Source organism: Chiloscyllium plagiosum, unplaced genomic scaffold (assembly GCF_037043375.1).
Source record: "Chiloscyllium plagiosum isolate Xiang-an unplaced genomic scaffold, Cpla_swu_hap1 HiC_scaffold_35, whole genome shotgun sequence".
Lineage (NCBI taxonomy): Eukaryota > Metazoa > Chordata > Chondrichthyes > Orectolobiformes > Hemiscylliidae > Chiloscyllium > Chiloscyllium plagiosum.
Genome location: NW_028270173.1, coordinates 28,242,482 through 28,312,707, shown reverse-complemented (window position 1 = coordinate 28,312,707; position 70,226 = coordinate 28,242,482). Strand labels below are relative to the sequence as shown.

Here is a 70,226-nt window from a genome sequence, read left to right as displayed (position 1 = left end):
ACCCTCTGACAGCGCTGCACTCCCTCAGTACTGACCCTCTGACAGTGCGGCTCTCCCTCAGTACTGACCCTCTGACAGTGCGGCACTCCCTCAGTACTGACCTTTGGACAGTGCTGCACTCCCTCAGTACTGACCTTCTGACAATGCAGCCCCCCTCAGTACTGACCCTCTGACAGTGCCGCACTCCCTCAGTACTGACCCTCTGGCAGTGTGGACCTCCCTCAGTACTGACCCTCTTACAGTGCGGCACTCCCTCAGTACTGACCTTCTGACAGTGCAGCCCCCCTCAGTCCTGACCCTCTGACAGTGCGGCACTCCCTCAGTACTGACCCTCTGACAGTGCGGCACTCCTCAGTACTGATCCTCTAACAGTGCGGCACTCCCTCAGTACTGACCTTTTGACAGTGCAGCACTCCCTCAGTACTGACCCTCTGACAGTGCGGCACTCCCTCAGTACTGACCCTCTGACAGTGCGGCACTCCCTCAGTACTGACCCTCTGATAGTGCAGTACTCCCTCAATACTGATCCTCTGACAGTGCGGCACTCCCTCAGTACTGATCCTCTGACAGTGCAGCACTCCCTCAATACTGACCCTCTGACAGCGCTGCACTCCCTCAGTACTGACCCTCTGACAGTGCGGCACTCCCTCAGTACTGACCCTCTGACAGTGCGGCACTCCCTCAGTACTGACCCTCTGACAGTGCAGCACTCCCTCAATACTGATCCTCTGACAGTGCGGCACTCCCTCAGCACTGACCCTCTGACAGTGCGGCACTCCCTCAGTACTGACCTTTTGACAGTACAGCACTCCCTCAGTACTGACCCTCTGTCAGTGCGGCACTCCCTCAGTACTGACCCTCTGACAGTGCGGCACTCCCTCAGTACTGACCCTCTGACAGTGCGGCACTCCCTCAGTACTGACCTTTTGACAGTGCAGCACTCCCTCAGTACTGACCCTCTGTCAGTGCAGCACTCCCTCAGTACTGACCCTCTGACAGTGCGGCACTCCCTCAGTACTGACCTTTTGACAGTGCAGCACTCCCTCAGTACTGACCCTCTGTCAGTGCGGCACTCCCTCAGTACTGACCCTCTGACAGTGCAGTACTCCCTCAATACTGATCCTCTGACAGTGCGGCACTCCCTCAGTACTGACCCTCTGACAGTGCGGCACTCCCTCAGTACTGACCCTCTGACAGTGCGGCACTCCCTCAGTACTGACCATCTGACAGTGCGGCACTCCCTCAGTACTGACCCTCTAACAGTGTGGCACTCACTCAGTACTGACCCTCTGACAGTGCGGCACTCCCTCAGTACTGACCCTCTGACAGTGCGGCACTCCCTCAGTACTGACCCTCTGACAGCGCTGCACTCCCTCAGTACTGACCCTCTGACAGTGCGGCACTCCCTCAGTACTGATCCTCTAACAGTGCGGCACTCCCTCAGTACTGACCTTTTGACAGTGCAGCACTCCCTCAGTACTGACCCTCTGACAGTGCGGCACTCCCTCAGTACTGACCCTCTGACAGTGCGGCACTCCCTCAGTACTGACCCTCTGATAGTGCAGTACTCCCTAAATACTGATCCTCTGACAGTGCGGCACTCCCTCAGTACTGATCCTCTGACAGTGCAGCACTCCCTCAATACTGACCCTCTGACAGCGCTGCACTCCCTCAGTACTGACCCTCTGACAGTGCGGCACTCCCTCAGTACTGACCCTCTGACAGTGCGGCACTCCCTCAGTACTGACCCTCTGACAGTGCAGCACTCCCTCAATACTGATCCTCTGACAGTGCGGCACTCCCTCAGCACTGACCCTCTGACAGTGCGGCACTCCCTCAGTACTGACCTTTTGACAGTACAGCACTCCCTCAGTACTGACCCTCTGTCAGTGCGGCACTCCCTCAGTACTGACCCTCTGACAGTGCGGCACTCCCTCAGTACTGACCCTCTGACAGTGCGGCACTCCCTCAGTACTGACCTTTTGACAGTGCAGCACTCCCTCAGTACTGACCCTCTGTCAGTGCAGCACTCCCTCAGTACTGACCCTCTGACAGTGCGGCACTCCCTCAGTACTGACCTTTTGACAGTGCAGCACTCCCTCAGTACTGACCCTCTGTCAGTGCGGCACTCCCTCAGTACTGACCCTCTGACAGTGCAGTACTCCCTCAATACTGATCCTCTGACAGTGCGGCACTCCCTCAGTACTGACCTTTTGACAGTGCAGCACTCCCTCAATTCTGATCCTCTGACAGTGCGGCACTCCCTCAGCACTGACCCTCTGACAGTGCTGCACTCCCTCAGTACTGACCTTTTGACAGTGCAGCACTCCCTCAGTACTGACCCTCTGACAGCGCTGCACTCCCTCAGTACTGACCCTCTGACAGTGCGGCTCTCCCTCAGTACTGACCCTCTGACAGTGCGGCACTCCCTCAGTACTGACCTTTGGACAGTCCTGCACTCCCTCAGTACTGACCTTCTGACAGTGCAGCCCCCCTCAGTACTGACCCTCTGACAGTGCCGCACTCCCTCAGTACTGACCCTCTGGCAGTGTGGACCTCCCTCAGTACTGACCCTCTTACAATGCGGCACTCCCTCAGTACTGACCTTCTGACAGTGCAGCCCCCCTCAGTCCTGACCCTCTGACAGTGCGGCACTCCCTCAGTACTGACCCTCTGACAGTGCGGCACTCCTCAGTACTGATCCTCTAACAGTGCGGCACTCCCTCAGTACTGACCTTTTGACAGTGCAGCACTCCCTCAGTACTGACCCTCTGACAGTGCGGCACTCCCTCAGTACTGACCCTCTGACAGTGCGGCACTCCCTCAGTACTGACCCTCTGATAGTGCAGTACTCCCTCAATACTGATCCTCTGACAGTGCGGCACTCCCTCAGTACTGATCCTCTGACAGTGCAGCACTCCCTCAATACTGACCCTCTGACAGCGCTGCACTCCCTCAGTACTGACCCTCTGACAGTGCGGCACTCCCTCAGTACTGACCCTCTGACAGTGCGGCACTCCCTCAGTACTGACCCTCTGACAGTGCAGCACTCCCTCAATACTGATCCTCTGACAGTGCGGCACTCCCTCAGCACTGACCCTCTGACAGTGCGGCACTCCCTCAGTACTGACCTTTTGACAGTACAGCACTCCCTCAGTACTGACCCTCTGTCAGTGCGGCACTCCCTCAGTACTGACCCTCTGACAGTGCGGCACTCCCTCAGTACTGACCCTCTGACAGTGCGGCACTCCCTCAGTACTGACCTTTTGACAGTGCAGCACTCCCTCAGTACTGACCCTCTGTCAGTGCAGCACTCCCTCAGTACTGACCCTCTGACAGTGCGGCACTCCCTCAGTACTGACCTTTTGACAGTGCAGCACTCCCTCAGTACTGACCCTCTGTCAGTGCGGCACTCGCACAGTACTGACCCTCTGACAGTGCAGTACTCCCTCAATACTGATCCTCTGACAGTGCGGCACTCCCTCAGTACTGACCTTTTGACAGTGCAGCACTCCCTCAATTCTGATCCTCTGACAGTGCGGCACTCCCTCAGCACTGACCCTCTGACAGTGCTGCACTCCCTCAGTACTGACCCTCTGTCAGTGCGGCACTCCCTCAGTCCTGACCCTCTGACAGTGCGACACTCCCTCAGTACTGACCCTCTGACAGTGCAGCACTCCCTCAATACTGACCCTCTGTCAGTGCGGCACTCCCTCAGTACTGACCCTCTGTCAGTGCGGCACTCCCTCAGTACTGACCCTCTGACAGTGCAACACTCCCTCAGTACTGACCCTCTGACAGTGCGACACTCCCTCAGTACTGACCCTCTGACAGTGCAGCACTCCCTCAGCACTGACCCTCTAACAGTGCAGCACTCCCTCAGTACTGATCCTCTGACAGTGCAGCACTCCCTCAGCACTGACCCTCTAACAGTGCAGCACTCCCTCAATACTGATCCTCTGACAGTGCAGCACTCCCTCAGTACTGACCCTCTGACAGTGCAGTACTCCCTCAGTACTGATCCTCTAACAGTGCAGCACTCCCTCAATACTGATCCTCTGACAGTGCAGCACTCCCTCAGTACTGACCCTCTGACAGTGCAGTACTCCCTCAGCACTGCCCCTCTGACAGTGCTGCACTCCCTCAGTACTGACCCTCTGTCAGTGCGGCACTCCCTCAGTACTGACCCTCTGACAGTGCGACACTCCCTCAGTACTGACCCTCTGACAGCGCTGCACTCCCTCAGTACTGACCCTCTGACAGTGCAGCACTCCCTCAGCACTGACCCTCTAACAGTGCAGCACTCCCTCAGTACTGATCCTCTGACAGTGCAGCACTCCCTCAATACTGACCCTCTGACAGCGCTGCACTCCCTCAGCACTGACCCTCTGACAGTGCGGCACTCCCTCAGTACTGACCCTCTGACAGTGCGGCACTCCCTCAGTACTGACCTTTTGACAGTGCAGCACTCCCTCAGTACTGACCCTCTGACAGCGCTGCACTCCCTCAGTACTGACCCTCTGACAGTGCGGCACTCCCTCAGTACTGACCCTCTGACAGTGCGGCACTCCCTCAGTACTGACCTTTGGACAGTGCTGCACTCCCTCAGTACTGACCTTCTGACAGTGCAGCCCCCCTCAGTACTGACCCTCTGACAGTGCCGCACTCCCTCAGTACTGACCTTCTGACAGTGCAGCCCCCCTCAGTCCTGACCCTCTGACAGTGCGGCACTCCCTCAGTACTGACCCTCTGACAGTGCGGCACTCCCTCAGTACTGATCCTCTAACAGTGCGGCACTCCCTCAGTACTGACCTTTTGACAGTGCAGCACTCCCTCAGTACTGACCCTCTGACAGTGCGGCACTCCCTCAGTACTGACCCTCTGACAGTGCGGCACTCCCTCAGTACTGACCCTCTGATAGTGCAGTACTCCCTCAATACTGATCCTCTGACAGTGCGGCACTCCCTCAGTACTGATCCTCTGACAGTGCAGCACTCCCTCAATACTGACCCTCTGACAGCGCTGCACTCCCTCAGTACTGACCCTCTGACAGTGCGGCACTCCCTCAGTACTGACCCTCTGACAGTGCGGCACTCCCTCAGTACTGACCTTTTGACAGTACAGCACTCCCTCAGTACTGACCCTCTGTCAGTGCGGCACTCCCTCAGTACTGACCCTCTGACAGTGCGGCACTCCCTCAGTACTGACCCTCTGACAGTGCGGCACTCCCTCAGTACTGACCTTTTGACAGTGCAGCACTCCCTCAGTACTGACCCTCTGTCAGTGCAGCACTCCCTCAGTACTGACCCTCTGACAGTGCGGCACTCCCTCAGTACTGACCTTTTGACAGTGCAGCACTCCCTCAGTACTGACCCTCTGTCAGTGCGGCACTCCCTCAGTACTGACCCTCTGACAGTGCAGTACTCCCTCAATACTGATCCTCTGACAGTGCGGCACTCCCTCAGTACTGACCTTTTGACAGTGCAGCACTCCCTCAATTCTGATCCTCTGACAGTGCGGCACTCCCTCAGCACTGACCCTCTGACAGTGCTGCACTCCCTCAGTACTGACCCTCTGTCAGTGCGGCACTCCCTCAGTACTGACCCTCTGACAGTGCGACACTCCCTCAGTACTGACCCTCTGACAGTGCAGCACTCCCTCAATACTGACCCTCTGACAGTGCGGCACTCCCTCAGTACTGACCCTCTGACAGTGCAGCACTCCCTCAGTACTGACCATCTGACAGTGCGGCACTCCCTCAGTACTGACCCTCTGACAGTGCGGCACTCCCTCAGTACTGACCCTCTGACAGTGCGGCACTCCCTCAGTACTGACCTTTTGACAGTGCAGCACTCCCTCAGTACTGACCTTTTGACAGTGCAGCACTCCCTCAGTACTGACCCTCTGACAGTGCGGCACTCCTTCAGCACTGACCCTCTGACAGTGCGGCACTCCCTCAATACTGACCCTCTGACAGTGCTGCACTCCCTCAGTACTGACCTTTTGACAGTGCAGCACTCCATCAATCTTTGCAGAATTGAAAACTGCAAGGAGGTCAGTGTAAAGCTCAAAAGGACACTACTGACAACATGAAGTGTGCTAATAGTTGCAATATTAAGTTCAGTGCAGAGAACGGTGACTTAACACATTTTCATCAGAGACACAATATAAAGTGAAACACATGATTCTGAAGGTCCAGGAGCAGAGTGAGCTAAGTATTTGTACACGTCATTACAGGTGCCAGGCTAGGATGAGAGCACAGATAATAAATCATCAAACATACTAAGTCCTGTTCATAGCAGTATGGAGTATGAAAGCAGGAAGGCTATGCTGAATCAGAATAGCAGGCTAGTTTCGTTTTCAGCTCACTCTATTTTAGAAAGGATATTATTAAGCTAGAGGGTGTTCTGCAGAGATTTACCAGGTTGCTTCCGGGAATGGAAGGTTTGAGTTAGAAAGAAAAGTTGGATAGGCTGGGACTTTTATCACTGGAGAATAGTAGATTGACAGGCTACCTTATAGAGATTTCTAAAATCACGAGGGGTATAGATCGAGTGAACGGTAGGTGTATTTTCTCTCGGATGGAGGGTTTCACGTCTTGAGGGCATATTTGTAAAGCGAGAGGTGAGAGATTTAAAAAACAACGGCACGAGGGATTTTTTTTTTAAACACAGAGCGTGTGGAATCTACTTCTTGAGGAAGTGGGTGGATGTGGGCTCAGTTACAATGTTTAAAAGACATTTGGATAAGTACATGAATAGGAAAGGTTTGGAGGGATACGGGTAGAAGCAGGCAGGTGGGACTAGTTTAGTTTGGGGTTATGTTCGGTTTGGACTGGTTGGGACGAAGAGTCTGTGTCCGTGCTGTATGACTCTGTGATTCTGTCTGGTCTTGGATGCCACACTTTCGGAAGGATGTGACATGAAGAGTGCATTGAGAGGTCTATGAGTATGAGTGCATCCAGGAATGGCCAGTTATGAGGATGACTTGGAGAAGCAGGGACTGTGTACCCTGGGGAACAAAAAAAAAGGCTAGAGAGGATATCTGTCTAAACTCCATCTTCCAGATCAGGAGGGATCAAAGAGGGAGAAAATGTTCACATTCACGAAAGGGTCGATAAGATTGCTCAGATTTCAATTGGGAACAGAAGTGATATCAGGGCTCCCCCTTCTGACGCCTGACTGCATCATATATTCAGTTACCTGTAACTTCGCTATGTACTTGTCCGATTTCGTTTTCAACCCTTCGCATTTGTTTCTTCTGTCCTGAAGTAACTTCAGCGTATTTTCTATTTCCTCCTAAAAATAAAACAAAGCAAGAGCACAGCTTAACCACTGGTCACATCCCATGCGATGACACCAAATAATTCCGAACAACATCCCAACCGCCTGGTGGCTCAGGGTCCCAGGTTCAATTCCCGCCTCGGGCGACTGACTGTGTGGAGTTTGCACATTCTCCCCGTGCCTGCGTGGGTTTCCTCCGGGTGCTCCGGTTTCCTCCCACAATCCAAAGATGTGCGGGTCAGGTGAATTGGCCATGCTAAATTGCCCGTAGTGTTAGGTGAAGGGGTAAAATGTAGGGAAATGGGTCTGGGTGGGGTCGGTGTGGACTTGTTGGGCTGAAGGGCCTGTTTCAACACTGTAAGTAACCTAATCTAAATTGCCCACAGTGTTAGATGCACTAGTCAGAGGTGAATGGGTCTGGGTGGGTGAAGGGTCGGTGTGGACTTTGTAAATTACTTACAGTGTGGAAACAGGCCCCTATGCCCAACAAGTCCACACCGACCTGCCGAAGCGCAACCCTCCCATATCCATACATTTCACTCCTTCACCTAACACTACAGGCAATTTAGCATGGCCAATTCACCTGGCCTGCACTGTGGGAGGAAACCGGAGCAAACACACGCAGACACAGGGAGAATGTGCAAACTCCACACAGACAGTCACCTCCGAGGCGGGAATTGAACCCGGGTCTCTGGTGCTGTGAGGCAGCAGTGCTAACCACTGTGCCATTGTGCCACCATGCCGCCCACAGCCGAAGGGCCTGTTTCCACACTAGAAGAAATCTAATCCAATCTAAATTGCCCATAGTGTTAAGTGCATTCGTCAGAGGGGAATGGGTCTGGGCGGGTTACTCTTCAGAGGGTCGAGGTGGACTTGTTGGGCCAAAGGGCCTGTTTCCACACTGTAGGGAATCTAATCTAAAAAAAACTCTGGAGTAGGCCATTCAGCCCCTCGAGCCTGCTCTGCCAATTGGGAAGTTCGCTGGAGACAAAAAAATCTGCAGATGCTGGAATCCAAAGAAGAACACAGCAAGCCAGGCAGCACCAAGAGGTGGAGAAGTTAATGTTTCGGAAACGTTGACTTCTGCACCTCCTGATGCTGCCTGGCTTGCTGTGTTCTTCCAGCCTCCGGCCTGTCCAATTTGGTAAGTTCATGGCAGTCCCAACTGCAACGTCAAATCCACTCACTTGCCTCCCCTTGAAAACCTTTCAGCTCTTTACTTAACAAGAATCTGTCTACCCCTCCCTTAAAAAACGACTCAAGGACTGTGCCTGTAGATCACTGTCAGAAAGAGACGTCCAAAGACCCAGGAATCTCTGGGGCATTACATTTTACCCAATTTCTGTTTTATGTGGGCCACCTTTGATTTTGAAATGATAACCTCAGGCTCTTGATTCTCCCAAGAGTGGCAACATCCTTTCCACAACTAGCCCAGCAAAACCCTCAGCATCTTATGTGTGTCAATCAAATTGCTTCTTAACCTTCCGAACTTCAGCAGATACAAGCCTCCCCCGTCCAACCTTTCCTCTTGCCCATTCCCATTCCACCAAAGACCCCTCCCACCCCGGTTATAATCTCTTCCAACCTCTTCCGTCAGGCAGAAGATACAGAAGTTTAAACACACGTGCCAATAGGTTCAAGAGTGGCTTCTTCCTTGCTGTTACTAGACTCTCGAATGGACCTTTCAAATTCCAAATCTAATGCTGATCTTGCCTTTTATACACCTTCTTTGCAGCTGTAACTTTGCATTCCTCGCTCTGTTCACTCACCCTATGATCGTTGCATCTTTATATGTTATGATTTGCCTGTACGGCATGCAAAACAATGCTTTTCATTGTACTTAGGTACATGTGACAATAATAAAACAAATCAATTATTAGTCTGTTAAACTTTCTCTGAATGGCCTTCAATGCATATACATCCTTCCTTAAATAAGGTGACCAATACTGTATACAGTACACTAGATGGGGTCTCATAACTTCACGACTTTTGTACACAAGTGATCATTGGTAACATTGCATGAACTTTCCTAATTACTTGCATTCTAACCTTTTGCAATTTATCCATCAGGCATCCTTTTGAATCCATAGTTCTGCAATCTCCCAACATTTAGACTTGATGCTTTTTTTATAATTCTCTCTGTTCAAATGGACAGCTGCACATTTTCCCACATTATCTTTCATTTGCCACATTCATTCGTTTAACCTATCAGTAATTCTTTGTAACCCTTTCAGACCTACTTTGCAATTTCCTTTTGTGTTGTCAACAAATTTGGTAACTATACTTCTGACCCTTCATCCAACAGTTGAGGTCCCAGCATTGATCTTAGTGGCCCCTTACCCATTTAAACTTACCAACCTGTAACAGTCCCATTTACTCTCTGCTTCCTGTTAGCCAGCTGATCTTCTATCCATGCCAATATATTACCCCCTAGGAAGGGGGCCTTATTTGAAATGTCTTTTGGAAATCAAAGTAGAGCATATTCACCAGGTCTCCCTTATCCCCATAAAGTGTAACCTCTGTAAAGAGCTCCAGCAGGTTGGTCAATCCTGATTTCTTTCCGACAACGCCATGTTCAGTCTGCCTAACTGCTTGGAACTTATCCAACTGTCCCATTGTGACTTAGAGTCACAGAGTCATAGAGATGTACAGCACGGAAACAGACCCTTCGGCCCAACCCATCTATGCCAACCAGATATCCCAACCCAATCTAGTCCCACCTGCCAGCACCCGGCCCATATCCCTCCAAACACTTCTTATACATAGACCCATCCAGGTGCCTTTTAAATGTTGTAATTGTACCAGCCTCCACCACATCCTCTGGCAGCTCATTCCATACACATACCACCCTTAGGTCTCTTTTATATCTTTCCCCTCTCACCCTAAACCTGTTCCCTCTAGTTTTGGACTCCCTCGCCCCAGGGTAAAGACTTTGTCTATTTACCCTATCCATGCCCCTCATGGTTTTATACACCTCTATCAACCCCTCAGCCTCCGACGCTCCAGGGAAAACAGCTTTAATAACAGCTCCTAATGTTTTCCCCCTGATAGATGTTAAGCACACTGGCCTGTAGCCTTCTGTTTTCTGTCTTCCTTGCCCTTTTGAAAATTTGAATTATTTGCCAGAGGAAGTGGTGGAGGTTGGTACAATTAGAACATTCAAAAGGCATTTGGATGGGTAGATGACTAGGAAGGGTTTAGACGGTTATGGGCCAAATGCTGACAAATAAGGCCAGATGAATTTTGGATATCTGGTCTGCGTGGATGAAATGGATCAAAGGCTCTGTTTCCATGTTGTACAGCTCTATGATTCTATTCACTAACTTCCAGTCTAATTAAACTACTCCCAAATCACAAGAGTTTTTGAAAATGGAAACGAATGCATCAGTTATCTCACTAGCCCCTTCTTCTGCTCACAACACATTTCTGTATCTGTAAAATCTTCCTAACTGGCCTGTTTTGACACCATCACCTTCGTAAATTGTTATGAAGTCTCTACCTTGATTAGATTAGATTACATTACAGTGTGGAAACAGGCCCTTCGGCCCAACAAGTCCACACTGACCCGCCAAAGCGCAACCCACCCATACCCCTACATTTACCCCTTACCTAACAGTACAGGCAATTGAGCATGGCCAATTCACCTGACCTGCACATCTTTGGACTGTGGGAGGAAACCGGAGCACCTGGAGGATTAGTTTGTAAACTTTGGATTACTTATTGCTTTGGTTAGATTTTCAGCATGTCCCTAGCATGTTCTTCCAGTCATGTTCTCCAGCGCCACCTTATTTTTAATTGTTTGGAATTACCTTTCTGGCTCAGTTAATTGGATTATGGTCATCCCTTCGTTTGTTATTCAGCTGTGGACAGTTTAATCACACCGTTTGACACTTTTAGTCACCTGCAGTGACTTACTATTGACGCTTCACTCATGCCATCTGTATGATCTTTTGAGCTCTCTGCCTATAAATTTTGTGTTCCGCCTGCTTCTCTCTCACTTCACCTAACGAAGGGACTATGCCCTGAAAGCTTGTGATTTCAAATAAACCTGTTGGTCTATAGCCTGGTGTTGTGTGACTTCTGACTTTGCTCACAAAAGTAAGACCCTCTGTTCAAAAAATTTGCCATTGTATTTATTCAGCAGCAAATAGATTTACAACATCATGATCATCCCTGTAATAGATTTTTGCTGCAAAATTGGCTTTGTTCATTGAAGACATACAAACCAATAAGATTCCCCTTCTTGTACGGTCTTTCCTTAACAACTCATTAGGCTCAGAATTTCAAGTGCCGTTTATTACCCGTGTTTTGCACTGCTTAAAACGTGTCAGAATATGCTGTTCTCAAGTTCCTTCCAGAACACTAAGTCCACAGAGGCTGCCAACACTCATTGGAAACGTGGCACTCTCCCGGCCTTCTAATGCAACAACAACTCACGTTTCTCTAGCGCCTCTAACGTCGTTTAGCAGCCTCGCAAAGCACTTTACAGCAGCACTGCTGCACAGAGTTTGACACCAGGCCACACAAGGAGATATTGGCAGAGTTTGGACAAACGTGGGGGTGGTTTTAAAGAAGGGTGAAGGAACATGGCGACATTGGATGGGAAGAGTTTCACTGAACGATGACAGTCAGAGGCTGTTGCGCCCAGGAGAAGAGATCAAGTTGAAGTAAAAGCTGTGAAGAAACATGGGAACAGGAAGCTACAGGTAGTAGAGCAGAGAGAAAGAGAGACACCCAGGACAGACACAGAGACAGACACACACATACAGATGTAGAGACACAAGTACACTCACAGACAGCGAATTACAGAGAGTGAGAGCGAGAGAGACACACACACATAGAGAGATACAGACACAGCAATAGAGAGAGGGAGATATGCAGATGGAGAGACTGAAAGTCACATACAGGGAGATAGAGACAGACAGAAATGCAAAGAGAGACAGATAGACAGGTAGACATACACACAAAGAAGCAAGAGATACCGGAACATAGAGAGAGAGAGAGAGAGAGAGAGGTAGTGAGACAGACAAAGACAAGATTAACAGAAAGACAGAGATCATGAAAGAGAAAAAGACAGCCAGAGACAGAGACAGAGATAGACAGAGAAAGTGAGAGAGAGTGAGAGACAAGAGATAATGAGAAAGAGACAGACACAGATAGTGAGTGATAGCAGGAAAGGTAGGGATAGTGACATGGAGACAGAGAGAGAGAGACAGGCAGAGATAGTGATGGAGACACACAAAGAAATGTAGAGAGAGGGAGACAGGGACAGATAGTGTGAAAGAGAGAGACAGACAGAGATAATGAGAGAAAGAGGGGCCACACATACAGAGACACAGAAGGACACAGACAGAGTGAGACACACATCATACTGACAGAGATAGAGAGAGACATGAGAGAGATCGACACGGAGACAGAGTAGCAGAGGAAGAGTGCTGTACGGAAAACCTCAAACAAGAAATGGAAAAATGATATAGAAACTCCACCCTATTGACATTGCTCAGGGTAAATATCAAACACTGGGCTCACTGTTCAACCCACACACTCTATTAGCCAATTTCAGCTCAACAACAAAAAGGCAACAAAACTTATGGGAAAGCGCTTAAGTCAGCTGTCATGCACTTTGGGCAGTCCTGAGTTGATTCTATCTGTAAATGTAAATCGAGATTTCTTACTGGGACAAATTCACCAGATAATAACCCTGAAGATAGAGTGAGGCACAAGTATAAAATGAGAAACCAAAAGACTGGAGACGTCTTTACGAAAGAAAGATACAGGCGCAAGTGATCATGGAGAAGGGTTTAGGCCCGAAACGTCGATTCTCCTGTTCCTTGGATGCTGCCTGACCTGCTGCGCTTTTCCAGCAACACATTTTCAGTTCCAAATAAACCTGTTGGATGATAACCTGGTGTTGTGCGATTTTTAAACTTTGTCCACCTGAGTCCAACACCAGCACCTCCAAGTCATGCTACCCAGCTTTGATCTTTATCTCGGGACACCCTAATCTACTTAACCATTTGACCTGCAGCTCGCAGACCCTCCCCCAGCCTCGGTATCCAGTAAGGGAGGAAGTTCCTGATTATTGGTCACCATTTTGTGAGCAATTTTGTTGTAAGGTTTCTATCTTTGGAAAATGGTCTGAACTCCAAAACACATGAACTTAAAATTAGATTTCATTAAAATGGATGCAAGTTACATTGTAGAAAAAGGCCATTTGGCCCGACTGGGCTAATGCCAGTCCATGTTTCGTCCAGAACCTCCTCCCAAGCTATCTCATTTTGTCTCAGCTGTTTCTCTTTCTCTTCCCTTCTCCTTCGTATAGTTCGATTCACCACAATCATGCTGGGGCTAAAACGGCTCACTTTAATACCAAGGACAACATTGGTTTTAGAGTAGGACACAGAAGGTGGTGGTGGGGGGTTGTTTTTCAGACTGGAGGCCTGTGACCAGTGGTGCAGTGGGATTGATACTAGGTCCACTTTTGTTTGTCATTTCTGTAAATGATTTGGATGAGATTATCAGAGGCATGGTTAGCAAGTTTGTGGATGACACTAAAATATAGTGGACAGTGAAGGAGGTTATCTAAGAATTAATTCAGAGGGATCTTAATCAGTTGGGTCAATGGGTTGAGGAGCAGCAAATGGAGTTTAATTTGGATCAATGCAAGGTACACGTCATTCTGCTACAATGTGCGTTTCGTTCATGCAAATTTGCTGTAATATGATTGATGAATTGGGAACACTTTCTGAAAGGCAAACTTTTAAAGCTTGTGTTGGTTATAACGCAGTGATGCTGCTATGACATGATTTTCTTATAACACAGGAGTGTACGATAACAGAATTGCCATGCCATAGAAGAACCGACTGTATTGCATTTTGGGGAAGCAAGCAAGGGCAGAAGTTATACATTTACTGGTAGGGCCCTGGATAGTGTTGTAGAACAGAGAGACCTAGGGGGTTCAGATACATAATTCTTTGAAATTTGCGTCACAGGTAGGCAATGTGGTTAAAAAGGCGTTTAGCACATTTGCCTTCATTGCTCATTTGAGTATAGGAGTTGGGATGTCATGTTGAGGTTGTGCAGGAAATTGATGAGGCCTCTTTTGGAGCACCGTCTACAGGTCTGGTTACCCTGTTATAGGAAGGGTATTATTAAGCTGGAGAGGGTTCAGAAAAGATTTTTAAGGACATTGCCAGGAATGGCGGTTTTAGTTACAGTTATAGACTGGTTAAGCAGGGACCTTTTTCTCTGGAGTGTTGGAGGTTGAGGGGTGATCTTACAGTGGTTTATAAAATCACGAGGGGCCACAGCAAAAGTCTTTTTCCTAACTTGGCTGAGTTCAAAACTAGGGGGCACATATTTAAGGTGACAGGAGAAAGATTTAAAATGGATATGAGGGGCAAGTTTTTTTTACACACAGAGTGGTTCGTGTGTGGAATGAACTGTCAGAGGAAGTAATGAATGCAGTACAGTTACAATGTTTAAAAGACACTAGGATAAGTACACGAATAGAAAAGGTTTGAAGGGGTATGGGCCAAATACAGGCAGTTGAGACTAGTATAGTTTGGGGACATTATTGGTGTGGACTGCTTGAACTGCAGGGTCTGTTTCCATGTTGCATGGCTCTGTGACATGACGCATTAACTTGGTGCCTCAAATTCTGGGAAAAGGGTTAAAGGGTGATCTAACGCAGGTGTTCTTGACAATCGAAACAACTAATAAGAGTAGATGAAAGGAGATGATTTTCTCTGATGAAGTCAGGTTGTATTTTTTTTCACAGAATGGACAGTTAAAAAATCTCTGGACTCGGGCCAATAAGAGCAGTCGAAATGGAAATGTCAAGACTGAGATCCGAGGTTTTCTTTGTTCAATTTTGATACTGTTTGATTTTTGGGAGTGGCTAAATTGAGATTTATAATCGTTTCTGTCCAGTTTGGATACTGTGCGACTTTGGGAAGTCAACAGAAGGTGTCAAAAACGAGGCCTGAGTTCTTCTTTGTGAGGTGATGGGTACAGAATATTGATGACGTAATTACAAGAGCCATAGGTAAGCTAGATCGCAAGAAATATTTTCCCTTCGCACAGGGATTAGTAACTGGGGGGCATAGACTTAAGGCAAAGGGCAGGTGGTTTAGAAAGGATTTAAGGAATTCATTTCCACCCATTTGGAACTCACTGGGTGGCTGCTATCACATCAAAGGAGAATTCAGATGATGGAGCCAGTGAGACTGCAGCAAATGGGTGCTTGATGAATAGCACTGACTTGATGGGCTGAAGGGCCACTTTCCATGCTGTTAAAAACTGACTCTATTCCAGGTAGGGAAGATGGAGAGAGGGAATGGAGGGGAGATGGGGGGGGGGGGTATGGGAGAAGGGAGATGGTGGGGAGGGGAGATGGAGGAGAGGGAAGGGGAGGGCGGAAAGAGGGGAGGGGAGGGAAGGGGTTAAAGGGAAGGGAGGGGAGGGGATCGGAGTGATGGAGGGGAGAGGATCGGAGGGATGGAGGGGAGAGATCTGAGAGATAGAGGGGAGAGGATCGGAGGGATGGAGGGGAGAGGGTCTGAGGGATGGAGGGGAGGGGGTCTGAGGGATGGAGGGGAGAGAGTCTGAGGGATGGAGGGGAGAGGGTCTGAGGGATGGAGGGGAGGGGGTCTGAGGGATGGAGGGGAGAGGGTCTGAGGGATGGAGGGGAGAGGGTCAGAGGGATGGAGGGGAGAGGGTCTGAGGGATGGAGGGGAGAGTGTCTAAGGGATGGAAGGGAGGGGATCAGAGGGATGGGGATTGGGGAAGAAGGGGGTGCTGGAGGGTAGGGGAAAGAGATGGAGGGGAGGTGGGTAAGAGATGGGGGAGTAAGAGATGGAGGGGAGGGAGGTAGGAGATGGAGGGTTGTAAGAGACGGAGGGGAGTCAGATATCTAAGAAGTCAAACAGCCCACTGACAATGGAATATTCCCCTTTATCCGGCTCCCCCTTTGAGACACCGACAAACCAGGTCCACCAGAGTGGGGGACGGGAGAGTCAGGGTGTCTCCCCCAGCTGGAGGGTCGGGCTCGGGGTCACGGTCAGGGTCTCTCCCCCACCCCCACCCCTCACCTTGTAGCGGGCCCTCGCGTCGGCTATCGCCAGCACGTTGTGCCCGCGGTGGCGAGGCGACTCCCGGCACTGGCAGCAGAGCAGCTCCTGGTCCTCGGGGCAGTAGAGGCTCCTCTCCAGGCGGTGATCGGAGCAGAGCTGCCCGTTCTCCCGCTGCCGGAGCGTGTCCAGGAGGCCGCCCAGCACCCGGTTCCGGAGCAGCTGCGCGGACGGGCAGACCTTGCGGCACAGCGGGCACATGTTGCGCTGCTGCTGCCTCCAGAACTCGAGCACGCAGCGGCGGCAGAAGGTGTGCTCGCAGCGGGTCAGCACCGGGTCCTGGAACAGGTCCAGGCACACCGAGCAAGTCAGCTCAGCCCTAAAACTGGAAGCCATGGGCAACGGCCGCTGTGGGAGTGTGTGTGTGTGTGTGTGTCTCTCCCTCTCCGTCAGTACCTGTGTCTGTGTGTGTACGTCTATCTCTATGTGGGAACCTGTCTGTGTCTGTGTCTCTCTGTGAATCTCTGTGTGTATCTGTGTCTATCTGTGTGTACGTCTATCTCTATGTGGGAATCTGTGTCTCTTTCTCTCTCTGTGTGTATGTGTCTAACTGTATGTGTGTGCATCTATCTCTATGTGGGAATCTGTGTGTGTGTGTGTCTTTCTCTCTGTGTGGTTCTCTGTCTATCTGTGTGTGTGTGTGTGTATCTATCTCTGTGTGTGAGTCTGTGTGTGTGTGTGTCTTTCTCTCTGTGTGGTTCTCTGTCTATCTGTGTGTGTGTGTGTGTGCATCTATCTCTGTGTGTGAGTCTGTGTGTGTGTGTGTCTTTCTCTCTGTGTGGTTCTCTGTCTATCTGTGTGTGTGTGTGTGCATCTATCTCTGTGTGTGTTTGTGTGTCTTTCTCTCTGTGTGGTTCTCTGTCTATCTGTGTGTGTGTGTGTGCATCTATCTGTGTGTGTGTCTTTCTCTGTGTGTGGTTCTCTGTCTATCTGTGTGTGTGTGTGTGTGCATCTATCTGTGTGTGTGTGTCTTTCTCTCTGTGTGGTTCTCTGTCTCTCTGTGTGTGTATGCATCTATCTCTGGGTGTGAGTCTGTGTGTGTGTGTGTATAAAATCAGCTGGGGTGTGTGCCTCCTCTCGCTAATGGTCCCACGCTCCGAGGCTCCACCTCAACGTTAAGTTTCTGTTTCTATTTCTCGGTTGACGCTTGAGACGGAAAGTCAGAATTGAAACTTCACCCAGCTCTGGCGCCAGTCCCGTTAATTTCACACTTCGCACCACTCTCCCCCAACCAACTAATTATGTGTTGTTATTTCTGGGGAAGGCTATCAACCATCTGCCCTTTATTTTCAAATCTGTGCCCCCTGACCTCTCGGCTAAGCGAAAACGTTTCACGCCGCGTTCCCTTGTAATTAGTCATAGAGATAGTACAAAAACAGACGCTTCAGTCCAACTCGTCCAGACCTACCAGATATCTTAAATGAATCTAGTCCCATTTGCCAACATTTGGCCCAGATCCCTCCAAACCCTTCCTATTCATGTACCCACCCAGATGCCTTTTAAATGCTGTAATTGTACCAACCTCCACCACTTCCTCTGGCAGCTCATTCCATACACGCAACAGCCTCTGCGCAAAAAAAGTTCCCCCTTTTAAACCTTTCCCCTCTTACCTTAAAGCTATGCCCTCTAGTTTTGGATTCCCCAACTCTGGGGACAAGATCTTGGCAAATCACCCTATCCATATCCCTCATGATTTTATAAACTTCTAGCAGTTCCAAATAAACCTGTTGGACTATCACCTCGTGTTGTGTGATTTTTTTTTAGCAAATCTTTTCTGAACCCTTTCAAATTGAACAACTTCTTTCCCATAGCAGGGAGACCAGAATTAACTCTGTACCCTTCAGTACCCTCACCTAACAACCAAAACTCAAGTCTTGATTTTGACAAGACTTCCAAAATCACACAGAGTCACTTAGGCTGGAAATGGTAGCTTGCTTTCTCTCCATGAATGCTGCCTGACTCACTGTGATTCCCAGCATTTGTTGTTTTCAGTACAGATGCTAACATCTGCAGTAGTTTGCTCCTCCAAAGATTTTTTGGCAGATTGCCCATGAAGAAGGATTCCTGAAGAAGGGCTTATGCCCCGAAACGTCGATTCTCCTGCTCCTCGGACACTGCCTGGCCTGCTGCGCTTTTCCAGCAACACACTTTTCAATTCTGTTCTCCAACATCTGCAGTCCTCACTTTCTCCTAGATTACCTATGATACTAGGTTACAGCTCGAAGTTTGATCCTTAAATAATTTGGACATTTCATTCGTAAAGGGAAAAATATCAGTAAATACTTGGTAATCGCTATATTGAAGCATACGAGACTGATTGGACTAGTTCACTAGTTCAATATTGTTCTAAGCTAGGAGTTGGTTGGACTTGAAGCCAGACTGCTTGCCCAGATGTGACAGACACTACCCCTGTGCCTCAAGTACCTGCCCCACAGTATTTCATCTCTTGAGAGGGTAGGATCACTGAATGCACAGCAGACTGCTTTGTGTATTTATATTGAAAAAATAAAGCCTAATATTTGGAAACATTTGTGCATAGTTTGCAGAGGTCTGACTGAGCTCAGACGCAAGACCTGGAGAAAGGTGTCAGTTCAGAACAGCGAGGAAAGAAGTTGCCTCAGTAATTTAAAAATTCCAGTCCAGGCGTGTTTGCGCAGAGCCCTGCAAGGGTTATTTGAAACTAAGGAAGTTTAAGATTGATCGTGTGCATAATTAAAAATAAGGTCACTGATGTCCCAGAAGACTGTTCTCTCATTAGAAAGAGACAACTAGTGGTGGTTTAACCTGAAGTTCACCATGCCTCAGATCAGGGGAGAGATTGAGAAAGAGAATCCTTTGTGGTTACTTCAGCCAATACAGGAATTAAACCTACACCCTTGGCATCGCTCTGCATCACAACCAGTTGCCAACCGACTGAATAAATGGGCTCCCTTTGCATAACTAAGGAAGACACTATATGTTCTCAAAATCAGGAAAAAGAAACAGTTAGGCTAATGCTATAGATGCAATCGAAAGTGCAACTGTCTGATATTTGAATACAATATCATGACGGTGTTGGCATAAACAGGATTTTGTTTGCCATGTGTTTTGAAATGTTACACTTTGTATTATATGTAATTGGTTTGGTGTGTCCTAAAGTGTCTTCATTTCTTAAGTGCAACGAATGTCTGTTTTATTATTTAAAACAAATCTGCAGCATTGCATGCTTGTTTCAGTGACAGACCATCCAGTGAGAAAAGGAAAGAAAACCTCTCAAGTCAGGTTTCAAGACTTGTCCAGTGGAAACTTCAACCGGGATCATTACAAGGAGTTGATTTCATTGGATTTAAAAGGGAACTGTGCCTTTTACTTTAAAGTGATGAGAGTCCGTGGCAGGTCAAGATATAAAATGGTTGCGTTGTGGTGTAGTTTGTTGTGTGGATTACTGTAAATTGAAGATACAACAGTGGATTATTTGAAATCTGAAACCTACCTCAGAGAGTTAGCTGATAAATTGAAGGTAAAAGCAAGAGCAGGATCTCATAAGGAGGAGACGCTTTAAATGATTTAGACTGGATAAATTGAAATCTGAAATTTGGATGTTGCAACTGGAATTAGCTAAGTTAAGGTTAGTGATTGCAAAAAAGAAACACTTGGATTAGAGAGAGAGAGAGAGAGAGAAAGGAGAAGACTTGAGTTGGAGGAGAAAGAGACTGAGATGGAAATGAAAAGAAAGCTAGAACTCCAATGAAATATGCAAATTAAACAGAATGGGCTAGTTATAGAGCAGTTTCGATTAAAGAAAAGAAGGAAGTTGGATTAGACATAGTGACTCAGTGAATTTAGAGGGAAATTGGGAGACAATTCCTTTTGAAGAAATCGATTTTACTTTGGGAAATAAATTGATGAGTTCAAGACTATAGAGCTCACCAAGGGTGGTGGAATGTGGGATATAGGTGAATTAATGTTATTTCTGCAATTATAAGTTCTGATACAGAACATTAGTTTGGGATTGTTTCGGACGAGAGCTGACTTAGCAAAAATGAGGAAACATATAATCCGTCAAAGAAAATGGTATGTTAGCATGAGACGTGATTACAGAACAATGGTGGATGTATGGGCAAACAGGAAAAAACATCTGTTTCCCCACTTGTACAGAGACACAGGAACAAACCCCAATTAAAAGGGCTTAGTGATAAGATGCTGTGAGGGGCAGCGCAGATGGAGGGAGCAGATAATGGTAAGCAAAGGATGGGATGAGGTCAAACACCCTTATGGGAGCAGAGATAGACATTTGTCACTGACAAGGCCAGATAAACAGAAGTTGTGGGATCAGTCTTAAGGAAATGAGTGACGTAAGCGGAGGATGGGGGCAAACAATGGAATAAGGAAAACATATGGGAAAAAACTGTATAAATTGCAAGAGTTTGTTGGGGTTTACTGTGCATTTGTAATTGCCTTACCTGGCATTAGACATGGCACCCACTTGCAAGTGTACGAATAAACGACTCTGTTTCAGATATTTGGTCTCGGACTGAAATTATTAAAGTGAGTGAGCTTTTGTTTCTCACATGGAACAACCAGTTGGGGGGTGGGGGGGGGGGCGGGCAAAGCTACAGAAAAGTTACAGAAGGAACGTCTTGGATTGTTTCCTGACTGTACTGTCAGTAGATCTCAGGTTCTTGCACCTAGATAGGAATGATTTCAAAATTCAGTTATCGGGATGCCATGGTTGATCAGTTGCTGCCTGAACTGCTGTGCTCTTCCAGCACCACTAATCCAGAATCTGGTTTCCAGCATCTGCAGTCATTGTTTTTACCTCAGTGCTTAGCACTGTTGCCTCACAGCGTCAGGGAACCAGATTCAATACCACCCTCAGACTGTCTGTGCGGAGTTTGCACATTCTCCCGGTGTCTGCTTGGATTTCCTTGAGGTGCTCCGATTTCCTCCCATCGTCCAAAGATGTGCAGGATAGGTGGACTGGCTGTGCTAAATTGCCCATAGTGTCCAGGGATGTGTAGCCATGATCCAGGGATGGATTAGCCATGAGAGATGCAGGGTTACGGGATGGAGGTGTTCTGGGTAGGATGCTCCTCGGTGGGTCACTGAGGGCTGAATGTGGTGAATGGCCTGCTTCCACGCTGTAGGGTTCTGTGAATTTTCAAACTTTAATTTGAAAAAAAAAAGGAAAGTGAAATAAGGCTGATCTGGTCAAACCAACGTTGCTAATAGAAATGCAACAAACAGATTTGAAATTAGAAGATTTAAACCTGTCAACTCAGGAATTGAATCGGAAGCAATAACTGGGTATTATTTCTTCAAAGATAAACTCCTAATCAGGAAATGGAGACCACCCCAAACACCAGTTGATGAGGAATAGCAAGTGGTCCATCAAGTGGTAGTTCTAAAACAGAGATTGCTGGAGAAATGTAATAGGTCTGATAGCTCTGGCGAAGACAGAAACATTTGGCATTTTGAGCATGGTCTGACTCTTCTTCAGAAATGAAGAAAAATGTTCTGAGGAAGAGTCATACTGGGCCCGAAATGTTAACTCTGTTTCTCTCTCCACACATGCTGCTCGACCTGTTGGGTTTCTCCACCAGTGTGTGTGTGTGTCTGTGTGTATATACACACATGCTGCTAGATCTGTTGGATTTCTCCAGCAGTGTGTGAGTGTGTGTGCGCGTGTGTGTGTCTGTGTGTATATACACACATGCTGCTAGATCTGTTGGGTTTCTCCAGCAGTGTGTCTGTGTGTGTGTGTCTGTGTGTATATACACACATGCTGCTAGATCTGTTGGGTTTCTCCAGCAGTGTGTGTGTGTGTGTGTGTGTCTGTGTGAGTGTGTGTGTGTGTACACACATGCTGCTCGACCTGTTGGGTTTCTCCAGCAGTGTGTGTGTGTGTGTGTGTGTGTGTGTATATACACACATGCTGCTAGATCTGTTGGGTTTCTCCAGCAGTGTGTGTGTGTATACACACATACTGCTCGACCTGTTGGGTTGCTCCAGCAGTGTGTGTGTGTATACACACATGCTGCTCGACCTGTTGGGTTTCTCCAGCAGTGTGTGTGTGTGTCTGTGTGTCTGTGTGTGTGTGTACACACATGCTGCTCGACCTGTTGGGTTTCTCCAGCAGTGTGTGTGTGTGTGTGTGTGTGTCTGTGTGTGTCTCTGTGTGTATATACACACACGCTGCTAGACCTGTTGGGTTTCTCCAGCAGTGTGTGTGTGTGTGTGTACACACATGCTGCTCGACCTGTTGGGTTTCTCCAGCAGTGTGTGTGTGTGTGTGTGTGTGTATATACACACATGCTGCTCAGCCTGTTGGGTTTCTCCAGCATTGTGTGTGTGTGTGTGTGTATACACATGCTGCTCGACCTGTTGGGTTTCTCCAGCAGTGTGTGTGTGTGTGTGTGTGTGTGTGCACCTGCTGCTAGATCTGTTGGGTTTCTCCAGCAGTGTGTGTGTGTGTGTGTGTGTGTGTGTGTGTGTACACACATGCTGCTCAGCCTGTTGGGTTTCTCCAGCAGTGTGTGTGTGTGTGTGTGTGTATATACACACATGCTGCTCAGCCTGTTGGGTTTCTCCAGCAGTGTGTGTGTGTGTGTGTACACACATGCTGCTCAGCCTGTTGGGTTTCTCCAGCAGTGTGTGTGTGTGTGTGTGTGTACACACATGTTGCTCGACCTGTTGGGTTTCTCCAGCAGTGTGTGTGTGTGTGTGTGTGTGTGTGTGTACACACATGCTGCTCGACCTGTTGGGTTTCTCCAGCAGTGTGTGTGTGTGTGTGTGTGTGTGTACACACATGCTGCTCGACCTGTTGGGTTTCTCCAGCAGTGTGTGTGTGTGTGTGTGTGTGTACACACATGCTGCTCGACCTGTTGGGTTTCTCCAGCAGTGTGTGTGTGTGTGTGTGTGTGTGTGTACACACATGCTGCTCAGCCTGTTGGGTTTCTCCAGCAGTGTGTGTGTGTGTGTGTGTACACACATGCTGCTCGACCTGTTGGGTTTCTCCAGCAGTGTGTGTGTGTGTGTGTGTGTGTGTGTGTGTGTGTGTGTGTACACACATGCTGCTCGACCTGTTGGGTTTCTCCAGCAGTGTGTGTGTGTGTGTGTGTGTGTGTACACACATGCTGCTCGACCTGTTGGGTTTCTCCAGCAGTGTGTGTGTGTGTGTGCACACATGTTGCTCGACCTGTTGGGTTTCTCCAGCAGTGTGTTTGTGTGTGTGTGTGTGTGTGTACACACATGCTGCTCGGCCTGTTGGGTTTCTCTAGCATTGTGTATGTGTGTGTGTCAGATTTCTATTTTGACTTTGTTTGAGTTGATAGTTCTACATGAGCCTTGCAGTTAACTTTTATGAGCAGCTTACAAAATTCTGATGGCAGGACGCTTGTCTGTTAGGGAAACACTTGCTAAAATATTCAAATACTGGCTGGGATCATATAAAGGTGTGGCCACGTTCTGCCAGACATGCCATATGTGTCAAGGTGATGGGAAAACTCAAACTACGTACAAAATCCGGACTGCAGCGTTTTAAGAAGGCAGCTCATCATCACCTTCTCAGGGGCAGCTAGTTTTGAGCTAGTCCAACCAATGATGCGCTTATCCCATGAGTGAATAAAAAATAACTCCATTAAATCTGATTCTGATTCCCAGCCATTGAAGAACCAGTTAGCAGGCTCTTGTTAACTTGTATCGCTAAAACCATGAATGAAAAGCTGTATCTTTTACTGATAATGGATATTCCTGTAAAGGTTCCTGAAGCAATGCCTTTAAGAAGGAAATGTTGCAAACACTGTCGTGGAAAAGTTGGTTCAATACTTCACAAGATGTGTAAAATAAAAAGTTCAAGGCTTCCCATTTTATTTCACAAAAGAGATGTATCATTTCAGAAACAGCAATTTAAAACAATTTACGCCTTCTCTTATCAGCCACAATCTCAAGGGGAATTGAAAAGAGGACTTCAAATTTTGAAGACTATAATTAAAAATTGACTGCCAAATATATCCTAATGATTGGGATAAAGGCGTTCCTTTATTACAACAGATATTAAGGATGCTCCTAATGAATCTAAATTATTATGGACCAGACCTGAACCCTTCAATATACTTTAAGAAAGTAGCCTAGACCCTAACCTTTTCTTATTTTAAGGGAAGATTTGAAGTGTGTTTCAAATGTGATGAGAATGGTCAAACTACTCAACATTAAGCAAAACACAATTTATTTAAACACTATAGTTACAATACAACCAAAAGAATGAGGAATTTAGAATAACATAACTATTGGAAAACTTAAACAAATAATAGATTCAATAAGTATTGTTAATTAACTGTCCCAATATAGTAACACCCCAGAAACACACCCTTTGGTCAAAAGGCAAATTCAGATGCAGGTCCTCACATGCCGTTCTTCAGTCCAGGAGGGAAAAACACCATCAAGAGAAGATTCAGAGAGAATAGCAGGTATGAGGCACTTGCTAAAGCTTCCAACTCTTTTGTGATCCCAAAGGCTTTCTATGGTACTGAAAAAAACAAAAACCTATAAATCTGGATTTGTGAGAGCTGGCCACACGCATTCAGACTGTTTAAAAAGAAAACAAGGCTTCCGAAGCTTTTTACTCAAGTGATCTGGTGGGCTACTCGGTACCTCTACATTCCAAACTCTCTTAAAAATCACCAGAACAAAATAACCTCTTCAACTCACAACATCGTCACAACGAAGTAGTCCTTTTGAACTATTGACATGAAGTGAGAGGACAACTTCAGTTAACTAATAAAACTAAGCTTAGAGACTGCACTTCCTGCTTGTTTCAGGTTTTAGAGATAAACTGACCAAAACTTGAAAGCTGACCAAGCGTCATTTACAAGGTGTTCAAACACAATGAAAACTAGAGCAGATAAAAAGGCCACAGTTCAGCATATGCTGCTGCACACAAGGTGTTACTTCTATCCATTTCTGAATAACCATTGTGAGCAACAATTACTAGTTCTTATCAAATCGGAAGTAAACTCAATTATGCATTGAGTGCGGCACACAGAATATAGAATCAGTGAGCGTGTCATTTACCACATAAAAGAGATATGATGGGAAAGACAGGAGAAAAGTACATGTATGGCTATGTAAGAGATAGGGAGTGAAATAAAATACCAGAATAATTAGAGAATGAATCAGAAATTGAAAATTCTAAAACTTATCCACCAGGAACTAGAGTTGAGATGCAAAAAAAATGGGTTAGATAGCCTAATAGTTTAATTTCCAAACAGTTATTGAAACACCTGACAAAGTCCATTACAGAATCAGAAGTAAACTTTCATGACCAGGCAAGGAAAAGTAGCCCTGGTTCTTCATGATTTTAATGTGGTTCTTTACCATCAGCATTCTTACAGGATCAACCTAGAGAAATGAGCTCAAGTGAGGGAAGAGATGGACAGTGATGTGGTTGAAACGAGTCATAGTGGTTGGCGCTCATGTGTCGTGATGGTGCCAAAACCAGATTCTGTATTGATTTTTGCAAAGTCAGCATAGTAACAAAAACAGACTCACATCCTAGTTCAATACTGGAGGACAGCATTGAATGAGTTGGTCACATGCAATTCACCACCAACAATGACTTACTGAATGGATATTGGCAAGTTCCATTGACTGACAGAGCTACAGAAATATTCATTTTTATAACACCAGATGGATGATATCAATGCAAGGTTAGGCCATTTGAAATGAAAAATGCACCAGCTACATTCCAATGAATAACCAGTAAAGACATTGAGGGACTTCATACGGTCATGATTTACACCACTGGTCTGTTTGTCTTACAATTGCCTGCTTTCCATACCTCTCCTTTCTTGAATAGATGCATCTCATTTGCAGCTTTCCTCCTGTTGGGTCCTTATTGGAACCTGGTATTTTAAACGATTATAGCTATTACATTGATTAATTCTGCAGCCACTTCCTCTAAGAGTCTGAGATGCAGACCCTCATGTACAAGGAATTTGTCAGTCTTTCATCCCATTAGTTTCCATGATACACTAGCTCTTTGTGATTGTTTTAATTTCCACTCTCACTTTTGCCTTTTGATCTTCTACCATTTTTAGGATGCCTTTTTGTATCTTCAACTGTGAAGACAGATGCCTGTTTAAAGTCTCTGCTATTACCTCCCCACTCTCATCCTCTAAGGGACCAACATTTAGTTTAGCTAATCTTTTCCTTTGTATTTACTTGTAAGAATTTTTACAGTCTTATATCTTTTACCAATTCACTTTCATGTTTTTAATTTCTCCCTTTTTAATTTAGCCCACTCAATTCAGTCCTCATGATACCATGAAATAGTTAAAGATACTGTGCACTGTAGAGACTATAGGTTCAGACTTTGGGTGGCATGGTGTCTCAGTGGTTAGCACTGCTGCCTCATAGCACCAGGGACCCGGATTCAATCCCACCCTCAGGCAACTGTCCGTGCAGAATTTGCATGTCTGTGTGGGTTTCCTCCGGGTGCTCCGGTTTCCTCCCCCAGCCCAAAGATAAGCTGGTTAGGTGAGTTGGCCATACTAAATTGCCCATTGTGTTCAGGGATGTACAGGTTAGGTGCATGGGGAATTCAGGGTTATAGGGTGGGGAAGGTGAGTCTGAGTGGGATGCTGTTCAGAGGATTGGTGTGGACTCAATGTGCTGAATGGCCTATTTCCGCATTTTAGGGACTCTATGGTTTTATAAGTTTCAACCAAAAGTGCTGAAGACATGCTCCAGAACTGACTGCACCATTAGCTAAGCTGTTCCAGTACAACTACAATCCTGGTGTTGACCCAACAATGTGGAAAATGGTCCTGGTCTGGTCCTGTCTGCGAAAAACAGGACAAATCCAATCCATCCAATTACCACCTCATCATCTACCCTTGATGATCAGCAAAGAGGTAGTAAGGGTCATTGGCAGTGCCAAATAGCACTCGCTGAGCTTAGAGATGTTGGTGTAGTGGTAACATCTCCAGTCCTTTGGAGTCAACTCTGTTGTTACATTTCTGTAACTATCTTTATTTAAGTATAAGATATTAGTTTCAGACCCAAATTACTCACCTTGAAACTGAAAATGAAGTCCTATCATGTTATTATCACTTTTGCCAAGATGACAGTTTATGAGATTATTAATTCATCCCACCTCGTTGGACACAACCAGGTTGAAATTCCCTCCTCCCCAGTTGGGCGCAGAATATGTCATTCTGAGAAACTCTCCTGAATGCATTCGATTAAGCCATTTCCAAGACTGCAAGACTGCTTTCATCAATTTCATTTATTCAATTTATGTGAAGATTAAAATTATTCAGTTATGGAGTCATAGAGTTATAGCGATGTACAGCATAGAAACAGACCCTTCGGTCCAACTTGTCTGTGTCGACTAAATATTCTAAATTAATCTAGTCCCATTTGTCAGCATTTGGCCTATATCCCTCTAAACCCTTCCACTTCATATACCCATCCAGATGCCTTTGAAAAGTTGAAATTGTTCCAGCCTCCCACTTTTGGAATACTGTCTGTAATTCTGATCGCCCTGCTATAGGAAAGATGTTGTGAAACTTGAAAGGGTTCAGAAAAGATTTACAAGGATGTTGCCAGGGTTGGAGGGTTTGAGCTATAGGGAGAGGTTGAATAGGCTGGTGCTATTTTCCCTGGAGCGTCAGAGGCTGAGGGATGACCTTATAGAGGTTTATGAAATCATGAGGGGCATGGATGGGGTGAATAGTCAAGGTCTTTTCCCCAGGATAGGGGAGTCCAAAACTAAAGGGCATAGGTTTAAGGGGAAAGCAGAAAGATTTAAAAGGGACCTTGAGGTGGCACGGCGGCACAGTGGTTAGCACGGCTGCCTCACAGCACCAGGGTCCCAGGTTCGATTCCAGTCTCGGGCGAATGTCTGTGTGGAGTTTGCACATTCTCCCCGCGTCTGTGTGGATTTCCTCCGGGTGCTCCGGTTTCCTCCCACAGTCCAAAGATGTGCAGGGCAGGGTGAATTGGCCATAATAAGTTGCCCGTAGGTTAGGTGCGTTAGTCAGAGGGAAATGAGTCTGGGTAGGTTACTCTTCGGAGGGTTGATATGGAAGTGTTGGGCTGAAGGGCCTGTTTCCACACTGTAGGGAATCTAATCTAGGCTAAGGGACAACCTTGTGCCTATGGTATGAGCTGCCAGAGGAGGTGGTGGCCTAACCAATATCCTGTACTGCTGCAACATGACTTCCCAACTCCTGTTCTCAATGCACTAAGCCAATAAAGGCAAGCATACCAAAAATCTTCTTCACTTCAAGTCTAATTGCGACTGCACTTTCAAATTATCGATGTTCCTTTCTCACGAGCTTTTGTTATTTATTAATTTATGTTCTGTCCTACATAGCATCATAGATTAGATTACTTACAGTGTGGAAACAGGCCCTTCGAACAAACAAGTCCACACCGCCCCGCCGAAGCGCAACCCACCCAGACTCATTCCCCTACATTTACCCCTTCCCCTGACACTACGGGCAATTTAGCAAGGCCAGTTCACTTAACCTGCACATTTTTGGACTGTGGGAGGAAACTGGAGCACCCGGAGGAAACCCACGCAGACAATGTGCAAACTCCACACAGGCAGTTGCCTGAGGCGGTAACTGAACCCGAGTCTCTGGTGATGTGAGGCAGCAGTGCTAACCGCTGTGCCACCGTGCCGCCCCCAAGTTAGAGGTCAAAATCAGTATTCCCAAATATGGCTTTTTTTGTTTGCTATTTCCGATCTGTCCCTCCCAAACTGATTTGATACCTCTTTCTTCAGAGCCACAGTAAATTATATTTGCCATACTTAAAACGTCCTGCATTGACAGTGCAACTCTCACTAGCCTCAGAGCTTGCAGCTGTAAAGCTTCATAGAGGGTCATGACATGGTGTGCCAAGCCCTAGCCAATTCCTACAATCTGACCCGACGCCTCTTTCTGTTCCAGCATTGTTGATGAATATTGGTATCCATGGAAACAAGCTAACTCAGAAAAGCACACTATCTCCATCTCCCCCCTCCCCCAAATAGCCATTATTGTGATGTCGGTCGATTCTGGGACCAAACAAGACAACCTTCTAATTTGGTGAGCCAGAGGTTTGGAGGTCAGACAGATACTGGAACTTGTGTAGTGGCAGTGAGACCACTGGGGGCAGGGTGAGACAGTACTTGGAGCTGAGGGTGAGTATCAGGAGCTGGGGGAGAGAGCATTGGAACTGGGTGCTCGTGGAATGTGAGTGGGTGACGCATGAGTCCTGGAAGCTGGGGTAGAAAGTGTTGGAATTGAGAGGGAGAGGCTCATTTCTGTCTTATTTAGGCAAACTCCCCAATCACTTGTAGCACTGAAAATTAGTAAACTATAAATAGGTTATTTATTTGCATATTAGAACCAGTTTGTACATGCCACAGAAGAACTTAACAAGGAATATTGCGTGCAATTCTGGTCTCCTTCCTATCGGAAGGATGTTGTGAAACTTGAAAGGGTTTAGAAAAGATTTACGAGGATGTTGCCAGGTTTGGAGGATTTGAGCTATAGGGAGAGGCTGAACAGGCTGGGGCTGTTTTCCTTGGAGCGTCGGAGGCTGAGGGGTGACCTTATAGAGGTTTATAAAATCATGGATAGGATAAATAGACAAAGTCTTTTCCCCGGGGTGGGGGAATCTGGAATGAGATGGCATAGGTTCAGGGTGAGAGGGGAAAGATATAAAATAGACCTAAGGGGCAACTTTTTCACGCAGAGGGTGGTGCGTGTATGGAATGAGCTGCCAGAGGTAGTGTTGGAGGCTGCTACAATTACAGCATTTAAAAGGCATCTGGATGGGTACATGAATAGGAAGGGTTTAATGGGATATGGGCCAAGTGCTGGCAAATGGGATGAGATTAGGTTAGGATATCTGGTCGGCATGGACGAGTTGGACCGAAAGCTCTGTTTCTATGCTGTACATCTCTATGACTCTATGGCTCTAAATAGACATACTCTAGGATTTCTCTCTCTCCCTGTACACACACACACACACGCACCCTGCTGGCCACAAGCTGCTTTACATCCCCAAGAGACAATGATATATAATTTGCACATTCACTTAAATTGATATCACAGCAGCTGACAGCAGGGGATGAGAGTCTATGCTGTGGGATTTAGGGCTGACGACCGGGAGCTGAGAGAGTCACGAGAGCTTGGCGGTAAGGACCAGAAACTAAATGTACTTTGAGCAATTGGCTCCTACAGGGGAGGGTGTGTGGATGCCAGTAATAGTTGCAAGGAGACTAACCTGGATTCCAGGAGACCATTTGCACTGCATAGGGGAGTCATTGTGGGGGAGGCTTGAGGCCATGGTGAGAATGTGGGCAGCAGGAGAGAAAGAGGGAGGCATGAGTTAGTGATTGAAATGTGTAGTGTGTGTGTTTAAATATATGTTTGTGTTGTGTGTTGTATGTGTGTTGTGAGGTGTGTTTGTCTGTGTGTCTGTGTGGTGTGTGTACTGTGTGTCTGTGTGAGTGTGTCTGAGAGAGCATGCATGTGTATGTGTACTGTGAGGTGTGTACCTGTGTCTTGTGTGTGTCTGTCTGTGTGCGTGTGTTGTGAGGTGTGTCTGTGTGGTGTGTTTGTCTGTGTCGTGTGTATGTATTGTGTGCAGGGGTGTGTGTATGCGTGTGCCTGTGTGCATGTGTATGTGTATGTGTTGTGAAGAGTGTGTGTATGTTTGTACGTATTGTGCATGTAAATATATGTCCGTGTTGTGTGTTGTATTTGTAGATGTCTGACGTGAGTTTGTGTCTGTGTGTGGGTGTATGTGTGTGTTGTGAGGTGTGTATGTGTATGTGGGTGTGTGCGTGCGCATGTGTGTATTTCTCTGACCCACTACCTTCCCACTCCTCCTTCCCCTTCCCTGAGCTCTGACCAGAAACCCTTTCCCCTTCTCCTCCTCAGACTAGCGATGGAGTGGAAAAGCGTGAAGGTTCCCCCGGCATCCATTGGGCCCAAAGCCTGGCGGGACAGGGCCATCAAAGCAGTGGGGCTGGCTGAGGCCGCCATCGAGATTACAGCCCACCGCTACCAGGACACCCCGTTCCGCTCAGCCACTCTGTTTGAGAACCAGGCCCGACGCCTGGCCAGGAGGAAAGGCTGCAAGTACCTGCCCGGGGCGCTATCGGAGAACCCCGAGTCACTGGGAAAGTTCAAGTCCCGCCAGCAGAGGATGCAGCGGGAGAGGGAGGCCCTGGAGGAGGCCAAGAAGAATGTGTGCAGCGTGACGGCCTCCACCGAAGACCTGAGCAGCGACATCCTCTACAAGGTGCCCGAGGGCAAGGACACGGGCTGGGGCTTCAAGCTGGAGATGGAGCTGCTGCCCTTCCTGCGGGACCTGTGCGCCATGCAGAGCAATGAGCAGATCGGCAGCTACATGCTGCAGACCCGCTCGGTCATCGGCCACCTCCTGGACCAGATCAACCGCGTCAGCAGCGAGATCTTCCGGCTGAAGGAGACCCGGGACAAGCTGCGGCTGGCCCTGGCTGACATCCGCAAGGGCCTGGTCCTCAACCGCATGACCAACGAGATGCGCAAGATGCGGCCGGCCTTGGAACGGGTGAGTGGGCTCTGCCGGTCACTGCACTTCACTCGGGACACAACTCCCTACTTTCCCTTCCCCTCCCCACTTCCCCCGCCCCACTCCTGCCCATCCCCAATCCTTCCCCCACCCCCACTCCTCCCCTCCATTCCTCTCCTTCCACTCCTTCCCCTCCCCTCACTCCTGCCCTTCCCACCTCCCCACTCCTTCCCACTCCCACAATCATTCCCCCCACCCCCCCACACATCCCCCCCACCGTCCCACACCTCCTACAATCCTCCACTCCCCCACTCCTCTCCACCCCCAACCCCACAATCTTCCCCCTCCCCTCCCCTTCCCCCACTCTTCTCCCCACCCCCACTACTCCCCCCAGCCCCAATCCCTCCCACTCCCCCACTCCTCCCCCCACTCGACCCCACCCCAATCCTCCCCCTTCCTCACCCCCTCACTCCCCACTCCTCTCCCCACCCCCAGGCCTACCCCCCACAACCCCCACTCTACCCCCCCCTCCTCCACTCCTCCCCCAATCCCCACTCCTCCCTTCCACCCTCCAATCCTCCCGCCCCCCCCCCCACCATAGCAGGGTGAACAGAGCTGTACACAAGACTCCAAAGGTGGCCTCACCAACCGCCTGTGCAAACCCAACATGACATCAGAACCTGCCCAAGGCCGTCCATCTCCTCTTGCAGACTGTAGCTTCCTGACCGACATTCTGATTCTGGCTCCACTCACATTTACTTTTCAGAGCTCCTACCCTTCAGCGCAGTGATCAACCGATTCTGTCCAGTTAGGGGACCTCCCTTTGACCATGCCAGGACAGCCCAGAACCACTGAAGGATTACGGTGTAGAAGAAGGCCACTCAGCGCCCACCTTGCCTGCACCGGCTGTATTATCCAGCCCAGCTTTATTCTCCAGTGCCAGTCGGCTGCCCTTTCCCATATCTTGCAAACCATTACTGTCCAAAACAAAATCCCTCTTGCATAGCTGAGTGGAACCTGCCTCCAACAAGTTTCCATTGAAACCCTCCTAACCAGTCGCTGTGTGCGATTTGTGATTCGGGCTGCTTTCTTAGACTCCCTGTTGCCAAGTAGCCCCTTTGTGGTCAGCAAGATCCCACAAATGGCGAAGCACAGATGTCCTGTATCCGAGTAGTGTTGGTTGAGTGGTATGTTTTGGCATAAGACACTGGAGTTGCGTAGCCTCACCTGCGAGGGGTCCTGAAGGAATTGATTGATACTTGACATCGTAGAATCCCCCACAGTGTGGAGGCAGGCCATTTGGACCATCGAGTCTATACAAGCCCTCTGAAGACAGTCCCCCACCCCGATCCTGCATGCCCCATGGCTAACCCATCTCACCTGCACATCTTTGGAGTTTGTGAGGAAAGCAGAGCAGCGGGAGGAGATCCACACAGACATAGTGTGTAAACCCGACACAGATAATTGCTTGAGGGTGGAATCGAACCTGGCTCCCTGGTGCTGTGAGGCAGCAGTGCTAACCACTGAGCCAGCACGCTGACATCTGTGCACCCATAGAAAATATTCTCATAGCTGCTCTTTGAACTGCGCCCACTCCCCCCCCCCCTCCACCCCCCCACCTGTCTGCTTCTGGATGGCTCGCTCTGCATTGGGAATACTGGGTAGAGATGTGTCTATGAGAGTCGGGCAGTCTGCTGGTAGCAGGTACCAAGATCTGTGCTGACCATATCCTCCCGTGTGCGGAGTGAATGTTTATTGTGTGTAACTAGGGGAACGGTTGAGGAAAATTCAGTAAGTTTATTTTGCCAGTTAAGCACAGGAGGGATCTAGAATCGGAAGCAGATCCTGAGAGGGTGAGATGCCATAGTGGAGGAGGAGGGTTGTGTAGAGCAATGGAGCTGAATGATCACCTTAAACACATCAGTTGGATAGGAGTTCCTCATATTTTAAGGAGGGGGGGGGGGGGGAAGCAGGGAAAGGGACAAGAACTGATTCCTTAATATTAGGGGGAGAGTGAGGCACTGGTCTCCTTATTATTGAGATGAGAGAATGAGGTGCTGATCCCATTAATATTGGGGGCGGGGGTCATGGGTGCAGAGAGGCACTGACCCCTTTAATAATGGCGGGAGGAATAGAGAGAGAGGGAGAGGTGTTGATCCCTTTAATATCAAGGGGGTAGAGAGAGAGAGTGGGAGGTGCTGATCCCTTTAATATGGGGGGGGGGTGGGGAGAGAGAGAGAGGTGCTGACCTCTTTAATATAGAGGGGACAAAGAGAGAGAGAGAGGTGCTGACCTCTTTAATATCGAGGGGGCAGAGAGAGAGAGATGCTGATCCCTTTAAAATCTAGGAGGGGGGAAGAGAGAGAGGGAGGTGCTGATCCCTTTAAAATCTAGGAGGGGGGAAGAGAGAGAGGGAGGTGCTGATCCCTTCAATATTGAGACGGGGGTGGGAGGGAGAGAGAGAGAGAGAGAGAAAGGTGCTGACCTCTAATATCGAGGGGGCAGAGAGAGACAGTGCTGATCCCTTTAAAATCTACGGGGAAAAAAGAGAGAGGGAAGGGCTGATCCCTTTAATATTGAGGGGGGAAGAGAGAGAGAGACAGGGAGGTGGTGATTTCTTTAAAATCTAGGTGGGGGATAAGAGAGACAGAGAGAGAGCGAGGTGCTGACCCCTTTAATATCGAGGGACAGGGAGAGAGAGGTGCTGATCCCTTTAATAACTAGGGTGCACAGAGAGAGAGAGAGGTGCTGATTCCTTTAAAATCGAGATGGGGAGGGAAGAGAGGAGCTGATCCCTTTAATGTTGGAGAGAGAGAGAGAGAGAATGAGAAGCTGACCCCTTTAATGTTGGGGAGAGAGAATGAGGAGCTGATCCCTTTAATGTTGGAGAGAGAGAATGAGAAGCTGATCCCTTTAATGTTGGCGGGAGAAAATGAGGAGCTGATCCCTTTAATGTTGGAGAGAGAGCAAGAGAATGAGAAGCTGACCCCTTTAATGTTGGGGAGAGAGAATGAGGAGCTGATCCCTTTAATGTTGAAAGGAGTGGGTCAGTGAGCCCTTGAACAACAAGAGGAGGGAGGGAGACAGGAGTTTTGCAAAGATGCCAGAAGTTTTCACTCCCGTGTTGTACCCTCGGTTCTTGTTTGCTGCACTCACCTGGCTGTAGAAAGTTAAAAATCACACAACACCAGGTTACAGTCCAACAGGTTTATTTGGAAGCACTAGCTTTCGGAGCACTGCTCCTTCAGCAGGTGGTTGTGGCGTATAAGATTGTAAGACACAGAATTTATAGCAAAAGTTTAAGTGTGATGCAACCGAAATTATACATTGAAAAAGACCCGGATTGTTTGTTAAGTCTCTCATCTTTTAGAATTACCCTGTTGGTTTCAGTTCCTTCACATGTAAATCACAAAACGTTTTTTAAAAGTTACATTCTCAAGTGCACTTTAACAATTGGTGCCCAGATAAGGGATTGAAGATGTTAACTCCCCATGTGGCTGTCTGTGCCACAATGGTCAGGCTGATTCTAATCTTAAAAAAAAAACCATTGACAGAATCTTACATGGCTTCACCTGGCTGTGTCCTGGTCTGTGCAGGAACCCGATGGAGCTGATTTACTGATTGGCCTGGAGAAGAAACATCTCTCCGAGATTAAACCGAGCTTGGAGGAGCCTCTGCACACGATCAAGGACATGCTTCAGGTTAGCAGCTGGGAGGGTCAGTCAGGGTGGCCTGTTGACAGAAGCCTGTATTCTCGGTTTTATCATTTCTCCCCTGCTGCCTGCAATCCCCCTCCTTTTACATCACCATCCACATGTTCACCTGGCGGACTGTCTCTCAGTGAAGGTCACCTTGTCTCGTGCTGTCAGGTCACTGACACTGCTGTGATTGACTCCAACCTCAGGGCGTCCCTACCTCGGCCGCAACACGCAAGTTGTGTAAACCTGTCCAGAGGCAGGTTCGTTACCGCCACAGGAGAGCCTGGACACACCAGTCCCTCCAATGGTTCTTCCAAAAGAAACATCAGGGACAGCATGCGGTTAGATACAGAGTAAAGCTCCCTCTACACTGTCCCCATCAAACACTCCCAGGACAGGGACAGCACGGGGTTAGATACAGAGTAAAGCTCCCTCTACACTGTCCCCATCAAACACTCCCAGGGCAGGGACAGCATGCGGTTAGATACAGAGTAAAGCTCCCTCAACACTGTCCCCATCAAACACTCCCAGGACAGGGACAGCATGCGGTTAGATACAGAGTAAAGCTCCCTCTACACTGTCCCCATCAAACACTCCCAGGGCAGGGACAGCATGCGGTTAGATACAGAGTAAAGCTCCCTCAACACTGTCCCCATCAAACACTCCCAGGACAGGGACAGCATGCGGTTAGATACAGAGTAAAGCTCCCTCAACACTGTCCCCATCAAACACTCCCAGGACAGGGACAGCACGGGGTTAGATACAGAGTAAAGCTCCCTCTACACTGTCCCCATCAAACACTCCCAGGACAGGGACAGCATGGGGTTAGATACAGAGTAAAGCTCCCTCTTCACTGTCCCCATCAAACACTCCCAGGACAGGGACAGCATGCGGTTAGATACAGAGTAAAGCTCCCTCTTCACTGTCCCCATCAAACACTCCCAGGACAGGGACAGCATGGGGTTAGATACAGAGTAAAGCTCCCTCTACACTGTCCCCATCAAACACTCCCAGGACAGGGACAGCATGCGGTTAGATACAGAGTAAAGCTCCCTCTTCACTGTCCCCATCAAACACTCCCAGGACAGGGACAGCATGCGGTTAGATACAGAGTAAAGCTCCCTCTTCACTGTCCCCATCAAACACTCCCAGGAAAGGGACAGCATGGGGTTAGATACAGAGTAAAGCTCCCTCTACACTGTCCCCATCAAAAACTCCCAGGACAGGGACAGCACGGGGTTAGATACAGAGTAAAGCTCCATCTACACTGTCCCCATCAAACACTCCCAGGACAGGGACAGCATGGGGTTAGATACAGAGTAAAGCTCCATCTACACTGTCCTCCATCAAACACTCCCAGGACAGGGACAGCATGGGGTTAGATACAGAGTAAAGCTCTCTCTACACTGTCCCCATCAAACACTTCCAAAACAGGGACAGCACGGGGTTAGATACAGAGTAAAGCTCACTCTACACTGTCCACATGAAACACACCTGGGGCAGGGACAGCACGGGGTTAGATACAGAGTAAAACTCTCTCTACACTGTTCACCATTAAACACTCCCAGGACAGGGACAGAAGAGGGTTAGATACAGAGTAAAGCTGTCTCTACACTGTCCCCCCATCAGATATTCCCAGGACAGGGACAGCATGAGGTTAGATACAGGGTAAAGCTCTCTCTACGCTGTACCCCATCAACCACTCCCAGGACAGGGACAGCACACAGCACAGGGTTCGATACAGAGTAAAGCTCCCATTACACTGTTCCCATCAAACACTTTCAGGACAGGAACAGCATCGGGTCAGATACAGATTAAGTCTCCCTCGACGCTGTCCCATTAAACACTCTTGGGACAGGTACAGCATGGGGTTAGGTCTAGTGAAGCTTCCTCTACACTGTTCCATTAAACACTTTCTTGTCAGGGATAGCATGGGGTTAGATACAGAGTTAAAAAAAAACCTCTACATTGTCCCATTAAACACTTTCCTGTCAGGTACAGCATGGGGTTAGATATAGAGTAAAACTGCCACTACTCTTTTAAACAAAAGTAAATGACCCTTAATACTGTCCCCATCAAATACTTGCAGGGAAGGGACAGCAGGGAGTTAGATATAGTGAAGCCTCCTCAAAACTGACCCCATCAAACACTGCCAGGAAAGGGGCAGAATGAAGCTAGCTTCCTGTAGGAAAGGGATATCATGGGGTTGATTATAGAGTAAAGCTCTCTACTCCTATCCCATTAAACACTGTCAGGGCTGGGGCATCTTGGGGTTAGAGACAGAGTAAAGCTGCCTCTATGCTCTCCCCATCAAGCACTCGTTCTGTAGGAAAGCAAGGATAGATACAAATAATGACCATCATACAGTCTAGTGACCCTTTCCAGGTTACAAATGAACTGTCCTGAACTACCTGATCTCAGGTTGGGTGATAGTGAATGTTTCAGGATGAATCTCAGTCTCCACTGACACTGTCCACTTACCCTTTACCTTGGGGCATGAAGATTTCGATTTCAGAGCCTTGCTCGTGGCTATAACCACAATGAAATGACGACAAACGTGTGCCGCATTGTTTAGGTAGCAAGTAGTGAAACTTTTCTCGTCATCCAGGCTCTTGTGATGGTATCTGTCTGTAATCCTCTCCCAGAAACTGGATGCTGCTCGGACAAAGTTGCAAGAATGCTACAAAGAGCGGATGCTGGTTATTGATCTGGTCCCTCAGTTACTGAGCCAGACCACCAAAGAAGCCAGAACAGATTGTCTGACTCCGAGATTAACCAAAGCACTATCAGAAGTCAGGGACGTTAACTTGATGCCCTCACCAACACCAGTTGGCCCATACACCTACGGTAAGGCGAGAAAGAGTCACACAATACAGAGAGCATCCAGGACAGTGCTGGAGACACCTGCCCATGTGGACAGGCCTTTATCACAGCGTCAGGAATAACTGTCCACGTGGGGAGACACATATCACAGCGTCAGGAATAACTGTCCACATGGGGAGACACATATCACAGAGTCAGGAATAACTGTCCACATGGGGAGACACATATCACAGCGTCAGGAATAACTGTCCACATGGGGAGACACATATCACAGCCTCAGGAATAACTGTCCACATGGGGAGACACATATCACAGCGTCAGGAATAACTGTCCACGTGGGGAGACACATATCACAGCGTCAGGAATAACTGTCCACGTGGGGAGACACATATCACAGAGTCAGGAATAACTGTCCACGTGGGGAGGATTGTATTGCAGTCTCAGGATTAACAGTCCACACGGGGAGGCCTGTATCACACTGTTAGGTGAACCACTCTATAGAGAGGGCTGTATTCCACAGTAGTGTCAGGCTCAGAGGCAAGGATGCTACTGGGAGAGGGAACGGCCTAGTGGTATCATTGCTCGACTATAAATCCGCGGAACCAAGAAATGTTCTTGGGGGGGGGGGGGGGGCTGTGTTTGAATCCTCCACCATGCAGGTGGGGGAATTTGAATTCAATAACAATCTGGAAATCAGATGACCATGATGCCATTGTTGATTGTCAGAAAAATAAATCATCTGGTTCACTATTGTCCTTGAGGGAAGGAAAACTGCCGTCCTTACCTGGCCTGGCCTACATATATCTGCAGACCCACAGCAGTGTGGTCGATTCTCATATGCCCTTAGGGATGGGCAATAAATGCTGGCTTAGCCGGTGAAATCTCTCCACAAAGACTGGTATCCTGTCACACTTTATTTACACATGGAGAGTCTTTCGCACTGATCCATATCCCTCAGAGTGAGCAGGGTGCCTGACACCCTCTTCTTATCTGTTAGCCAGGGCTCCCAGATTGGACCAGTTAATATCCCCAATCAGGGAACTCCTGTGATGTTCTCCTGAATGACCTCATGATAATCAGTACAGCCATCAGCAGCCATATCCTGCAAATGAATACATATGAAACACTGCTAAGATTGCCAGGGATAAATGACTGGGCCAAGTGTATAACCATGTCATTATAGAGTACACTATTATGGTTGTGTTGCTGTGCTTAGCGATGTGATTAAATGAATGGTGCTGTCAGTCCTGGTTCTTGGAACCTGCATTGAGGTGAAGGATAGTGACCATCCTGAAAAACCCCAAACAATGCTCACTCGTGTATCCGGACACATTGCTATCTGAAACGTGCGAGTAATGACCAAATCTCATCTCGTTACCAGCTTGCGATAAGGCGATGAATAATGCAAAAAGTGTCATTGTCCAGTCCAGGAATGTACGGGAGAAGAGCGACAAGTTAATAGAGGACTCTGTTGTGGTCATCAAAGGGGCACAGAAATCAGTCAACGATGGGCTTACTCAGAAGATGGCAGAGAATGTGGCCATGACGGTAAGAACCAGTCACCCAAGAACATGCATGCAGCTGGTTTTGTGACATCTGTGCTTAACTTCCCTCTCCTCCCTCTTTAGTTTGTTCACCCTTGTCAGCTTTTCCCAACCCTGCTTTCTGAAAAGTGATGACGCATCTTTTGGGTATTTGCCAGCCTCGACTAGTTGGGATGTTGCAATTTCTTTGATGGATGTGGGTGGCACAGTGACTCAGGGTGGCACAATGGCTCAGTGGTTAGCACTGCTGCCTCACAGTGCCAGGGGACCTGGATTCAATTCCAGCCTTGGGTGACTGTCTGTGTTAAGTTTGCATATTCTCCCCGTGTCTGTGTGGGTTTTGTTCAGGTTTCCTCCCACAGTCCATAGATATGCAGGTTTGTTGGATTGACCATACTACTTTGCCCCTCAGAGTCCTTAGATGTGCAGGCTAGGTGGATTAATACAGCAGCGAAATAATGGCCAGTACTGAACTTAATTAAATCAAAACATTGCACAGAAACAAAGTCAGTTTAGATCGGCAAACTGTACCACTTGTGATGTTTGCTGATCTGAATTGAACTTCTAGTGGAGTTAGTGTCGAATGTTTGATAAGGCAATATTCCAGATGTTATTATTTTAGGAACTTCCAGTAGCTGCTCATTAAAGTTTCACAGACCGTAACCAACAGGCTGGAATTGTGACCCTGAGTGAGGGACAAATATGGATCTGGACACTGGGATGGTCTTCCTTACTTCTCTCTGAAGCAAAGGTTCACCCAAGACCTGGGACTGAGGTTGAGTATTTCACCCTCAGTCAATACAACACTGCCCTTGTGATGTCAAACGTAAGTGCTCGGTTTCCTGGCGTGGGGACTTGTATTCGTCACCTTGCAGTCTAGAGGGGAGAGAGTGGAACAGGCAATTGGCCGCTGTCTCCTGGTGATGTTGTCAGAGAGGTCAGCACTCTCTACATGGCATGGCATAATGTACATCTGTCAATAAAGAGTACCATATCCATAGCTTATTGTGATCAATACTGCAGTCTGTTGGTTAGCTTTGACCAAAACCTGAATGACCTGCCAGAGGAAATTGTGGAGGCTGGTACAATGATGTCGATAGAAACGCATCCGCATGAGTACATGAATAGGAAGGGTTTAGAGGGATATGCACCAAACGCTGGCAAATGAGACTTGGTCAGTTTAGGATATCTGATCGGCGCGGATGAGTTGGACCGAAGGGTCTGTTTCTGTGCTACCCATCTCTGAGGTGCAGAGTTGAGAGCAGAACTAAAGATTGTAATGATTTGGAGGTTTGGTGGGGGGGGGGGGGGGATGGGGTTTGGTGGAGTGTGCACTGGCTAACCCATGTTGGTTTCGGGTTTTCCCTCTCTTTCAGCAACACATGGAGGTCAGCTCTGGGGAAACGCGAGCTGCCCTTAATCGCACGCAGCGCTGGTATGATGACATGGAATTGGCGAGTGGCATCGTTCTGGTACGTGGGGAGCCATGCCAGGAGGGGGTTCAGGTTGAGATGGTTGAGGGGGCGGGGAGCTGGAGAATGAGGGAGTGGATCCAACCCACAGAGGGCACCATGAGCTTGGGTGACTCTGCTCAGTGAGCCACCCCACCATCACCCTCTCCAAATGACCTCTGAGACCCTTCCAATGGTCAAATTGCCCACCCTCTTAAAAACACAGGGGTATTGTTACTCCTCGCACACCCCACTCACGTTTTATGACACAACTTGCACGGAGATGTCCGTTATTGACTGCAGATTGCAGACTGCCATTCACATTGCCTCCAGTCCTGGGTGATGCCACTTCGGAAACAGGCCCTCTTTCTGGGCGAGTGTTAGTGGTTCAACTTCACCCTGATCCTATCCCTCCCTCTTGATGTTCACCGTGCAAGTACTTTCCTGTTAGGTGTCTTTGGAATTTCATTGTACTTTGTGGTTAAGTACTCACTCGCTGAGCACGAGTCTCCAGCGGATATATTGCCCATCGCGAAGTGCCATTGAGAAGGTGGTGGTGAGCTGCCGTATTGAACTGCTGCAGTCGGTGGGGTGCAGGCATATCACCCGCCCCCCCCCCCCCACCCACTACCGCCACCATCAGTGCTGTTAGGGAAGGGAGTTTCCAGATTATGACCCAGTCTCTTAAATGCAATATCGGGGTAGGTTACCTCAATTGACGGGATGATGCCAACAGCGCAGGTTATTTTCCTGTACTGGCTGATGCCACCACCATGATGGTCTCCCCATCTTAAACTCCACCCTTGCCTGAGGCATAGTGACCCTCAAGTGAAGACGTCACCAGTCATCGATATTTCTCTCTCTCTCTCTCTCTATACTCACTCTCACTCACTCGTTCGTTCTCTCTGATAAGACAGCAGCCCTATGGGACTATAGCTGCGGCACGGTGGCTCAGTGGTTAGCCTCACAGCGCCAGGGACCTGGGATCGATTCCACCCTCGGGCGACTGTCTGGGTGAAATTTGCGCGTTCTCCCCATGTCTGTGCGGGATTCCTCCTGCTCTGGTTTCCTCTCACCATCTAAAGACATGCAAGTTAGGTGGATTGGCCCATGCTAATTTGTCCTGTAGTGTCCAAGGATGTGCAGGCTTGGGGGGGCGGGGGTTAGCTATGGGAAATGCAGGGTTATGGGGTGTCTCTGCGGAGGTTCGGTGTGGACTGGATGGGCGAAGGGCCTGCTTCCACGCTGTAGGGATTCTATTCCACCATAGCGAAGTTTACATTTATGATCGTTCCGAAGTGTGCAAATGTGGTTCTAAGTTGGTCCAAAGATTGGTAACACAAGCCATGCGTTGGCTGACTTCACTCCTACCTAACTCTTTAAGAGAGTGCTTGTTTTGTTCACTTTGTTCACCAGGGTCCAGTGGATAGCAGGCACCTAATGCTGCGTGAGCGGCTGGACAGACCTTTGGTGAAAGTTTACCAGCGTCACCCGGCGACCCAACTTCCTGAGGCAGCAACTCTTGTCAAGGTCGGTACGCAGATAAGTCTATTTCTTTCTTGCAAAGAATGAAATGGGTGCAGGATCAACTGAGTGCTTCCAAAATGTGGGATTGTTGCACTTTACTTTCAAATAGCGGAACATTTGAAACCGAGGACACTCGAGGGGGGCAGAATTGGAGGACGGCAGATATCTCAAGAGGATCGTGGGGCTGAAGGAGATTACAGCTCGCGAGAATTTTAGGACTGGGGTGCAACTGAGAGTTGAGAGCAACCTCGCGCTCATGGAGGGGAGGGGTGAGGAGGTCCATTTATTATTTTCAATGAGAACTCGAACCGCAGGCTGCACTTTCAAAACTGCATTGATACGTGACCAGTGCATGGTGAAACTGCAGCCTTGGTGTTCCCATGTATGTGCCTCCCATGTCCTTTCAGGTGATGAGAGGAGGTATTAATGGATCTCGAGCAGGGAGATGGGAGTTGTGGTATGGAATTGTCACCGTGGGTGTGAAGCAGAACTGAAGGGGCTGAATGGCCACCCCCCCCCCCCCCACTTTCCTCTTCCTATTCTCGGGCAGTAACGTCAAAAATGGAACGTCCTGCCGGTAACAGCAGCAGAACTGTCTTGGCTTCTTTTTAAAACAACCTCAATCAAGAATTGAAACAGAAATGGTGGGGCAGGGGATGGACTAAAAAGGTGGAGCTGACACCAAACTCTTCTGGAAAGCTCGCCTATGAAGATCTGGAGATCGAGTATCCCTTTCCCACCGTTAGTTTTAGTGTTCTGTTAGTAACAGGGCCCTTAGCTTGACTCTGTGAGATCCTGGACTCTCACAGGGTACGTGTCAATCGTTCTGAGAGTGCATTCAGCATCCTGTCATCTGAGGCAGATGCATTCCTCATAGAGTCATGCGGCACGGAAACAGACCCTTTGGTCGAATTCATCCATGCCGAACAGGTATTCGTAACAGAAGTGGTCCCATTTGCCTGCATTTGGCCTTTATCCCTCTGTACTTTTCCCATCTGTAGTCCTGTCCAATTGTCTTTTCAATGTTGTAATCATACCCACCTCCACCACCTTCTCTGGCAGCTTGTTCCATACACGCACCACCCTCTGTGTGGAAAATATTGCTCCTCTAGGTCCCTTTTAAATCTTTCCCCTCTCACCTTAAACCTATGCACCCCTGGTTTTGGACTCCTCTGCCCTGGGGAAAAGATTTTGGCTGTCCACCCTACCTATGTCCCTCATGAGTTTATAAACCTCTACAAGGTCACCCCTCAGCCTCTGACCCTCCAGCAACAAAAGTCCCAGCCCACCCAGCCTCTCCTTACAAGTCAAACGCTCCAGTCTCGCTAACCCACACCCTTTCCACTTTAATAACATCCAAAAGGATCCCACTTGGGTTAATTCCTAGGCTCGTTTAAACTTTTCAAGAAGAGTAATTACGCCACAAATCGGAAAGCTAGAAATCCGAATTGAAAACGGAAAATGCAGGAAATATCCAGCAGGCCCTTCGGCCCACAACATCGTGGGCCGAAGGGCCTGTTCTGTGCTGTATTGTTCTATGTTCTAGGCTGTGACAGTGTTTGCTGAGAGACAGGGCGAGAGAACCAGAGTTAATGTTTCAGGCCTGACCTTTCAGGACAGGGAGAATGTTAAGATTCCATGTTGTGTGACTCTGAGTCATTAATTCCTACTGGAGGAGGGTAGGGACAAAAACAAAGGGAAAGATCATCAACAGGGCAAAAGACACGAGAGATTAAATGATGCAAAAGTTCATGCTTCGGAACCAAAGGGAATGGAGATGGGACTGAGAAAGTAGCAATGATGCAAAAGGTGTGCCTGGAGCAGGTGTGTTGCTGACCGAAAATGAAAAACATAAATGCTATATGTTAACACCACCGATAAGATTGTGCTGGTCTGGTTTTCATCTTACAGAAATGATGCTGAGGCGCAAAAGGAGGTGCGACACAGATTTCCATGGATGATACCAGAACTGAGACGATTTATTTATATTAACTCCAGGAACATGGGCTACCCTGAGAGCACCATGATTTTGAGATGCCGGTGTTGGACTGGGGTGTACAAAGTTAAAAATCACACAACACCAGGTTATAGTCCAACAGGTTTAGTTGGAAACATTAGCTTTTGGAGCGACGCTCCTTCATCAGGTGATGATGAGAAGTGGTGGGTTTGGAAGGTGCTGTGGAGGAAGATTTGAGGAAGATGGGGTAGAGAAAAATCTTTGCACTTGTGTTTGAAAAGTATGTTGAGCGCCAACTTTCGGCTTAACCCAATCTCTTTTGTTTCACCCCCACAAACCAACCCTCACCCCTCATCGCCAACTAGGGTGTTGGAGTGCTAAAAGATGCAATGGCAGAAACCAGTCGAAACATAGAAATGTTGAAGGTCGCAAGAAAGCGGCTAAATGAGAACATACGTGACAAAAAAGCTGGGTTCCGAATAGATTCAGGGATAGTCCGATTCCGCAAGCTGAAAGCACCGGCTCGGATACATCTAGATGAGTCGAAGCCACTGAGTGGCAACTAAATGGAGGAGGACTTGGGATATATTTATGTCCTGCTAGGTGTTTTGTGTTCCTTTTCACGGGCAATAATTAAAACATTTTAATCGCTTGTTCTGCAATGATTCTTCGCACCACATTTTCCAGTTCAATCAACAAACAACCTCCGGGAACTACAAGTGATAATTGTTAGTCCTGTGTTCACATTGTTAGTCACAATCCAGATGGAGCACATTTACAGGTTTGTCCCTGAGGTGGGCGGTGGTCATTGACGCATATTTCTCCTGTTTGTATTCCTGGTTAGTTGCCGTTCCACACTCCCCCAGTCACCCCTCGCTGATCACGTATCAGTGCAGTTTTGAAGGTGTAGGCTGGGTTCGATTCCCTGTTGAAAGTAATGAATGGACCTCCTCACCTCTTCCCTCCATAAGCATGAGGTTGCTCAAAACACTTGCTGCCCGACATTCTTCATTGCACCAAGCCCCGTCTGTTAATCATTCCCTGTGTTCTCTGGCCTATGGCATCAATGAGGATTTCACCAGATCAGTGCAGGTAATGGTGGATGTGGGCACAGCCACAATGTTTAAAAAACGTTTGGATAAGTACATGAATAGGAAAGGTTTGGAGAAATATGGGCCAGGTGCAGGCAGGTGGGACTAGTTTAGTTTGGGATATTGTTTGGCATGGATGAGTTGGACTGAGTGGTCTGTTTCCATGCTGTATGACTCTAAAGGCATGTTGCAATACATGTTGTTGAGCTGGCTAACCCTATCAGGGGTTTGTGGAAAATCCCTTGGCACTTATTTTGAAGAAGACATGGCACAGTGTCCCTAGTGTTCTTTCCAATGTTTTCTGCACATCACTAAAAACAGGTGACCTAGTTGTCATCACATTGATGCTTATAGGATCTCGTTGCTGTGCTTCCTACATTGCTACGATGGAAAAGCACAACACTTCCAGCAGAAATCTGAAATCTGAGCTCTGGGAACATGAGTCAGGGCTGGCAACATCCCAAGAGATTGGGAGCAGAGCGAGATGATAGGTTGTGGGTCTGAAACATGGAGCAGAGTTTTCCCCCTGTGGGTTCTCAAACCAACCCTCGGGATATTAGTGTGAGAAACAAAAGCTCACTCACTTTAATAATTTCAGTCCGAGACTAATTTCTGATCAGCCATTTATTTGTACACCTATAGATGGGTGCTTTGTCTAATTACCTGGTAAGGTAATGACAAAATGCACACTATATCCAAAAAACCCTCGCAATTTATACCATATGTTTTCCTTATTCCATTGTCTGTTCCCTGCTTCGCTTACGTCACTCATTTCCTTAAGACTTATCTCACAACTTCTGTTTATCCTGTTTTGTCCGTGACAAACTCTTATCTCTGACTCCCATAAGGGTGTTTGACGTCAGTCTATTATAGATTATTGATTAGGCATATCTTTTCTTCTATCAGCATCTATTTCCATCCAGAGGCCACTTTGACCTCTTTGATTGGGGTTTGTTCCTGTGTCCCCATGTAAGGGGGAAACAGATGCTTTCCTGTTTGCCCATACATCCACCATTGTTCTGTATTCACGTCTCATGCTTTCTTTTTGCTGAATATGTATTTTCTCATTCCTATTCTGTATCAGAATTTATACTTGCAGAAATAACATTAATTCATTTATATCCCACATTAGTAATATACTGCCTTTGACACTGGGTTAAAATATCGTGCACCTCCTTCAAAAATGGCATTGAGGAGTGGACCTGCAACCCCCAATGACTGCAGAGGTTCAATAGGGTAGGTCCACCATCAACTTTTCAAGGGTATTGGCAGTGTATGACAGTAACACTCATATTTTTGAATGAACTTTTTTTAAAAAAAAAAGAAAATAATTTTAATTAATCATTTTTGGGGCGAGGTGGAAAGGTAGTCCAGTTCTAGTCGCTCACCACCTCATGGCCAGCTCTCAACTTGCCCACATTCAATATGGCGCCGCGCCGGTTTCCCCTTTGCCCAGAGTAAAGATGGCGAGCGGGCACCGACGCGCATGCTCCATGATGGGAATGGAGGGGGGTGGGGAGAGATTCTCCCGGGTGTCCATACGAAAGATGGCGGAGGCGTAGCCATCTACGGGAACTGCGCATGCCCAGAGCCTCGGCAGCCCGCGCCGGGGGGGGGGCGGGGACAGACGTGCTCCGCGGAGCCGGGGGGGGGGGAGGTAAGTGGCGCGGCCCCTGCTTTATGATCTCGGTGCAACCCGTAGACGGGTCTTTTCGGCGGAGGATCGCGAGCGGAGCAGGTGCGGGGGAAGCGGGGAGGCCTGAGGGTAGGCCCCGGCCCCGGCCCCGACACCGACACCGGGGGAGAGGAGGAGGAGGGGGGCCTCGCCTCGGCCCGGCCCGGCCCGGCCCGGCCCGGGATAGGGGAAGGTTCCGGGGAGCGGGGTGGAGGAGGAGGACGGTGTGCCCGCGGCCTGAGAGCTAGGCCCTCAGCCTCGGACTCCAGTGGGGGGTGGGGGAGGGTCACAGGGCTGGGAGCCTGTGTGTGTGTGTGAGAGCCACGTGAAGCGGGGTCCTCGTGTTCAGGTACTGACCCCCCCCCCGCCCCTCGCCCCTCGCCCAGTGATTGTGCCAGGACCGTGTGAGGTGGCACAGTGGTTAGCACTGCTGCCTCGCAGCACCAGGGACCCGGGTTCAATTCCCGCCTCAGGCGACTGACTGTGTGGAGTTTGCACGTTCTCCCCGTGTCTGCGTGGGTTTCCTCCGGGTGCTCCGGTTTCCTCCCACAGTCCAAAGATGTGCAGGTCAGGGTGAATTTGCCATGATAAATTACCCGTAGTGTTAGGTAAGGGGTAAATGTAGGGGTATGGGTGGGTTTCGCTTCGGCGGGTCGGTGTGGACTTGTTGGGCCGAAGGGCCTGTTTCCACATGTAATCTAATCTAATCTAATCAAAGGCAGTGAGCCTGAAGTGTGGAGAGATAAGCTAGGGGAGGGTGGGTGTGGGGAGAGAGTGGCATAGAGTACAATGGGTGAGTGGGGGAGGGGATGAAGGTGATAGGTCAGGGAGGAGAGGGTGGAGTGGATAGGTGGAAAAGGAGCTGGGCAGGTCGGACAAGTCCGGACAAGTCATGGGGTCAGTGTTGAGCTGGAAGTTTGGAACTAGGGTGAGGTGGGGGAAGGGGAAATGAGGAAGCTGTTGAAGTCCACATTGATGCCCTGGGGTTGAAGTGTTCTGAGGTGGAAGATGAGGCGTTCTTCCTCCAGGCGTCTGGTGGTGAGGCAGTGGCGGTGAAGGAGGCCCAGGACCTCCATGTCCTCGGCAGAGTGGGAGAGGGAGTTGAAATGTTGGGCCGCGGGGCGGTGTGGTTGATTGGTGCGGGTGTCCCGTAGATGTTCCCTAAAGCGCTCTGCTAGGAGGCGCCCAGTCTCCCCAATGTAGAGGAGACTGCATCGGGAGCAACGGATACAATAAATGATATTAGTAGATGTGCAGGTAAACCTTTGATGGATGTGGAAGGCTCCTTTAGGGCCTTGGATGGAGGTGAGGGAGGAGCTGTGGGCGCAGGTTTTGCAATCCCTGCGGTGGCAAGGGAAGGTGGGAGGGTGGGTTGGGGTTGGGGATGGACCTGACCAGTTAGTCACGGAGGTTGGGCCGAAGGGCCTGTTTCCACCCTGTAGGGAATCTAATCTAATGTCTAATCTAAAATCCTAAGAGTCGAAGGGGCTGTTCCCCCTTACTCTCTGATTCTCTCCCCAACCTTCCTTTCTGATTCTTCCCTCCCCAACCCTATCCTCTCTGATTTGACCCACCTGAATCCCAGCCTCACTCGTTTCACACCCCCCTCCCGAATGCTGTCCTCTCTGGTTTTGCCCCCCAAATCATGTCCCGTCTGGTTGCACCCCCCCCCCATCTCATCCTCTTTGCACCCCACCCAGCTGGAATCCTGTTCAGTCTGATTTCACCCCCCCCCCCCCCAAAAATTCCTGTCCTCTGATTCCTCCAACCCCTTTCCTGCTTATTTTTCCTTCATTGCTGACATGTTCTCTCCTCCATTGAAATCCTCTGAGCCACCCTTTCCTTCGTCCTGAATTCCTTTCCCTTCAGTTCTCAGGAACGGTCACTGGCCCAAAATGTTTACACTGGTTTTTTTCCACAGATGCAGCCCGACCTTGCTGATCTTTACTGCAATTTCTGTTTCTATTCCCTCCAGTCTTTTCATCTGCTAACAATAAGTGGCAAGGGCTCACGTCTGTTGTCTTCTAGAAGGCTTTGTCTCTGCCACACGCTTAACATGCTCAGATCGCCGAGCGACCTGGGTTTTACTGAACCCTCCCCGTATTTTTAAGCGCTCGTCCCATGCCCAGGGTTCGGGAACTCTGTGTGTACTCCAGGGCAATCAAAATGTCCCTTGGGAGAATGCTTCTGGGTAATTTCTGCCTGTGCACAGGTTTCACACGTGAGCGTTGTGCTCTGCTTTCACTGGACAGTGCCCCTTGACCACTTCCCCTGGATCTATGCTGCTTAGTGCTGAAATGTCCCTTAATTTTTTGTCTCCTGAGAGTTTGCCACTCTTACTTTAGCTTCTCTCAATTTGATTTAGGTTGATGTATTATCTCACGGTCTCTCTTTTTGCAGGATGACTGAGTGGGAAGGTGTGCCCGCAGTTGCAGAGACCCCTGAGATCAAGCTGTTTGGCAAATGGAGCACAGATGATGTCCAGATCAATGACATTTCCCTCCAGGTATTTTGGAGCTGTTCCTTATTCCTCCTCTTTATTGAGTTTTCCCACAACTTTGCGTGGTGTTGTTACAGTTGTAATGATGGAAATACGCCAGGCAGTCTGAATTGGTTAAACGTGATTTGTCATGGACGAAAACGTTCTGACTCTTCCCGATAACCTTGAGTTTTGAATGTTCTGATCACTAATGTTCAATTCTAGCATCTTCCTCATTTCAAACTAGCTGATCTGCATTTGCCTGTTTTCTACCTCCATCCCTTTTTGAAAAGAGGACTTATTTGCTATTTTTCATTCGGATGGGACCTTTTCTGAAACTGATAACTGTATTTTTGTTCCGGCAATAACTATTATTCAGGATGCTGGGGAATAACTTGCCTATTCTTCCACAGAGTATCACCACAGAGCCTTCTCCACCAACCTGAGCATGGACAAAATCTTGGCTTAGCTTCTCCTGAAAGACAGTACTCCCTCAGCGCAGCACTGGCAGCAGCTGTATAGATGGTTGTGTTCAGCCTCTGGAGTGTGACTTGAATACAAAGCCTTCTGATTCAGACATGTGAGCGCTGCCAAATTCGCCATGTTTGTGGAGACCTGTATTTTAACCGATCTTCACCCTCACCAAACCTGTGATAGCAGATTTGGGTTTCGGGGGTGTCTAAATCGGTGCCTGGATGCTGTACCTGGGTGCCAACAATTAGCTGCGTGATACTTTCTCGCCAGGTTGTGTGTGCTGCCAGCACTCCAGTTGAAGATGGGACAATGTGTTCTCCTGATGTCCTACAAATATTTGAAATAGGAACAAAAGTGGACCATTCAACCCCTTGAGCCTGCCTAGCCAAGTATTTATGATCAGTTTTTTTTTCAAATTCTATGTTTCCCACCTATCCCAGTGTTCTACCTGACCAGAATCTTAACTGCCTTAACCTTAAAAATCTTCAGTGTCCCTGCCTCCACCGCATTAAGACAGCGTTCTAAAGTCACAAACATTCAGACATTTTTTTCCACATCTCTCCTGAAATTACAAACCCTAATTTTAAAATGGTCATACAAGCACCCTGCATAACTGAAGCAGAACTTTCTTTCTTTTGTGTCCAATTCCTCTCGTAACAAAGGGTGGCATCCCATTAGCGGAGTGGACTCGATGGGCCAAATGGCCTTACTTCCACTCCTGTGTCTTATGGTCTTAGCTTTCTTGATGCTGTGCTGTACCCACATACTAACCATGTAGCTCATGTGCCTGAGCAGCTACATTCAGCAGTCAATCTCTTTAAGTAATATTCTGCTTCTTTGCTCTTTCTGCCAAAGCGAATCACTTCACGTTTTTCCACATTATATTCCCAACTGAATTTTTTTTCCCCCATTCATTCAACCTATGTATATCCATATGCAACTTCCTTATGTTGTCTTCACAGCATGCTTTCCTATCTAACAGTTTAATGCTCATGCCTTTGTTGCCCCATCGAAGTCATTGCAAATTTTTAAAAATTGAAGCCCCAGTACAGACCCCTGCGGACTCCACTTGCATCCTGCTAATCAGACAGAAATGTTAATACAGACTGTGCTTTCTGCCAGCCAACCAATCCTTTGGCTGTTGATATGTTATCGCCTACAGTGTGTGTTTTTATTTTCTGCAAAAATCTTTTGTGGTATCTTTATCAAATGCCTTGTGGGAATTCAAACCTATTGCATTTACAGACTTCCCGTTTCATAGCATGTTATATTTCGAAACAACTCTGAATTTGTTAAACGTGGTTTGTCATTGACGAAAGCATGCTGACTCTTCCCGATATCCTTGAGTTTTTAATGTACTGATCACTTTAATGTTCAATTCTAACATCTTCCTCATTTCAAGCTAGCTGGTCTGCATTTGCCTGTTTTCTATCTCTCTCTTCTTGCTTAGAGGGCTTACTTGCTGTTTTTCATTTGGATAGAACCTTTTCTGAAACTAGGGACTTCTGGAAATAAATACCAATGCACCTATTATCCTCATTAGTGACCCTGTTCAGACTTAAGGATAAAATCCAGCTGGACCCAGAGACTTGTCCCTCCACTGCTTTGCCAGTTTGCTCAGTGCGCTGACCTCGTGATTTAGCTAAGTTGTGCTCTCCAATCCTCCCTCTCATTTACACCTATTGCAGGAATGGCTTTTGTGACCTTTGCAATTAGACAGAAGCAAAATCTTTGTCCATTTCATGTGGCATCATTTCTTTGTCTAATTCCCCATTCACATTCTTTAGAGGTGCAAGACTTTCCTGTTTTCAAATAGCTTTTAGAAAATTTTGCTATCCATTTTTGCATTCCTAGCTAGCTCCTGATTAACTTCCGAATCTTTCTGCGCTGCTTCTTATATTCTGGCAAATTATCTGACATGCCTCTCACCTTGATGATTTTCTTAACCTCTAATTAATTCAAATGGTGGATGTCACACCTTAGGACTTTTGTTGAGAGTAGGCATACACTTTTTGGATGTTTGAAATGTCCCCTTAAATTCCGCTGCTACGTGTCGATTGATCCATCACCTTGTTTAGAATGCACGAGTGCCTTCCCTCAACTAAAGCTGCCAGTAATGGACAGTCACCTGTTTGCTGCATGTGGGTGCTAGTACTGAAAAGTATAAGCTATTCTGTGTTTACCTATGATGGGTCTTTGACTGTTTGGATGCTTCATGTATCTATTTCACAGTTTGTGTGCTAAACCTATCTGCTGCTCATTGAGGTCCCAGTGCACTCCAATGGTAAATGCTGATCCCCCGTGAAGTCTAGTCCCCCACCACTGTCAAAAGAAGCAGAATGTGAATCTTGAGGTGCTCGACCATCCAGTAGGTGGACCACATCAAAGATGAAACAGTCGGGCTTTTTACAATGGTCTTCTACTTGTCTTTCAATCGGTGCTCACTTTTAGTAACTGGAAGCCCTGCCACTGCAGGCCAGTCATGTATAACCTTGCTGGAGGGGGAGATTTCTAGAACCAATAATTGGGAGACCAGAATTATAACTTTCTTCAGCAAATGTGGTTAAATTAAGCAAAGTTGCCATGGAACGTTTTGTTTAAAGAGGTAAGAGTGTTGATGAGTGCAGTGTGTTTGATATTCTGCACACGGGTTCCAAATCCATTTGATCAGCTGCTGCAACAAAGTAGTGACTACTGTCTGTACTTTAGTTTGGAGGAATGTTTATAGTTCGTCTATCACGGTGCATATCGCTCTTCCTAATGTATTGATGACCCAGACTGAGGAGATGGGGTATAATTGGAAACATAGTAAACAAAGGAAGAGGATAAGTGTATGTGCATAAGTCTTTGAATTTGGAAAGGGCAAGTTGAGAGTGTATTTAAATATATAGCATTCTGGATTTATTAGTAAGGGTGTAGAGTATAGAATTGTGTAAAACAGTAGTTAGACAATGAATGCGTTGTTTTATCCATTTCTGGATAAATGATGTGAAGGCTTTAGAGCATGCAAAAAGAGATGAGCAAGAATAGTTCCAGACATGAGGAACAGACGTTTGGACTGTTAGAGTTCTGGACAGAGTGGATGGGGGAAGATTTACATTGGTAGCTGTATTGTGAGGGCACTGATATAAACTAATTGGCAAAACAAAACAGTGGGTTTTTTTTCTAATCATACTGGGAGTGATTGAAATTTTAAATGCACAAGTGTCAAGATATTTGAGAGGAAGCTGCAGCACCTTTTTAAAAAATAAAGCAAAATGTATGGGGTTGTGAAGTGAGGCCAAGGGAATAAACATTATGTACTTTTCTCATGTGCAGAGCATGTTTTCATGTTTTTATTTTGATGCATGTCTTTGTTGTGGCAACAGAATCTTCCTTCCCTTTGGCTGCAAACTTGCCCAGGTATGAGTTGTTGTTGGACAATGGTGGGACTCTGGGTAGGTCCTGACTCCCTTCAAAATCCCCTGAGTCTCCTCGCAAACCCTGGCAGTATAGACAGAGATGTGGTTGCTGTCAAAGCCTGTCATCTTAAGCTGTTTACTTTTGTCAGTAGACACTGGTACTCCTTTGCGTTTTGCAGTACAATACTTGTTTCTAGTTGGTGCCCACCAACTAAGGTATGTTTAGGAATATTGTCCTGCTGATAGTTCACTGCATTCTGTTAATCCTTTCATATTTGCGCTGGTGTTAATGCCTCTGGACTTGTTGACTGTGTGAGGTAATTGGTGACCCACTGGGGGGACTGCTTTCTACTTGTGAGCAGGCTGTTTGGACTGGTTATGTCTGACCTGGCTGTTTGGTGAATCTGTCCCTTTAGTCTTGCTCTTTCCTCATCACTGGGCATATATTTATTTGGCCCAGTATTGAAAAAGACTTTAGAATCTGCTTCCATTGCCTTTGCATCCCACCGACTCGCTTGTTTCTTGGCACATTTGTTAGTTGTCTTTGGTTGCGCGTGAAGCCTTGCTGAACTCTTTCTTTCCTTCCCTCAGGATTACATCGCTGTCAAGGAGAAATATGCCAAGTACCTCCCTCACAGCTCTGGGCGCTACGCTGCAAAACGTTTCCGTAAGGCTCAGTGCCCCATTGTGGAGCGTCTCACCAACTCCATGATGATGCATGGGCGGAACAACGGCAAGAAGCTTATGACCGTGCGGATTGTGAAGCACGCCTTTGAGATCATCCACCTACTGACCGGTGAGGTGAGTGGCATCCCCTGGTGCGGTAAGGAAGGAAAGGTCAGAAGGTCTGGCAGCATCTGGAGGGAGAGAGAGAGAAAAGCAGTTAATGCTTCCAGTCCACTGTGACTCATCTTCGAAACTGAAAGCAAGATGGCCTGAACAGTGTCTATCCTGTGACCTGGAAAGGAGTAGCAAGTGAATCAGATTATGGGAAGCCCAGAGCAAAAGACAAAAGTAATGGTGGTAAAGAGGGGATAGCTATGGAAATTAGTTACAAATGTAAACCAGCATGAGTAAAATGGGTCTATTCTGTTCAGAGTGAAGTCAGCAGGTTGTCAGGGATTTAAGAAAAATGGCATTCACAGGTCACGCTCGATAATGTTGAGTTCAATAATGAGTCTTCGAGACTGTAGAGTGTGTAATTGGAAAAGGAGGTGTTGTCCCTCGCTCTTGCATTGTGCCTCACTGAAAATGTTAGCGTGAGAGCAAGGTGGCTTGTTGAAATGGCAGGCACCTGAAAGTTCAGGGTCATTGCTATGGTCAGAGTGGAGGCATTCCAAGAAGTGAGCAGCACACAATTTGAGTTCTGTGGAATCCTACTGTTTGGGCGTAGATCTTTCGGTGAATCAAGTCTATACCAACCCTTCGAAGAGTATCCCTGCCCTGGTAATCCTGCAATTCCCCAGGCTAATCTACCTAGCTTGCACATCTCTGGCTACTATGGGACAATTTAGCATGGCCCGTCCACCTAACCTGCAGATCTTTTGTCTGTGGGAGGGAACCCACGCAGCCATGGGGAGAATCTGTGTGGAGTTTGCACAGTTGCCTGAGGGTGGAATTGAATCTGGGTCCCTGGTGCTGTAAGGCAGCAGTGCTAACCACAGAGCCACTGTGCTGCCGCGTTTGGTATCACCAATATAAAAAGACCATATTGTAAGCAATGAGTACGAGAGACTAGATTGAAAGAAGCAGAAGTAAAATGCTGCTTTGCTTTATATTTGGGACCTTGGACAGTGAGGAACGAGGAGGTGAATGGGCAAGTGTTAACCTGTGATTGCATTGGGGAGGGGGGTTCCTCAGTTGAGGAAAACAATGATGTTTTAGGCACCCGAGTGAAAAGTGCCATCATTGGAATGTATGTGACTGGAGAAACTGATAAAATGGAATGGAATCCTCACAAGAAACAGACTGTGAGGAAGTGTAGATAAAGGTATTGTAGAAGTTGGTGGGTTTGTAATGGACTTTGTTGGACAGCCTGTTATCAGAAATGGAAACGTGAAGTTAAGGAAGGAAAGGGAAGAGTTGGAGCGGTTGAAAGTGAGAGGAGGGTGGAAATTGGAAGCAGACCATTGAATTTGTAGTAGCACTGATGTTGTCATTGAATCAGAGAATGTAGTGGGAAGGGCTGAAGTAGGACTGGAACGGGAAATATTCCTGTCAAATTCCCCACAAAGACACGGACATTATTGAGACCCTTGCTGGTACTCATAATGTGCACCTTTGACAAGCAAGAGAAAGTAAGACGAGTTAAAGGAGGAGTTGTTCCAAGTGAGAATGAACATGGCTGTGTATATAGGAGGGTGTTGGTGGTGGGTAGACACTGTTCAGGCCATCTTTCAAATGAAGTGGAGAGCCCACAGACTGTCCTGATGACGATGGACATGTAGGAATTGCACAGCCATGGAGACGAGGCATTGGCTGGGGCCAGAAGACTGGAACTCTTGGAACTGATATAAAGCACCAGGAGAGGTGCAAGAGCTAAAAGTCCCCTCAACCATTATATGTCAACTGCGAGCCACCATCAGCCATAACATACTGCTTTCAGCCAGGGGCAACCCCGACAATCTATTTTGCCCCGAGTCTAAGTGAAAGAATCAGACTGGTTTTCCCCTCCACACGCTCTGCTGAGTTGCTCCAGTACTTTGTTTTTATTTCAGATTTTAGGTAAGTTGAATTTAATAAGGAAAATGTTAGGTCAGAATTCCAATTCCTTTGTATTACAGGAGGAAACTGAGGCTCAAACTTGATGTGATGTTAAGAGTTGGACCAGCGAACTGACTGGTGTTTCACTTATTCACTTGTGTTATCGTGTATGTGCAGCTGGTTTCTAACCCAGCTAGTTATCCAGAGGTCTTGATACAGGTGGCAGCTTTGCAAATGAAGCTCAGCACCCCCCCCAGCCCCAGCTGTGCTCAGTGCCAAACAACTGGTTGGTACAAAAGCTGTCCACCTTGATTGTACTCTTGCTCATCCCTCCCAGGGTCGTGATATGGTTAGCCTTGACTTTACTTTCTACCACTCGCCCTCTGTATTTGTCAGATTGTTTCCTGCCACCCTGAGCGTGTCTGTTGTTCCTTTCAGAATTCCAAGTGGACAATTCCCTTTGTGACGTCCTGGTTTGCTCCTCAATTATCCTCAGTCCCTCTTCCGGGTACCTTTCCCCGCATGTAGATGTAACCTTTTACTCGGTGTCTGCATGTTCCAAACTTCCAAACATTTGCAAATAAACCAGCCATTATGTGCACTTTCGATCTAACTTCCTGCATTCGCTACTCACAACGTGATCACCTCAACGATGAGCAAATCTTAGTTCAGTCTAAAAACTTAAAACGTGAAGCTGAGATTCTGGTAGTTATTTAAATTCTCCACCTTGCTTTCACACTGACACCTGCCCTCAGCTTCTTTCACTGCCCCACTGATGCTCAGCATAAGAGATCAAGGAGCACCATGCCATTTCCCAACTGGGCAATTGCACTCTTCCAGGCTCAACTTTGAGTTCAACAATTTTAGACCATAATCCTCTGCCCCATTTTTGTTTCCTTCTCTTGGTTTGCTTATTTATTTTTGATTTTAGTCGTCAGCATACTTGTTTCTCTGCTCCAAATGTTTTTTTTTGTTTCTTGCCCTATCTCCACTGCTTTGCTGAAGGAGTAAATCTTCTATCATAGTGCCATACCCTTTGGCCCAACTGTTTCATGCTGACCAGGTATCCTAAACTGTCCCATTGGCCTGCATTGACCCATATTTCACTAAACCTTTCATATCCACATACCTGTCGAAATGTCTTTTAAATGTACCCACCTCTGCCACTTCCTCTGGCAGCTCGTCCCATATATGCACCACCTTCTGTGTGAAAAAGTTGTCCCTCAGGTCCTATTTAAACCTTCCCCTCACACCTTAAATACAAATGCCTCTAATTTTGGATTCCCCAACTCTGGGGAAGAGATCTTGGCTATTCACCCTATCTATGCCCATTATGATTTTATAAACTTCATAGGGTTACCCCTCAGCCTCCTACACCCCAGGGGAAAAAAGTTCCAGCTTTTCCTTCTAACTCAAATCCTCCAGTCTTGGAAACATCCTTGTAAATTGTTTTGCACCCTTTCCAGTTGAATAACATTCTTCCTATAGCAGGGTGACCAGAATTGAATGCAGTACTCCAAATGTAGCCGTACCAATGTCTTCTACAACCATAACGTGGCATCCCAACACCTGAACTCAACGTTCCATTTAGTCTCGCCTGTCTTTTATCCAGTAACACAGCTTCCTGTTAACCCGTCACCCTTTTGCTTGACGCCCTGTTTCTAATTTCTCCTTGTATTATTGAGAGGTTACATGGACCGAAAATATTAACTTTGCTCATCTCTCCATGGACAGTGCCTGAGCTACTGAGTATTTCCAACATTCTCGCGCTCGCTCTCTCTCTCTCGCGCTCACTCTCTCTCTCTCTCGCGCTCACTCTCTCTCTCTCTCTCGCGCTCACTCTCTCTCTCGCGCTCACTCTCTCTCTCGCGCTCATTCTCTCTCTCTCGCGCTCGCTCTCTCTCTCTCGCGCTCGCTCTCTCTCTCGCGCTCGCTCTCTCTCTCTCGCGCTCGCTCTCTCTCTCGAGCTCGCTCTCTCTCTCGCGCTCGCTCTCTCTCTCGCGCTCGCTCTCTCTCTCGCGCTCGCTCTCTCTCTCGCGCTCGCTCTCTCTCTCGCGCTCGCTCTCTCTCTCGCGCTCGCTCTCTCTCTCGCGCTCGCTCTCTCTCTCGCGCTCGCTCTCTCTCACGCTCGCTCTCTCTCTCTCTCGCGCTCGCTCTCTCTCGCGCTCGCTCTCTCTCGCGCTCGCTCTCTCTCGCGCTCGCTCTCTCTCGCGCTCGCTCTCTCTCGCGCTCGCTCTCTCTCGCGCTCGCTCTCTCTCGCGCGTTCTCTCTCTCGCGCGTTCTCTCTCTCGCGCGTTCTCTCTCGCGCGTTCTCTCTCGCGCTCTCTCTCTCGCGCTCTCTCTCTCGCGCGTTCTCTCTCGCGCTCTCTCTCTCGCGCGTTCTCTCTCGCGCTCTCTCTCTCGCGCTCTCTCTCTCGCGCTCTCTCTCTCGCGCTCTCTCTCTCGCGCTCTCTCTCTCGCGCTCTCTCTCTCGCGCTCTCTCTCTCGCGCTCTCTCTCTCGCGCTCTCTCTCTCGCGCTCTCTCTCTCTCGCGCCCGCTCTCTCTCTCTCTCGCGCCCGCTCTCTCGCGCCCGCTCTCTCGCGCCCGCTCTCTCGCGCCCGCTCTCTCGCGCCCGCTCTCTCGCGCCCGCTCTCTCGCGCCCGCTCTCTCGCGCCCGCTCTCTCGCGCCCGCTCTCTCGCGCCCGCTCTCTCGCGCCCGCTCTCTCGCGCCCGCTCTCTCGCGCCCGCTCTCTCGCGCCCGCTCTCTCGCGCCCGCTCTCTCGCGCCCGCTCTCTCGCGCCCGCTCTCTCGCGCCCGCTCTCTCGCGCCCGCTCTCTCGCGCCCGCTCTCTCGCGCCCGCTCTCTCGCGCCCGCTCTCTCGCGCCCGCTCTCTCGCGCCCGCTCTCTCGCGCCCGCTCTCTCGCGCCCGCTCTCTCGCGCCCGCTCTCTCGCGCCCGCTCTCTCGCGCCCGCTCTCTCGCGCCCGCTCTCTCGCGCCCGCTCTCTCGCGCCCGCTCTCTCGCGCCCGCTCTCTCGCGCCCGCTCTCTCGCGCCCGCTCTCTCGCGCCCGCTCTCTCGCGCCCGCTCTCTCGCGCCCGCTCTCTCGCGCCCGCTCTCTCGCGCCCGCTCTCTCGCGCCCGCTCTCTCGCGCCCGCTCTCTCGCGCCCGCTCTCTCGCGCCCGCTCTCTCGCGCCCGCTCTCTCGCGCCCGCTCTCTCGCGCCCGCTCTCTCGCGCCCGCTCTCTCGCGCCCGCTCTCTCGCGCCCGCTCTCTCGCGCCCGCTCTCTCGCGCCCGCTCTCTCGCGCCCGCTCTCTCGCGCCCGCTCTCTCGCGCCCGCTCTCCCTCGCCCGCTCTCCCTCGCCCGCTCTCCCTCGCCCGCTCTCCCTCGCCCGCTCTCCCTCGCCCGCTCTCCCTCGCCCGCTCTCCCTCGCCCGCTCTCCCTCGCCCGCTCTCCCTCGCCCGCTCTCCCTCGCCCGCTCTCCCTCGCCCGCTCTCCCTCGCCCGCTCTCCCTCGCCCGCTCTCCCTCGCCCGCTCTCCCTCGCCCGCTCTCCCTCGCCCGCTCTCCCTCGCCCGCTCTCCCTCGCCCGCTCTCCCTCGCCCGCTCTCCCTCGCCCGCTCTCCCTCGCCCGCTCTCCCTCGCCCGCTCTCCCTCGCCCGCTCTCCCTCGCCCGCTCTCCCTCGCCCGCTCTCCCTCGCCCGCTCTCCCTCGCCCGCTCTCCCTCGCCCGCTCTCCCTCGCCCGCTCTCCCTCGCCCGCTCTCCCTCGCCCGCTCTCCCTCGCCCGCTCTCCCTCGCCCGCTCTCCCTCGCCCGCTCTCCCTCGCCCGCTCTCCCTCGCCCGCTCTCCCTCGCCCGCTCTCCCTCGCCCGCTCTCCCTCGCCCGCTCTCCCTCGCCCGCTCTCCCTCGCCCGCTCTCCCTCGCCCGCTCTCCCTCGCCCGCTCTCCCTCGCCCGCTCTCCCTCGCCCGCTCTCCCTCGCCCGCTCTCCCTCGCCCGCTCTCCCTCGCCCGCTCTCCCTCGCCCGCTCTCCCTCGCCCGCTCTCCCTCGCCCGCTCTCCCTCGCCCGCTCTCCCTCGCCCGCTCTCCCTCGCCCGCTCTCCCTCGCCCGCTCTCCCTCGCCCGCTCTCCCTCGCCCGCTCTCCCTCGCCCGCTCTCCCTCGCCCGCTCTCCCTCGCCCGCTCTCCCTCGCCCGCTCTCCCTCGCCCGCTCTCCCTCGCCCGCTCTCCCTCGCCCGCTCTCCCTCGCCCGCTCTCCCTCGCCCGCTCTCCCTCGCCCGCTCTCCCTCGCCCGCTCTCCCTCGCCCGCTCTCCCTCGCCCGCTCTCCCTCGCCCGCTCTCCCTCGCCCGCTCTCCCTCGCCCGCTCTCCCTCGCCCGCTCTCCCTCGCCCGCTCTCCCTCGCCCGCTCTCCCTCGCCCGCTCTCCCTCGCCCGCTCTCCCTCGCCCGCTCTCCCTCGCCCGCTCTCCCTCGCCCGCTCTCCCTCGCCCGCTCTCCCTCGCCCGCTCTCCCTCGCCCGCTCTCCCTCGCCCGCTCTCCCTCGCCCGCTCTCCCTCTCTCTCTCTCTCTCTCTCTCTCCCGCTCGCGCGCGCTCTCTCTCTCTCTCTCTCTCTCCCGCTCGCGCGCTCTCTCTCTCTCTCTCTCTCTCCCGCTCGCGCGCGCTCTCTCTCTCTCTCTCTCTCTCCCGCTCGCGCGCGCTCTCTCTCTCTCTCTCTCTCCCCCGCTCGCGCGCGCGCTCTCTCTCTCTCCCCCGCTCGCGCGCGCGCTCTCTCTCTCTCCCCCGCTCGCGCGCGCGCTCTCTCTCTCTCCCCCGCTCGCGCGCGCGCTCTCTCTCTCTCCCCCGCTCGCGCGCGCGCTCTCTCTCTCTCCCCCGCTCGCGCGCGCGCTCTCTCTCTCTCCCCCGCTCGCTCTCTCTCGCCCGCTCTCCCCCGCCCTCTCTCTCTCTCTCTCTCTCCCGCTCGCGCGCCCTCTCTCTCTCTCTCTCTCCCGCTCGCGCGCCCTCTCTCTCTCTCTCTCTCCCGCTCGCGCGCGCTCTCTCTCTCTCTCTCTCCCGCTCGCGCGCGCTCTCTCTCTCTCTCTCTCCCGCTCGCGCGCGCTCTCTCTCTCTCCCGCTCGCGCTCTCTCTCTCTCTCTCCCGCTCGCGCGCGCGCGCTCTCTCTCTCTCTCTCTCCCGCTCGCGCGCGCGCGCTCTCTCTCTCTCTCTCCCGCTCGCGCGCGCGCTCTCTCTCTCTCTCTCCCGCTCGCGCGCGCGCTCTCTCTCTCTCTCCCGCTCGCGCGCGCTCTCTCTCTCTCTCTCTCCCGCTCGCGCGCGCTCTCTCTCTCTCTCTCTCCCGCTCGCGCGCGCTCTCTCTCTCTCTCTCTCTCCCCCGCTCGCGCGCGCGCTCTCTCTCTCTCCCCCGCTCGCGCGCGCGCTCTCTCTCTCTCCCCCGCTCGCGCGCGCGCTCTCTCTCTCTCCCCCGCTCGCGCGCGCGCTCTCTCTCTCTCCCCCGCTCGCGCGCGCGCTCTCTCTCTCTCCCCCGCTCGCGCGCGCGCTCTCTCTCTCTCCCCCGCTCGCGCGCGCGCTCTCTCTCTCTCCCCCGCTCGCTCTCTCTCTCCCGCTCGCCCGCTCTCCCTCGCCCGCTCTCCCCCGCCCTCCCTCTCTCTCTCTCTCTCCCGCTCGCGCGCCCTCTCTCTCTCTCTCTCTCCCGCTCGCGCGCGCTCTCTCTCTCTCTCTCTCTCCCGCTCGCGCGCCCTCTCTCTCTCTCTCTCTCCCGCTCGCGCGCGCTCTCTCTCTCTCTCTCTCCCGCTCGCGCGCGCGCTCTCTCTCTCTCTCTCCCGCTCGCGCGCACGCTCTCTCTCTCTCCCCCGCTCGCGCGCACGCTCTCTCTCCCCCGCTCGCGCGCGCGCTCTCTCTCCCCCGCTCGCGCGCGCGCTCTCTCTCTCCCGCTCGCGCGCGCTCTCTCTCTCTCTCCCGCTCGCGCGCGCTCTCTCTCTCTCTCCCGCTCGCGCGCGCTCTCTCTCTATCTCTCTCCCGCTCGCGCGCTCTCTCTCTCTCTCTCTCCCGCTCGCGCGCTCTCTCTCTCTCTCTCTCTCTCTCTCTCCCGCTCGCGCGCGCGCTCTCTCTCTCCCGCGCGCGCGCTCTCTCTCTCTCTCCCGCTCGCGCGCGCTCTCTCTCTCTCTCTCTCTCTCCCCCGCTCGCGCGCGCGCTCTCTCTCTCCCGCTCGCGCGCGCGCTCTCTCTCTCCCGCTCGCGCGCGCTCTCTCTCTCTCTCCCGCTCGCGCGCGCTCTCTCTCTCTCTCCCGCTCGCGCGCGCTCTCTCTCTCTCTCCCGCTCGCGCGCGCTCTCTCTCTATCTCTCTCTCCCGCTCGCGCGCTCTCTCTCTCTCTCTCTCCCGCTCGCGCGCTCTCTCTCTCTCTCTCTCTCTCTCTCCCGCTCGCGCGCGCGCTCTCTCTCTCCCGCGCGCGCGCTCTCTCTCTCTCTCCCGCTCGCGCGCGCTCTCTCTCTCTCTCTCTCTCTCTCCCGCTCGCGCGCTCGCTCTCTCTCTCTCTCTCTCTCTCCCGCTCGCGCGCTCTCTCTCTCTCTCTCTCTCTCCCGCTCGCGCGCGCGCTCTCTCTCTCTCTCTCTCTCTCCCGCTCGCGCGCGCTCTCTCTCTCTCTCTCTCTCTCTCTCTCCGCTCGCGCGCGCTCTCTCTCTCTCTCTCTCTCTCCCGCTCGCGTGCGCTCTCTCTCTCCAGCTCGCGCGCGCTCTCTCTCTCTCTCTCTCTCTCTCTGTCTCTCTCTCCCTCTCTCTCGTGCTCCCTCTCTCTTGCGCTCTCTCTCTCCCTCTCTCTCGCGCTCCCTCTCTCTTGCGCTCTCTCCCCCAGTTTAACCTTGCTGCTTTGTAATTTGCCTGAATTGAGTGTACTCTGTCTGCATAGTGTGGCCAGTAGGTGGCCACACGCTTCGCCATTTGGTTGTATACAGTAGCAACAGATTGAGTGGCTCATCAAGTCCCCTGTGACAACGCCCTTGCCTCTGGTTGAGGGAGCTGAGGAGTTGTGCATAAAATCAAGGCTGCTGCTTCAATGTATGCTGTGGTGTTAGAGATGCCACTTCTCGTGTGGAGCATTAAACTTTAGGCCTTGCCTTCTGTCTCAGGTTGATGTAAAAGATCCCTTGGAAGTAATGCAGGGAATTCCTCCCCGGTGCCTGGTATTTATCTTTTATCTCCCAGTTGACGATGGGTTAAAATATGCTGGTTGTGGGAGGTTCCTGTGTATAATTGGCTGACGCCTTTCCTTGAATGTAACTAAAGAAGTCTCCTAAATTCTCAGTTGAATGCAGGGTGAGTGGATGTAATTGCAGCCCTCCAGCTATTAACACAGAACATCCAATCTCCCCCCCCCCCCACAACAACTTTTTGTTTTCATATTTTTAAAAAATCCTCTTGGTTTCAGCTCATCTCTGTCATCAAGGAAAGGGTGTTGTGAAATTGGACCTGGGTCTAGTAAATGGACATAGTGGCTCTTGGGTGTGAGTAGTGGCAGCCAGTCCATATCTGTCCCTAGAGATCCTCGGTGACAGTGGATTGCTGCTTTGTGTGGTGGGGCTTGATCCTGGGTTTTCCAACTTGCTTCCCAGCAGTGCAGCACAAAGCACGGTCTGCTGTGAACAATGTTTTTGGGCTGTGGCTGGGTGTTAGGTGGTTATCATTCCTGGAGTCTGTATGTTAACCCTGTCTTTGTGCTTCTCAGAACCCACTCCAGGTACTGGTGAATGCCATCATCAACAGTGGACCCCGTGAAGACTCCACCCGTATTGGCCGAGCAGGCACTGTCAGGAGGCAGGCTGTCGATGTATCCCCACTGAGACGGGTTAACCAGGTATAGGCATTGCAGGGGGCTCACTTTTCCAGCGCTGCTGGCATTTTTCTTCACATGAATTTGGGGTGTGCAGTTTGGCCTGGGCAATACCTCACTCTCTACCACTTAGTCCAGACTGAGTTGTGGTTTGAGTCCCGACAGATGTGCTTGTTGCTCCCTCTGTTGGCTACTCACTGTACTGCAGTATTTGGGAAAATATTTTCATTGTCCATAAAGGGAGCTCACTGCCTTTATTTGCACATTAGTAAGATAGGTAGCTGTTTGTTTTATGTAGGAAATTTGGTGTCAAATACCTTTTGCTGTTAATCCACTTGCACTTCTACACAGAATCATACAAATTTATTAATTACTAGGAACACGGATGAGGCTATTCAGCTGTTTGAATCTATTCTAGCAATCAGCGAGACCAGGGTTGATTGATTTTGTAAATTCGTTTGCCCACCTTGTTTCTATATCTATCAATATCCTAGCCCGTCAAATGTTTGTCCGAAATTTACCTGGCAGAGGATTTCACAGTGTGGCCTGACACCTCAGTGTTGCACGGAGACAGCTGCGGTGTTGGAGGTGCTGTCTTTTGGAGTGGGCCTGTTTGTGTTCATGATGAAAGATTCCTCAATGCTGTTGGATTGAAGTTCATGGCAGTTCTGTTAATATCTTGGCTGAGCACTGAGCTGACATTTTGACACCAGGTCAACCAGCCATTACACTTGCTTGGTGGGTCCTTGTCATGTTAAAATTGGGCCCAAAGTGCTATTGAGGCCATCTGCAGGTTGTGAGAAGGGATACATAAATGCACATTTCTGAACTGTCCTGGAAATGTGAAAAGTCGAGTGTACGTGTGAGTTTGTTCATGATTAACTGTGCTGTAGATATTGGCTACTTGATTAGAGTCAGAGCTGGATGCTTGAGACGATTGTACCTCTAAAATGGGCGATACGGTGGCTCAGTGGTTAGCACTGCTGCCTCACAGCTCCAGCGTCCCAGGTTCCAGTCCCACCTTGGGCGACTGTCTGTGTGGAGTTTGCACGTTGTTCCTGTGTCTGCGTGGGTTTCCTCCCACAGTCCAATGATGTGCAGCTCAGGTGAATTGGCCGTGCTAAATTGCCCGTAGTGTTAGGTGTGTTAGTTAGGGGTAAATATGGTGTGGGTGACTCTTTGGAGGGTCAGTATGGACTTGATGGGCCTGTTTCCACACTGTAGTGAATCTAATCTTTAAAAAATAAATCAGCTTGGGGTGCTCACAAGGTTTGAGTGTCTGACCTTTTTTTTGTTGTTTTTGTGTGCAGGCTATCTGGTTGCTATGTACTGGGGCTAGGGAGGCTGCATTCAGGAATATTAAAACCATTGCAGAGTGCCTGGCTGATGAGCTCATCAACGCTGCAAAGGTAAGTTGTCATCACGATGAAGGATACTTTTTAAAAGAAAAGTCCCTTTTTTGTAATGGAATGCTTGAAGCGTGGGCTGGGTCCCTTTCTGCATTGCAGGGAAAAAGAAAAGAGATCTTTTGTAAACAAAGGAGTGCCTGCGTCTGAAAGGCCAAGGGTTTGTCGACCTGATAAAGGGTCCGAACTAAATCAGTGAGTTTTTCATTACTGTCTCTCAAAGGACTTGCTGTGTCATTCCGAATTTCTGTTTGTATAAATCCACCTTTTGTGTTTGGAGAGTTACGTTTGGCAATTATGTAAATTGCAAGCCGTTGAATGACTGTGGTTGTGCGTCACGTGGAAGACTTTACCATAATTGGTATGAAAAATGCGATGGGGTGATGAATATCCTTTTCTCACTTTATGGGTTTTAAAATACAACAGAGACATGATAGTATTTTTTTAGAGTTCATTCATTGGAAATGGGCACCAGTGGCCAAGCCAGCATTAATTACCCTATCCCAAATACATTAAGTATCAACCACATTGCTGTGGGTCTGGGTCCAGTAAAGATGGCAGATTTACTTCCTTAAAGGACATTAGTGAACCAGATGGGTCTTTCATGATAATTATCAATGATTTCATGGTCATTGTGAGTCTCCTAATTCTGGATATTTATTGAATTCGAAAACAACTGTCTGCTATGAAAGCATTTGAACTTTACTGGAGCCTCTGGATTAATAGCTGAGTGATAATACCACTAGGAAAGAGATGACATCGGGAAGTTCGGACTCAGGAAATTGTGATGTGTAATACACTGTCTGAAAGACTACTGGAGGATTTACTGCTTTTTGAAAGGGAACTTTTCATGGCTGGGGCCAAGTACTAAGGAGTAAGACTAACTGTTTCGATCTTTTCAAGATATTTCAGTGGATTGAAAGCCCTCGATGCTATAATTAAGAAAGGTGGTGGTAAACTCCCTTCAGTCTACTCTGCCCCTATCCAAGGGAAGATATACTGGCAATGCAGGGAGTCTATGAAGATTCACTGGGGTGATTCCAGTTATGGTGAATGAATAGGTTGAGACTGTACTTATTGGAGATTAGCAAAATGAGAGATTTGAAACACACAGGATGCTTCGGGGTAGGTGAGGAGCGGTTTCTTCCTCCTGTGGGAGAGTCGAGGACTAGGAGGTATAATCTCAGAATAAGAGGTCACCCATTTAATATAGATGAATGTGGAATTTGCCCTGAGGGTAGTCAGTCTGTGGAACTTTGTTACCACAGGGCTGTTGAGCTTATATCATTTAAGTATATTCAAGGCTGAAATGGGCAGGCTTGTAATCACGAGAATCAAAGGTTGTGGGGAAAAGGCAGGGAAATGGAGTTGAGGATTATCGTGATTTCATTGAACGGTGGAGCAGATTTGATGGTCTGAATAACCTGCTTCTACATCTATGGAGCTGTTTTCTGGGATAGCCTGAATTCTGATTTTAAAACTTCCTTCTGTGTTTTCTTAAGGTGGTATTTCTCCTGGCTTTAATATGTAGGTTGGGCCTTCATCTCAATCTAGGTAACCCGCCCAAGTCAATGCACCCTCTGAACAAATAGCATATGGGCAAACTACATTACAGCAGGTGCCACAATAGGGATGTTTGTTCAAAGGGTTGTCAAAGGTCCTGAGGCATTTGTTGAAAGGGGGCAGAGAGTTTATTGAATGTTCTGGATAGCATTCCTCTGTTGCCAAACACCATTTATAAGTAATTACCTGAATGTGTAACGTATTTTGATACTTATCTGACTTAGTGTATTTACTGAACTGCTTGGCTGCTCCTCCTAGTTTATCACTTTCACCGAGTTTTGGAGCCAGTTGCTTCAGTGACCATCCTAGTTTCAGACTTGGCCACAATGCAGTACCTTCTCCGACTTGCCTGCCCTAAAATTATTCCCATCATGAGGTTTCATCCCATTTGATCCCTTGCTCATTGTGAAGAGCACATGTGCAGTGTAAAGCTGCAGGCTTAGAAGATCCTTTCTCCTACAGCATGTCACGCAACCTGGGGCACGATCTGGATTGTATGGGAGCAAGAGTGAGCCATGTCTTTATTCAAATAATCGTGTCTGTGTTCCTGCTTTTGTATTTTGGAGTTTTGGGTGTTTTGCAAGGTCAGTTTGAGGGAATACTTAGATAGGATTTAAAGCTTTCAGAAAAGGATGGCTGCTGGAGGTGTACCCAGTCTACCAACAATGGTTTAATGATTGTCTCTTTCTATTTGCAGGGTTCATCCAACTCTTATGCCATTAAGAAGAAGGATGAGCTGGAGCGTGTGGCCAAGTCTAACCGTTAGTTTTGTGATGTCTGCAATCTGTATTCTCTAATAAAGCTACTCAAAAGATGACCTTGACTCCCACGCTCTTCATAAGACAACAGTTCAGAACATTTACAAAGGAAGGAGGGGAAATGGGTGGTCTACATTTTGGCTGCAGTGCCATTACTTTGGTTGCATGTCAGTAGTGGCTGAGTTCTCGTTCGTGAGATTCCAAGTTTGGATCTCAATCTAGGACTTGAGCAGAAAGATTTGGACTGATGGTCTGCTTCTGGGAGAGGGCTGCCCTTTGGATAAAGGCCAGTGAGGTGGACATGAAAGACACCATGGCACCATGTTTCAGAGCAGACCGGTGGAGTTATCCCTGGTGTTCTGGTCAATAGTTACCTCTCAGTGCATGTCATGTCGTTATCTGACTATTGGACACATGCTGTGTCCATATTGGCTGCCGCATTGCTCACCGTAAACAAAAGATGCAGTGGCAATATAAGAAAATGCATTTTTGTGCAGTATGTGACTAGTTGGGAATCCAATATCCCAAGTGAGAGTGGAGGCAGATTGAATTGAGAAAAGACAGTAGAGTGGAACTAGGTAAGTTACTCTTACAGAGAACCAATACATACAGAATGGCTGCGTCCTGCGCTGTGACCTCTCAGTACAGTTCTTTGATGAAATGCACGGCAAAATGTGCTGTGCATTCTTCAGTGCATTGCAAAAAGTAGTTGGAATACCAGGAGAAAGTCTTTTAAGCTGCTAATGTTTAGGATGTTTTACTGCTGAGTGTATGATGGAAGTCAAGGAGCTCTTGCATTTTTTTAATATAGTAAAATGAGGACCCCCCCCTCCCCCCCTGCGAGTACTGCGCCTTGTACCTTTTTTTTGTTATTGGGAAATAGTTTACAAGTTTTTTTTTGTACACATCACATACACGAAATCGTCAATCAGCAGGATGGTTTATAACAGCCAGTTGGTTGAGCTGACGTACAGGCAATGGTAGAGATGCAATTTGTCTACATGTTGGTAGCAACCTATCAGGACGTACTTTATGTTTCTGAGTATACCAATCTCAGTAACAGTAGGGTGGCACAATGGGTAACACCCCTGCCTCTCACCGCCAGGGATTCTGGTCTGATACCACCCTTGGGCGACTGTCTGCATGGTGTTTACACATCCTCCCCTTGTCAGTTTCCTCTGAGTGCTGCGGTTTGCTCCCACAGTCCGGAGATGTGCAGGCTAGTTGGATTGGCCATGAGAAATAGGGTAGGGGACTGTGGGTAGGTTGGTGTGGATTCAATGGAACGAAAGGAATATGACCACACTGTAGGGATTTGATGATAAAACAACTCGACCAGCACCTGCGGTGTTTATTGGTTCCAGCCTCCAGTACGTCGGTGGAAAGCTGGGAATATGTAACTGAGGAAAAGAGACAGGTGTAACAACCCACCCCATGGGTCAGCAACTATTCTTGGTCTTGACACAGCAGAAGGCTAATGAGGAGATCCTCCTGATCGCTATCTCTCTCTTCACCCCACTATCAATGCCACCACGACCAAATGTAGCACCATAGATCTAACGTTCAATCACTGGGTGTCGCTTTTAACTACGCTGATTGAAATCTTTGCTAGTATGGAAGTCTAACTTGAACCTGATGCAATGAAATTCGCTGGCGCTGTGATCAACATAAAGTTTCTTTGCTGTATGTGGCCTATTTATTGTGCTGTGTGTTTCCCTTTAAGGTGGCTGTGTAGCTGCAGGCTCTGGTGTATTTTAGGGACTGTGTCTCTGACGTTAGTGTTACCTAGTTCTGATGGGTGGAGTGCTTTAAATATGCCTTGATTTACATCACTTGGTCATAAGGCCCTACCCAGTAGAAATCCTGGCAATTCTCTCACTGTTTTGTGTACTGACACACTGTTACGGCATTTAACAGCATGATAATTTTTTTTAGGG

General features: G+C 49.1%; 3 protein-coding genes across 6 annotated transcripts in view; 2 read left to right on the top strand and 1 right to left on the bottom strand.

The window, feature by feature from the left end:
- LOC122541169 (E3 ubiquitin-protein ligase TRIM39-like) overlaps positions 1–17,478 on the bottom strand; it is a 41,268-nt gene extending 23,790 nt beyond the window's left edge. The window contains exons 1-2 of the mRNA XM_087979436.1: positions 16,376–17,478; positions 7,203–7,298 (exon numbers count right to left, since the gene is read on the bottom strand). Of these exons, the coding sequence (XP_087835562.1) occupies positions 7,203–7,298; positions 16,376–16,750 (471 nt within the window). The 5' untranslated portion in view covers positions 16,751–17,478. The remainder of the gene's footprint in view (positions 1–7,202; positions 7,299–16,375) is intronic.
- Positions 17,479–30,499: 13,021 nt separating this feature from the next.
- Positions 30,500–45,670, top strand: tektl1 (tektin like 1). 4 transcript variants are annotated; one of them, XM_087978882.1, is made up of 8 exons: positions 30,500–30,587; positions 31,336–31,990; positions 35,506–35,652; positions 38,295–38,496; positions 39,854–40,020; positions 41,393–41,488; positions 42,884–42,997; positions 45,317–45,670. In XM_087978882.1, the coding sequence occupies exons 2-8, from the start codon at positions 31,343–31,345 to the stop codon at positions 45,515–45,517; spliced, it is 1,575 nt and encodes a 524-aa protein (XP_087835008.1). In that variant the 5' UTR covers positions 30,500–30,587; positions 31,336–31,342; the 3' UTR covers positions 45,518–45,670. The 4 variants fall into 4 exon arrangements, with proteins under 4 accessions (XP_087835008.1, XP_043533723.1, XP_087835007.1 ...); XM_043677788.2 differs by lacking the exon at positions 30,500–30,587 and having other exon boundaries at positions 30,789–31,990; positions 35,548–35,652; XM_087978881.1 differs by lacking the exon at positions 30,500–30,587 and having other exon boundaries at positions 30,789–31,990.
- Positions 45,671–47,757: 2,087 nt separating this feature from the next.
- Positions 47,758–68,348, top strand: rps5 (ribosomal protein S5). Its single transcript, XM_043678050.2, has 6 exons — positions 47,758–47,780; positions 50,118–50,223; positions 54,663–54,872; positions 64,458–64,586; positions 65,873–65,971; positions 68,229–68,348. Exons 2-6 carry the CDS (start codon positions 50,119–50,121, stop codon positions 68,295–68,297), a joined length of 612 nt encoding a protein of 203 aa, XP_043533985.1. The 5' UTR covers positions 47,758–47,780; position 50,118; the 3' UTR covers positions 68,298–68,348.
- Positions 68,349–70,226: the final 1,878 nt, after the last annotated feature.

Excerpts from the sequence above, each read along its gene's own strand:
- tektl1 (XM_087978882.1), top strand. The coding sequence starts at position 31,343 with ATGGAGTGGAAAAGCGTGAAGGTTCCCCCGGCATCCATTGGGCCCAAA. Across the intron at positions 38,497-39,853 it reads AGTTGGCCCATACACCTACG|CTTGCGATAAGGCGATGAAT; the intron begins GTAAGGCGAGAA and ends TCTCGTTACCAG. Across the intron at positions 40,021-41,392 it reads CAGAGAATGTGGCCATGACG|CAACACATGGAGGTCAGCTC; the intron begins GTAAGAACCAGT and ends CCTCTCTTTCAG.
- rps5 (XM_043678050.2), top strand. The coding sequence starts at position 50,119 with ATGACTGAGTGGGAAGGTGTGCCCGCAGTTGCAGAGACCCCTGAGATC. Across the intron at positions 50,224-54,662 it reads TCAATGACATTTCCCTCCAG|GATTACATCGCTGTCAAGGA; the intron begins GTATTTTGGAGC and ends TCCTTCCCTCAG. Across the intron at positions 54,873-64,457 it reads TCCACCTACTGACCGGTGAG|AACCCACTCCAGGTACTGGT; the intron begins GTGAGTGGCATC and ends TGTGCTTCTCAG.